At 46.1% G+C, this 71,383-nt stretch overlaps 1 protein-coding gene and 1 long non-coding RNA gene across 2 annotated transcripts in view; both read left to right on the top strand.

Moving 5' to 3' along the window:
- The first annotated feature begins 27,772 nt into the window (after positions 1-27,772).
- Positions 27,773-59,703, top strand: LOC132243806 (uncharacterized). Its single transcript, XM_059714191.1, has 6 exons — positions 27,773-27,916; positions 29,812-29,974; positions 43,425-43,523; positions 51,652-51,761; positions 52,114-52,197; positions 58,899-59,703. The coding sequence occupies exons 1-6, from the start codon at positions 27,773-27,775 to the stop codon at positions 58,947-58,949; spliced, it is 651 nt and encodes a 216-aa protein (XP_059570174.1). The 3' UTR covers positions 58,950-59,703.
- Positions 59,704-68,758: 9,055 nt separating this feature from the next.
- Positions 68,759-71,383, top strand: part of LOC132244229 (uncharacterized) — a 17,422-nt gene continuing 14,797 nt past the window's right edge. The window contains exon 1 of the long non-coding RNA XR_009455810.1: positions 68,759-68,854. This is a non-coding gene — a long non-coding RNA (uncharacterized LOC132244229). The remainder of the gene's footprint in view (positions 68,855-71,383) is intronic.

Raw genomic sequence — 71,383 nt, 5'->3', positions numbered from 1 at the left:
CTCCACATTCCCTTGCCAGGGACTGTTTGCCTTCAGAGCTACCCACTCTCTGCTTTCCCACAGATTTTAGAAGGAGCGTGGCCGCGGACCAAGTACAATCTGTAGGGTAGTTTCTACTGTGCATATTGATATCCACACAGCAGTTGCTGTCTCCCAAATCTCTGCTTTCCCTTCAGGGCTGGGACAGCTGCTCAGCGGCTTGGCTGTAATTAATCACAGACTGCTGGGCTGTTCTGCAAACTCACCTCCAAAAAGCTATGCTGAAAATGTTCATTTGTAAACCTTATGCAAGCAACCTGCCCAAGCGGACATGCAGCATATAGAGGCTTATACCAGCCCTGGAGATGAACGGAGCTGCCCAGCAACAGAGTCTGCCAATTTAACATTGTTTGCAGGAGGGCTGTTTGCCAGTATGGAGCAGAAGACATTGCATCTCCAGCCCTCGTTGTATCGGAGGAAGTTTCTAGTGCCCACTTGCTTTTAGATAGCCATCTCGGTATGTCTCCCATTCCCTGACCGTGGCAAAGCAGGGTCTGTAAAGGCCGGAGCCGTGTTATTCAGGTATCTGATGCAAAATTACACTTGGAATTTCTCAAAGGTTTTCTATAGTGGGGAGAAGCTTTTAAGCTGCTGGGGGTTCTGGGGACCGGGAGCATTGATAGCAACTTTAAGTGATTGACTTGACTACTCAATACTCATGCCTTTTCTTAGCATAGAGCTGGGGTTCTTTAAGCAGACCAGCGTTACTTAAATTGTTCAAGTTCGGTACGAGTGGCCTGGCTGAATGTCAGGCCTGAATTAGGGAAGTTTCGCTGTCCTTATTTTCCAACTGAGGAGCTGAAGCACAGAGAGATTAAGTAACTTGTGCTGCATCACAGGAAGTGATGCTAAGAGCCAGCCCTCTTCTGTCAGAGAGGACATGCATAATCCTAGTATTGTCTTCTCGGTCCAGGTCTTAAAACAGAAGATCAGACTTGATCCTCCTTAGAGTGCAAGTCCTAAGGACAAATGAGAGAAAGCTATTTTTATTTTTTTTTTTGCCCAGGGCCTAGCCCAGTGGTTTCCAATCCTCATCGGACTCTGTGTACAGCCACAGCTTAAATACTTCCCCCTGATAATAGCAGTCAAGATCTTCAGCGTAACAGTCCTCTGTCTCACAAACAGAACGAGCTTTCCTCCTGACCAGAGAAGGAACGTGGGTGTTGAATTCACGATGAATATTTTTTTGGTGCCCGATGGCCTGGAAAAGTCATGAACCTTTAGTGGCACCTCCGGTTACTGTGGGAAGTTTTGTTCTTTTGCCTGATGCTTAATGCGAAAAACTGCATTTAAAATGCGTGCTGACAAATCCCACCATTCCCCTGTGCAATCAAAGACGCTAATGACCGAGCCCATTCTCCAATCAAGTAGTATTTCCTGGCACTTTGTCAGGATGCAAAATGATTCTGATTTCATGCCTGTGGAGGATGCCCATGGCCAGGTGGCTTGAATATTCAGAGTAACAAGGCCGTCAGGGATTAACAGCAACCATTTTAAGTGCCCTTCTTACAAATGGGAAAATATACAGGAGCCGGCTGCTCCAAGAGACCTGCTCGAGATTCTTGTGCATGTTACGGCTGCTTTGCTGGCACGGTATCGGCCCCGGGTAGACTGGAGTTATTGAGAGGTGGTCTGGACTGCCTGGTCCTTAGGCTCAGCGGGCTCCCGTTGCGTTTAAACTGTTGTTTTGATTTGCTGTCCATCAGAGTACTTATGTGTTATCATACCTAGTATTTTTGTGGAGCCCTCCTTGTCCTGAGTGGAGTGTATGAAATGGCTGGATCTGCGGGGAAACATCTTGCAGTGACTTCCTTGGTTCTTACTGTTAAAACAGTAATGGCATCCCCAAAACATTTACAGTAGCTGCAATGGCATTCCCTATACTTGACACGAAGGTTGCTATGAATATTGCAGATGCGCTGTCGTTTTGGCTAAGTATGTCTTTGTATAATGGGAGCACCTTGCTTTAGAAGGCAGGGCAACACGAGAGGCAAGTCCATTTAAAAAACTTGGCAGAGCCACCCGGGTCAGTCGGGAAGACAAGTCTTTTGTAACTCGGCGGTGCACGAGTTGCATTTACCGGCCTAAACAGGGTTCGATCAGAATTGACCGTTTAACACCCAGACAGCAACGCTTCAGTCCCAATACCGTTTTCATGCTGATGTACAGCCACGAGAGGTGGGGATCTGCCTATGATCTAGACATCTAGATGCTCTCAAAAGCAAAGAAAAATACCACCAAATAAATAGAATGGATTTCTATCGCAAGCCCAGCTTTGTCAGGGAGTTCAACAAGCTTTTGTCACCAAAGTCATCTGGAAGGAAAGAGCTCAGTTTCTGGGAGGCAGCTGAAAGAAAAACCTGAGCATTGACCCCATCGTGAGCATCATTGCACAGCATGTGGAACAGTCGGGAGGGGCTGGCTGATGGAGCCCCTCAACCAGACGCTGCTGAAAGCGAAAACTGAGGGGATTTCACCACGCAGAGGATATGGACCGAGTGGCAGAGCAGAGACCAGCATAGCAGAGACTAGGTACAGACATTCACTTTCTCATGGAGGAATGGCTGATCTCCTAGGAGAAAGCCCAGGCATGTAGACATTAATTCTTTTTCACCCACAGCACAAAGGGCTGCTCGTGGAGAAGAGTCACTTGGGAGCAATGGTTCCTGGGAGAATCTGTCTTGGGAGACCACGTGTCAGTCTTGGTCAGGCTTCTGGCATGACTTGACTATGGGCATGTTTGTGCATGCACAGTCACTGGCTGAACGTCACTGCGTGGTAAGTGGAAATAGGCCGATGTCTATAGACACAGGTACAGATACAAGTTCATTAGCACGTTGTTCCAGAGTGAGTCTCTGTGCCATAGTCTACATCAGATCTCAGATCTAGGGAGCCTCACCCTTCCCCAGGCATAGGCTGGTCACATTATACCAACCTGCTGGCTGGTGCAAACCCTGCCGGGCTCCTTCCATCCCCAGAAGCATGTGGGAATCCAGCGTCAGCTGCATGCCACTTTTCCTGACCGGTGCTGACCCGGCTGGGTCCATCCCATCCAGAGCAGCATGCGGCTGAAGCCAGCTTCTCACAAGCTGCTGGGGATGGGAGGAGCCTGGCCCGATTGGCACTGGCCAGCAGAAGCGGCGATGGAGCCATGTTCCACTCGGGACTGACCGTTGCAGGCAAGGGAAAAATGCAGCTGAGCCCCTGCCACTCTGGCCGGGCTTGTCCCATCCCAAGTGGCACACGGCTCTGTCACTGCTTCTGCTGGCCGGGGCTGACCTGGCCGGGCTCCTCCCATCCCCAGCAGCTTGTGGGAAGCCAGCTTTAGCTGCATGCCACTTTTCCAGGTCGGTGCTGACCCAGCTGGGTCTACCCCATCTGGAGCAGCATGTGGCTGAAGCTGGCTTCCCATGTGTTGCTGGGGATGGGAGCAGCCTGTCAAATGTCCAATACAGTCTCAATGCCTTTGCAGGCCTGTCCATGTAGGCTTTGGACCTGTTCCTTGGGAAGCTGAAATAGGTCTGAAAACCCATCATTTTTACTGGGGCAGCCAGCAATAGTCTTGAGCATCATGACCTAGTTAGAACAAACGTCAATAAGAGAAGTATCATCATTTTTCAGAAATCTAATTCTCATCCTAACATGGCAACCTGTTTCTGAGGACCTGCTTAAAAACAGAGGTGAGGAAAATCCACTTTTAGGCTCCCTTATTTAAAGCCCTGTGCCTAGTTGAGATTAGATTAAGGACTTTGTTTCCCTGGACAGACTCAAGGATTTGATCCCATTGTTAGAGATCACCAAACCATAGCTTTCACACACTACCTATACTTGGTTTTGCCTAGCAAGATAATCTCGCTCCTTCACGAGGTTATGTGCCTGTTGAGATCTGATGCCCGACGTATGAACAGTCACTGCTGAAAGGAACAAATGCACAGGCACCTGAAAAAGAAAATTTGAGATGCAATTTCTTATCACAAGGAATGCTGCTGATGTATTGCTAAGTGACATCGCCCCTTTCCTTTCTTTTCTTTTCAGTCAAGGTAAAGAGCTGAGCTCCTAAACTGATGTCCGGGGTTGATCTGAAGCTGCTTTGGAAAAATAAATGGCTTTCACAAGGGTAAGGGAATATATCTTAATGGAGCAAAGTAACAGCTAGAAAGCCCCACGCTGCTCACCTGCCCCTGTGCCCACCCTCACATAGCTACCTCATTGAATGGGCTCCGCTTAAAACCATTGGCTGTACCATCCTGAATGTGCATTGCTTCAAAGAGAGAGATAGCACATGACATTGAAAAAATCAGGCTTGTGCCTTTTTGGGACTTCTTTGTGTGAGAAAGGTTGCGGTGCTGCCTGTACAGGCAACCCCTGCTTAATGCCGTTTCATTTAGCGCTATTTCCCTGAAAAGCTCCACTTGGAAAGGATATGCCATTTCACTTTGTTCTTGGTGTGTTTCATGATAATGCTCACCGTTGCCATCGTGGGTCATGAAAAACAACCGCGGCTGTCATTTTGGGTCATCAGATACTTTCGGTTTCGCTGAGTGCTTGTTTAGCTTTACGTTGGTTTTTCCAGGGACCAATTGATAGCGCTAAGTTGGGGTTGCCTGTACTGCTTTACCCGTGAGCCTGTCTGCCTTGGAACAAATGGGAAAATCTGGGGAGGGAGTATGGAGTCCTGGAACGGAAGTTAAGAAGCTGGGGACAGGTTTTCCAGGGTGCCAAGGGGGTTTTGAGGAACAGCTAGAGATGCATGGATGCTTGGGAAATGCCACTCAGCACCTCGGCCCCTTTGAGCATTCCTGGCTTTTGCCACTGTCTGCCCGGTAACTTGGGGCCAATGGTTTCTCTTCCCACACATTTCACTCCTTGTGCTTTGCCTAAGTTAGCTTGCGTGCTCTTCAGGGCAGGAGCTCTCTCTTTCTCAAAGTATTTTTCATCGCATCTCATGCAACCGAGCCACTCTAGCCCAGGTTTCTAAATGGTAGTTAGGCCCACAGCTCCCCTAAAAATCACAGGAAGTTTGTCACCTGAGTTGCTTTAAAAAGACTAGCCCCAAACCAGCGTGCACCACTCTGTTGGCAGGACTGGACTCCCAGCTAGTTTACATTTTTAAGGGTTGCGGTTTCCTCAGGGTATCAGTTACTCTAGTACCTTAGCCTTGAAATTGCATGATATAGATCCCAAAGGATGCCAGGTGAAGTAATCGTGTCTATCCCTATCCTGTATGAACAGCTCGGACACTTCAAAAGCAGTACATCGGAGACAGTAGAGAGAGAATCCGGTATGCTTTCTCTCTAGCACAACTTGAGTTTATGTTCTGTGCCCCAAATGGCTCTGTTGGGTTTGACAGTGTCTTCCAAGCATGGAGTAAAGTTCCCTTCATTATCTGTTCACTCGTATCCCAGTTCCTTCCCCGCAGAAGCCTCTGGTTGGATTCATGCCATAAAGCAGACATATTTACCGTTCATGAAGTGGTGTGAGCTGCCAAGCATGCTGCACACAACAAATGGACATGGGAAGAGAAGGAAGCAAAACGCCATGAGCAGACCCGAAGCCTAGCCTGTGTTTCTGAACGTGGGCTTCGTTGGCAAGGTCTCCCATACCAGCCACATGTCATCTGAAGAGCTACGTTCCCCATTGCCCCATCGGTTGTTGTGTTACACAGGTGTCCTGGTTTTGAGGAGTAAACCATTATTTTGATGTTTCCACTGTCTCTCGTCCCTGACTCGTCTCCTGCATTGATCGCATTCAAGGAATGGGATTTTGTCCTGTACTCCAAACACAGTCTTCTCTGACAGCTGATAATTATGTCTGTGTGATAAAGGAGCCTGCTGAACGCTCTATGAAGATTAGACTCAATGTTTTTCTGTCATTTGTTTAGCTATTAAGCTATATGTCATTGCTAAGAGCCTAATTAAAGTTTAAGATGTAGTAAGGCCTTGTACGAAGTAAGGCTGAGTCAATTTAGCAAAGCCTGGAAGCAGTAAGGCCCTGTGGCCTAGTTAAAATTAATCTTATCAAAAAAATGCAAGGCTTGTACTGCTATTGGTGAGTCTAAGGACAGCTGAAGCAAAAAGCATGTGTAAGTTATCAGCACAGTTCAGAAGTTATAACTTGGCTGAAACATCCAGAAATCATTCAGAAGGAAGAGACAGTTCCATGAAAGTGATTAATTAGGTGTTGACCTGGATCGGCGGGCCTGTGGATCTTGAGAAGCCCAAGGACCAAATGCCAGGGTCCTTTCTGGTGCCTCTCAGACAGTGCCGATCAGGGACGCCTTTCTTTGCTGAGCTTTGCAGAAAGATAAATGTGTCATACGTCAGGCATTGGAGGGGATTGCCGATAAGTTGCCAATACAAATTATTCTTGTCTGTCATTCTTTGTCTCATTACTACGCATAGTTGTATTTTTCATAGATTCATAGATGTTAGGGTCGGAAGGGACCTCAATAGATCATAGATTGAGTCAGACTCCCTGCATAGGCAGGAAAGAGTGCGGGTCTAGATGACTGCAGCTAGATGCATATCCAACCTCCTCTTGAGGACCCCCAGGGTAGGGAAGAGCACCACCTCCCTTGGGAGCCCGTTCCAGACCTTGGCCACTCGAACTGTGAAGAAGTTCTTCCTAATGTCCAATCTAAATCTGCTCTCTGTTAGCTTGTGGCCATTATTTCTTGTAACCCCCGGGGGCACCTTGGTGAATAAATACTCACCAATTCCCTTCTGTGCCCCCGTGATGAACTTATAGGCAGCGGCAAGGTTGCCTCTCAATCTTCTCTTGCGAAGGCTGAAAAGGTCCAGGTTCTCTAGTCTCTCCTCATAGGGCTTGGCCTGCAAGCCCTTAACCATACGAGTGGCCCTTCTCTGGACCCTCTCCAGGTTATCCACATCCCTCTTGAAGTGCGTCGCCCAAAATTGCACGCAGTACTCCAACTGCGGTCTGACCAGCGCCAGATAGAGGGGAAGTATCACCTCCTTGGATCTGTTCGTCATGAATCTGCTGATGCACGATAAAGTGCCTTTAGCTTTTCTGATGGCTTCATCACTCTGCCGACTCATGTTCATTTTGAAGTCCACTAGGACTCCAAGATCGCTTTCCGTTTGCGTGCTACCCAGCAGGTCATTTCCTAGGCAGTAGGTATGCTGGCCATTTTTCCTCCCTAGGTGCAGCACTTTACATTTCTCTTTGTTGAATTGCATTCTGTTGTTTTCAGCCCATTTGTCCAACCTGTCCAGCTCTGCTTGTAGTTGTTCCCTGCCCTCCGGAGGGTCCATTTCTCCCCATAGTTTTGTGTCATCCACAAACTTGGACAGAGTACACTTCACTCCCTCGTCCAAGTCGCTGATGAAGACATTGAAGAGTATTGGTCCAAGGACCAAGCCCTGTCGGGCCCCACAGCCACACCCTTTCAGGTCGATACCGACCCATCCTCTACAACTCTCTGGGTGCGACCCTCTAGCCAATTCACCACCCACTGTACTGTGTGGTCATCCAAGTCACAGCCTCTTAACTTGTTCACCAGTATGGGGTGGGATACCATATCGAAGGCTTTCCTGAAGTCTAAGTAAACGACGTCAATCACTACTCCTACATCCAGGTGTTTTGTAACCTGGTCATAAAAAGAGACTAGATTTTTCAGGCATGATCTACCTGCTACGAACCCGTGCTGGTTTCCCCTCAGCATAATTTGTCCTGCCGGGCTCTTGCAAATGTGAGCCTTTATAATTTTTTCAAAGACTTTGCCAAGGATGGAGGTGAGACTGACTGGCCTATAGTTGCCCCGGTTCTCCTTCCTCCCCTTCTTGAAAATGAAGACCACATTGGCCCTTTTCCAGTCCTCCAGGACCTGGCCCGTCCACCATGAGTGTTAAAATATTCCCGTCTGTGGCTGTGCAATGATGTCAGCCAGTGCCTTCAGTACCCTCGGATGGAGCTCATCCGGGCCTGCCGACTTAAATGCATCCAGTTCCTCCAAGTGAATCTGCACCATCTCAGGGTCTATGCATGGTAGTCTGGTGCCCTGCTGCTGCCTCTCTACAATCCCAGTGAGAGACTTGTCTTGCCCTTTGCTTAGGAACACTGAAGCAAAGAACTCATTGAGGAGGTCAGCCTTGTCCCCCCTGTCCTTCACCAATTGCTTCTGCCCATTTAGTAAGGGTCCTATTCCACCCTGAGCCTTCCTTTTACTTCCTATATATCTAAAAAACATTTTTTTGTTATCCTTAACTTGGAATGCCATCCTCAGCTCCATGGTGGCTTTGGCCCATCTATCTGCCTCCCTACAAGCACGAGCAGAGGAGGTATACTCCTGTTTGGTAATCTCTCCCTGTTTCCACTTTTTATATGCTCCCCTTTTGTCCTGTAGGCTGCCCTGGATTTCTCTGGTCAGCCAAGGAAGCCTCCTGGCCCCTTTCCCTCTTTTTTCTTGCATTGGTATCGTCTCCCTCTGTGCCTGAAGGATCTTTTCCTTCAGGTACAGCCACCCTTCTTGGGCTCCCATCACTTCAAAACTCCTACTCTGCAGTGCGTCCTTGACTAATCGCCTGGGTTCATTGAAATCAGCTTCCTAAAGTCTAGCACTTTCACCCTACTAGTTACCTTACTCACTCAATGTCTTATGAAGAATTCTATTATTAGGTGATCACTGTACCCCAAATGGTTACCGATCTGTAGGTCCCCTACCATGTCATCACCTATTGCCAATACCAGATCCAGTAAGGCATTCCCCCTAGTGGGACCATGTACCTCCTGTGTCAGGTGGAGGTCCTATACACAGGTTAGAAACCTGCGTGAACGGTGTGACTTCGCCGTCTGTATCTCCCAGCAGATGTCTGGTTAGTTTAGGTCCCCCATGACTACCGCCTCTTTAGCTTTTATGGTGTCCGAGAGCTGCCTCAGGAGCCCCAAATCTAGTTCTTCCCCTTTGTGTGGGGGTCTGTAGCAGACCTCTACCACCAAATCCCTTTCTCCTTGCCCCCCATGTAACCTAACCCACAATCCTTCTACTACCTCATCCTTCAATTCCGTCTTGATGAGGGTCGATATATATTGCTCATTGACATAGAGCGCAACCCCTCCCCCTTTCTTCCCCACCCTGTAATTTCTGTATAGTCTATAACCCTCAATATGTACCTCCCAGTCGTGGGAAAAATCCCACCAGGTTGAATTTTTGTAAATTCAATAAACCTTTCTTACCTTTCCACCCCTGACCATACTCTCAATCCCAAACCCTCCGCAGGTGCCTGGAACAGTCTTCCCATTCTGGTCTCCCCTTACCTTGCATCTGTTATTATAACAGAGCATCATAGCATCCTACAGGAGAACCGCGTTGTGTTTACTCTTTCGCACATGGACACCTCACCTTTACTCACTGCTTAAGGTGGGCCACAGCAGCAGCCTGGAAGTCTGAAGAACCGTGTCTGGGGAGCCCAGCCTGTGCAAGCTTCTCCATCTCATTCCAACATGCGTGTCTCATAGCTGGGTGTGTGGGAAAGCAGATGTGCGGTTACGGTCCTGGAGGCAGACAGTGTATGCTCTTTGCCAGTCTCTGCTAAAGGCTCCTTCATTTTCCTTAGTCTTAAACGTATCAGAGGCGCTACTGTCCGTGCACCATTTTGTCTTTTGTAATCTATTTTCAGAATCGTATTTTACTAGAGGGCCCAGTGGAGGCTGGAGCCCACACCACCGTAGTGGACTCAAAACCCAGTAGGGCCACCTAAAGCAGCTTTTAAAGGTTGGCTAACCCCGAGTGAGGAAGAATTGTTTCTGAGCTGGGGATTCCTTGGGTCATACCAAGACTTTGGGTAAGCTTGCATGCAAACAGCTTCCTAGCTTTTGAGGAGGAACAGGTCTGGCCGAGAGAAAGGGGGTTGCCTCGGGCACCTCTGCACCTGTCACCCAGACTTGTTGGAGTCGTCTCTTGAAGGACCCTGGCGATCAATGGTAGTGAAAATCACCTTTGGGATGTTGGAATGTTGCTTAGCTAGCTTAATAGCCAGACAGCTACACTGGGAAGGGAGAGGGTGCCGCTCGAGGGTGGCTTGGTACCTTTTATTCCCAACCCAATTGAGACTGGCTTGTCTGCAAATCTGGCCCTGAGTTTCTACCAAGGCTTTTGGCACAGTCTGACTTCTGGCTACTTTATATTTATGTATCTGGGTTGGCGTTTTCCTTTTAAGCCTTTGGTGTTGTTCTTCTGAATGAAGCCAAATAAGCGGCTCAGTTTATCCCTGATGCCACAGTCTGGTAGTAGGCTTCCTGGTGTTGTTTGTCTGTGGCCACTTTCTAAGTAGGGGCCATGAGCACCCTGGCATCCTCTGCCTTTGTGGCAAGCAGTTGTGGATGAGAGAGAAAGGGACAGTCAATCAAGATGATTAACTACAGTCTGATAAAAGATATCAGATTCACCCAAAGAACCTTGCTTGTTTATAAATGACACCTTTTTTCTCTCTCTTTCAGTGCAGCCCTGGTCCATCTTACCTCCCGTTCTTCATACCGTCTCCTCCAAATGCATTCACGTGGACCGATGATACGGCAACAGTTAAATGACACCGGCAGCAGGCGTGACAAGTGAAAAGTGAGTGCTGTGCATGGCAGGTAAAATCAGCCCGGTACCAGATGTGGCATGGAGATGCTGTGAGGCTATTTGAAACAATAGAAATGACAAAGTCGAAGGCTCTCTCTCTGAAAGCAGCAGGACAGGAGATGAGCTGTCAGAAGTGTGAATGCGTAACTCGGCCGAGGTCACACAGCAAATATTACAACGCATCCTGCATGTAGCCCAGTTCCGAGAAGCATGGCCTTTGTGCTTACAGTGCTGGATTGTGATTTAGGAGCTCCGAGGTTGGCTGTTGGCTACGCCATATACACCTGCTGTGACTTGGATAAGGTACTGAAAGTCCAAACCTGAGCTAAAGGGGAAACACCACGACCACTAAGGCAGTTTTCCTGGTCGCTGGGGTGGGCCACCTTCTTGGCACGGGGTAGTACATCGACCGAGGTCAGGCACAGTCTCCCACTTTCTCTTCCAGTGTGAAGATCTTGGCTATGTGTCCGCATTATGGAAATGGGAGACTTGTCCCTAGCTTGCCTCTGCAGCCATGCGGCTGAGGGTGGGCCAAACTGAGGGGCATCCGAACCCCGAGCCTCCAGACTTGGGCCTCCATGTAGGATTTGGAAGCATCAGAAGCCCCAGGCAGGGGTGGAGGATGCTTGCTGGTAGTAGGGCCACATGTGGTTCTTGAACGACTCGCAGCTTTGGAATTAATTTGGCTGATTTGCTTGGAACACCAAAAAATTTCCTTATCAGTTATCCACACCCCCAACCCCCCCCCCCCAAAAAAAAGCGCCCAAGCTAAAATATTTTGGCTGTGCTGGCTGCTTCCTTAGCCCCACATCTCTGTGGGCATGTCTACATGAGACGTTTGCTGCCGAGCTAATTAGTTCCACAGTAAAGTCTCAGCATGTATGCACGTGGCACTATTAGGCCACAGTAAAGTAATCAATACCACCAGAAGACAGTATTTGTAAACACAGGCAATAGCATGTGGCAGTGTTATTAAGTGTGCTGGCTAGCCCCACGCTGGCTCCCCCTCGTGCCCCAGCCAGCCCCTCTGTTCCACAGGAAGCTGGGCAGGAGCAGCCTTGGGCTGGCAGACTCAACCCCTTGGAACCCCCTGGTTCAACGGGCTGTGGTCCTAGGTGCGCTCAGGCACGTGAATGGCACGTGTAGACACACCCGGCATTCCTTGCCTGCAAGCCAGAGATGACAAAGTTCCCCCTTTCCACCCGCTTTGTCTTTGGTGTGTCAGGTCTTTAGGGAGGGGACAGCCTTTGCTGTGTGAATGTCCACTCATTTATACTCCGGGATCTTAACTGTGGGACAGCAGTCACTCTTGTGTTTTAAAAAGCACAAAAGATCTTTGCTAAGCTCAGGTGCCCTGGAGAGGTTTGTCTGCTGAGGCATTGCTCAGGAGAGCCGAGCCCAACACCTTTTTCCCCAAGCGAGTCGACTTTTTTTTTTTTAATCATTTTGTTCCTTCCATCAAGATGTTTTGTTTTTTCCTTCCTCCCTCTCCCCCAATTAAATCATAGTGGACGTGTCAGGCTAGACACATTGATAGCCTCTAAAATAGCACATGGCTCATCCCCGGAAGCTCCTAGTAGTGGCTTTTAGTAATGGACCAAATGTGACAGAGACTGGACTCCCCCAGTTTTTCAAATAGACAATCGACATATTCCATACTTTTAAATCTGTAAAATTGATCTGCAACCCATGGGCATTTTCCATGAAAGCTTCACAAAGCACGTTGTACGTGATCCTGTTTATTTGCAATGTCAGTCATCAGAAACCATATTGAACGCTGCACACAATTCACGAGAAGCGTGTCTCACGACTGTTCACCACAGCTCGTACGTGCTGCGTATACGCCAGTATGTATTTTTTCGGGGCAATTATCTATCAGGGTGGCAGTTATTCCTCACCCCCATTGGAGGAGAAGAAATGGCAGGCACGTCGAAGAGAAGAGACTCGGCTCAGGCGATGGCCACGTAGATGTTCTTTCTCCCAACTCCTGGAGCAATACCTGTGGCTTGAAGCTTCAGCCACTGGCCCAGAGTTTGGGTCTGCAAATGGATCTAGAGGGATGGGGCACAAGACAGAGGTCCCGGTGGCCCTCTCTGGGTTTCTGTACTCGCAAAACGGCTGTGTGGGATGCAATGGTCCACTAGTGTTGTTGCTTCTGGCCCTTTCCTTGGATTTTGTTAGCCCACAAATGCTGTTTAGTCTCCTTTTGTGGCCCTTGTCTGTGGCAGGAGGTGGCATTGGGTGGCGGGAGCTTTTGAATCCTCTGGTGAAAAGCTGAGGGATCACCACCCTCATCTTGCTTTTTACAAATAGGGAAGAGTTCCTTTGCATAATGGGTGTTTTCTCACTCTCACGTGTCCTGTCATCTCACAAACTCTTCTGGGCTCCATTGTTGCGGGGCTGCTGAGAGTGTTGTTTGCGTAGCTAACCAAAGCAGACCAGACTCCCACTTTCGTGGACCCAGGTCATTCTCCTCAGAAATGTGTCAGCACTTGTGCTGATGCAGATTCATTGAGAAGCAAGCTGTCGCACAGGGGATCTTTCTGAAGTCCTCTGCGCCTTTTTTGCATGGTCTGAAAGCAAAGGAGACGATTAATGTGTTGTATGTCTAGCTGCTTCATACATGGCTCTGTCGGCCAGATGCAATGCAAACCACATGAGCCCCAATGTCAGGGTTGGCCTCGAGACTGAAACCAGAGCGTCCTAGGCCGGTGCCCTGTGCACACTGGTTTTATCCTTATCGCAATGCCTGTGCCCCGCAGGGGCTGCATCCCTAAACCAAGACACGTGTTTTTGTCTCTTTGGCAGCAGAGCAGCCCTGCTTTGCTGTCACCATCAGAAAACAATTGGGAACGACGGTAACGATGAAGCCTCATGGCCTGATGCAAGGTGACTGTGAAATGGAACAACCCGTCTTTGCTCTGAAAGCCCTTTGCTGCTTGGCTCTGCCCCACCAATTCACTTCATACTCACCGTCCAGCCCCTCACTTCTGCCCCCTCTTTGCCCTCAGTGCCAGCCTTTATCACCTGTCCAATTTCTCCTCCCTTTTACCCTTGTTGCCCCTTTTCTGAATGGTAAAAACTCTGCCCAAAAAACAAAAGTCCTCAAAAGCACTGTGTTCTCTCTTTCCAATCTCCCCGTAAAGCACGAGACTTCAGGTGAATCTGTGTTCTGCATCTTGGGGTTGCAATACAGGAAATGTAGCCTGACAGATTGGCAGAGGTAGGGGTGAAGCGGGTTGACACTACTGCACAGTCCTCATCTCGGGCGGTTCGGGTCAGTCAGAGCTCGGGCAGGCACCTTGCGTAGCCGAAGGACCGATTACAGTGGAGCTGTGGCAGCGACTAGCGCCGGTTGCAAAACCTGCCTGAGCAACCGGGCAGATGCTTAGGTATTTGCCGCTTGGGTGGGTTTGCCTGTGCTCGGCTCTAGCCTGCCATGGTCCCTCTGCACTATATTGAAAAGCAGAAGGGTCTGTTGCGTACTCACGAGTGGTAATTTGTGGTCGGTTTTGTTTTTAATTCTCTCTCTGCAATGATACTGCACTTCCCCAGGAAGGAGCAGCCTGTGCTGTAAGTGTGCTCGGTGACATCCCTCCAGCGGAACTGAATCACCCGCTATGTGATATACAAGTGCACGCACAGCTTCAGCATGTCTCGCTGCGCGCGAGGGTGCTGCGCAGAAAATAACAGTCACTTTTTCTGAATGTCGGGACACTTTTCAAACACTGGAATGTGTGGTGTGGCTGCCTTCCTGCCGGGAGCCATCAGCAACCCTAGTCAGTTAGGAGATTGTTCTCATTTCTGACAGCGGGGATGTTTCCTTGTCATCCAGTGTCATCCCTAGCATGAGGGAGAGAGCAGGGATCCACGGACTGCAGTGAGAGAGAGAGGCAGCGAGAGTGAACTTGCCACTGGGACTTGCCTTCAGAGGTTCCGCCCTTCCACAGATCAGAAGCGTCGATCAGGTTATCGTTGTCCCGGCCACTGTAACGTGTCAGCAGTCCCGGAGAGCTAGATTAGATGAGAAAGCAGAAGCATCTTCTTGTTAATCACGTGTGCTTTGAAACATCTAGCTGTCGTAAAGTGGATAACTTGCTCTCGAGCCTGCTCCCTGGCAAAGATGCACGGGTTCACGCCTATTGCACCCCCAGAAGCCAAAGACCTGGACCTGGACCCCCCCAGCGAAAGGCCGGGAGGTAAAAGCTGGGCCAACAGAGAGGGCAGGGGTGCTTGCAGGGGTTTGAGGGAGTGTGTGTGTGGGTGTACAAGTGTACATGCATATGGGGCTGTGCCGGGTGGGATGCGCTGGTTGAGTGAAGCCCGGGAGGGGAACCCCACCCCACCTCCAGTCTCTACTTAGCTGACCCCCCCCCCAGGGAGCCCTGTGACTGGAGCTGTGCGAACAGAGCATGCAAACAGGCACAGCCTGACAAAGATGCAGCACTTTGCGCAGGAGTTTGTGCAGTGGGGTGTGCACTAGGCACCTGAAGGGCTGGTCCGAGCAAGTGACCTGAGCCCAGAGGCCTAGAGAGAAGCTGCTGAGACCAGGTAAGTACGGAAAGTAGCTCATGGCCACGGCAGTGACCTGATGTGCCTGTCAGCATCAGCTTCTTGTTGCTGAGACCTCCATCCAGACTGGCCCTGCACCATGGGGGCTGCCAACACCAGAGCATGAGCGCACCCCCCTTTTGGAGTCCCTGGAAGGCCGAGTGTGGGAGCTTGAGGAGGAGGTATGACAGCTGTGCATCATCAGGGCCCAATGAAATTGCAGCCACAACTACCGCCAGGCCCTACTCCAAGGGAAAGGGGGAGGAGGTGGCCACAAAACCCCCCACAAGCTCCCTGGAAAACAGTTGTCTCCATGTCTGGGGCATGCAGAGCTAGGGCCGCTCCTCCCCTGGCACTGCACAACAGGTACGCTCCCCTCGCAGCACAAGAGGAGACTCTGACAGAGACACCGGAGGAGGAGGTAAGTATTCAGGAGGTAAGTATCCCTGCCCCTAGGAGGATAAGCCGGACAGTGGCAGCGGAGGACTCTCTCCTGAGAGATACGGAGGAACCCACCTGCTGTCTGGACCCCGTAGCCCAAGAGGTCTGCTGGCTCCCTGGGGCCCTCATGCAAGAGGATCCCCAGGCTCGTCCATCCCTCCGATTATTACCCTGCACTCCTTGTCTGTGTGGGCACGGACGATGTGGCCAGGGGTAACCTTGATCGGAACATGAGTAACTGCAGGGCCCTGGGGGCCGGGCTCGAGGGACTGGGGGCTCAAGTCATTTTCTTTTCTGTACTCCCTGTTGCAGGCCACGGAGCCAGGAGGGAAGGCTGCGTGGAAGACGTCAACAGACGCCTCCGACAGTGGTGTGACCATGAGGGTTTTGTTTTCTTTGACCCCAGTATGCACTTCAGAGCGAGAGGACTGCTAGGAGAGGTAAGGCCCTGCTCTCAGCCAGGGTGGCCCATGGACTGCACAGGGCTTTACACTGACTTTGCCAAGGGACGGGGAAACTCCAAGTGGAGCATGCCAGGGGACCGGCACGCAGGAAAGCTCCCATGTGGAGGACACTGGTTTTGAAAATGCAACCCAAAGAGTTCTCCCATGGCATCTCAGGAAATCGAGGGTGTCAGCTGGGGGCCTCAGCTGCCCGGACACCGGTGCTAGATGCATGGAGAACAAGCCAGTGGCAGTACGACCTGGTGGGGATCATGGAGACCTGGTGGGACTCCTTGCATGATTAGAGCATAGCCCTAGAGTGCTGCACCCTGCACGGCAGGGAGAAAATGCAGAGGGGTAGCTCTCAATGTGAGAGAGCAGCTACGGGGCGGGTGCGAGATGAGAGAAGCCTAACTGTAGGCGTTTGCTACAGGCTCCCAAACCAAGGGGAGGAGGTGGATCTGGAATTCTCCCAAGAACCGACAGAGAAGCCGCGTGTGCCAGGGACTGGGTTGTCACAGGCGACTTCAAGTACCCGGACGCAGCTGAGGAGGAACGCTTGTCTAGGTCGGATCAGTCACACAGTTCCCTGACTGTGATTGAGGTGCTCTTCCTGATCTGGGACGTGCCTGGGCCAACTGGAGGTAATGCTCTCCTAGACCTGCCCTTGGCCCAGGGAGATGAACATCGAGGGTAGCCTGGGCAGCAGGCTGTGTTTAGTCCAGGGATGTACTTGGTAGCTTTGCCTTTGAGAGTTGTGCCGAGCTTCTCGTTGGCATGGCAAGTAGGTAAAATTCCTTCCCCGGAGGTGTCAGACGGCAGGCAGGGAGGTAAAGAATACCTTGCTTGTTGCTCTGACACAAAGTTTAAAATCCAACATCGGCTGCAATTCGGCGTCGTCCGTGTTTCCGGGATGTACTCGGTAGCCGTGCTGGTCTGTAGATGAGAGGCAATGCAAAAAGTAGAACTCTGTTCCAAAATGATCCCATTTACAAAACCAAATGGGAGATCGCATGACAAAGCTGGACCCAGACGGACAGCTGTCCACCTCCAGCTGCCTCTGAGCACAAATAAAGTGTATTTCCTTCCCACGGCAACTTTTTACCACCTATACTTTTCTTGGAGCCTGACCAAGGGCATTGTAGCCTGAAAGCTCACCAAAAAGGACAGGTTTCTGGTGATTTCCCAGTTGGTCTCATAAAGGGATCATTTTGGAACCAAAAGTTCTATAACTTTGCATTGCTTCTGTGTTTTGGCAAGGAGTTCTTGTATCCGGGAGGTTGACGAAGTGACGTTCGTAGGCATGTCTGTGGAAAGCATTTTGCATGTTCCTGTGGAGGATTAACCCTGCAAGACTGGAGTGGGAGTGGTTTTCTCATGAGAAACGTGCCCCTACCAGTCACCGGGTACTCCGGCCTCAGATAGATTTCCAGCGTGCGTTCACTGAGGCTCGCGGTTGTTTGGTCCTTGCTACCTTTTTGCCATTGGGGCATTTGGTGTGCTGGACAAGATAGTGAATGTTTGTGGGGGTGCCGGTGTCAGACCCAGGAAGTGTTAACAAATTTGCCCATTATTTTGAGGTGTGCTCATTTATTAGGGATAGTTTCTAGGGTCTTGGTAATTCTGTCAATGTGCTGCTTGTGTTACTATACGGAGCTGTATTTCTCCCTTCTGCAAGCCCTCACCCCCAGTGGAGCTATCTTGCAGGACTCAGTCTGAATGGGGCTGGGTTCCTCCATTCACCAAATCAGTCATACACACAAACACACACAAATTAACATGACACGCCTGACCTGGCCGGGCTGATCAGCATGGACAGGCTGACACCCTCACATGCCAAGAATCAGTTCATCAGAGCAACAATGAAATGCAGTCAGACACAGGCACACAGGTGAACAGAATCCCTCTGATTCTGGCTGGGTGTCCAGCTGACACCCTCATAGGCCAGCATTCAGTTCATAAGGGCACGTCTGAGTCAAACTGGGCCAATCAGCCTGTACAAGCTGATCCCCTTATGTGTTTCAAACTCAGCATGTCCCAATCTTTGCCTCTTGATGAGCAGACCCCACAATATTTTTGGGCTTCACAGGGATCTTTAGCTTGGGTAAAAGAAGCGTTGCTGAAGAGCACGGGAGGAAAGAGAAGCAGAGAAGGAAAAATATACCCAGTTACTACAAGTTTGACTATAAAAGTTATTTATTGCTAAGCATATGGAATATATAACAGTACTAGTAGTAATAGACATGCAAAAGAAAAACAAACACAAACAATGACAGTACTACCCTGGTTTCACTAAGTATTTGGGGAAACTTAGCTTAAGCTTAACTGATACATTTCAGGTTCAGAAGTTTATGCCTACAGAGAAAAGAGAGAGAGAGCACTGGGATCTCAGCAGTCTGAGGCACTCAGGCTGCAGAGCTGACAGGCACAGTCCTTGAAGGGAGATGATCTGTTTTTCCAGCATCTCAAGAACGACAGGGGATGGTGTCAGCACAGGAGTTTTCTTCTTCTTTTCCTCTCCCTTTCTTCCTTCTTCTTCTTCTTGAAGCACACACACTTTTTACAGATTTTTATACCCTCAGTTCAACTGCTTCGAAGCATCCTTAATTGTGTAAATCATTGTCTTTTCTATTGACAAGGGGTTATCTGGTTTGGAACATCTCAAGAAACTGATTGATAATCAGGAAACACTTAAGATTAGGGAGTAACCAAATACTTGGGAGGCAGCTTGAAATTCCTATGGATGGCAGTTATACTGATGGGATATCTCATGGTTTCTTCAGGAACAATAGATAGCTTGCAGCATCAAGATTTTGGATTTTTACTTGCTGTACACAAACCTCAGCTTAGCATGACTTTTCCAGATCTTACTATAGTCTTTTAACAGACTTAAGACAATTATTGGGGTGCTCTTAACCTTTTGTGGAGAGGACTCCCACAAGTCACCTCGGAAAAGGTATGACAACACCTGTGATTAGGGTTCCAACGGGCTGGACGTTGTGATGAACCCTTAACCATTGTTCAAATTTTGCCCATACCCGCTCTGACTCAGTCTCTTGCCTCAGCATTCCCTAACCCGGCAACCGAGTTTTAGTCAATCAAGTTTAAATAGGCCTCCCATAGTGGGACCTGGGAATGTATGGCCTGAGATGCCTGTCAAACTTAGAGGTGTGTGTGTGTCTGGGGGGGAAAGTCCTTAGTAAATCCAGATTAGAACTGGTCTGATAAATGCTGAGCTGGGTGTGTGTGAACATGGGTTCTTCGCTTAACATTTTTAAAGATGCAGTTAATGGAGTTCCCATTTTTCCCTTATTTTCTGTGGCATATGACAGCTTATTAGCAAGAACTTCTATATTTGCAGCAATAATTAAGGAGACTCCTTCTCCTACCAGTGCAATTTAATAACTTATGGTACAGGTTCCTCTTGAGTTCATGATGGCTTACAGAACTGGTAGCGACGCTGTAGGGCCAGGGGATTGCTCCTATTTCCATAGAATCCATGCATATGGCACAGCCATTTTATTTCCCAGGCTGCAACTGGCAAACACTTCCAGAGTTTCAGAGGCATCACAGGTTCAGAATAGAGTCTGGACATCAGACTCCAGATACCTATGCACAGCAATGCTTTGATGAAGCTACGGAATGCCATCATTCGTGTTTTGGAGACCTGTGAGGGGACAGAGAAGAGAAAAACAAACTCCCACACTCCCCCTGTATATACTGGGAGAAGCTGGGATCAACATTGCAGGGGAAAAGTGGAACATTGATCTACAAGAGGGTGGCCATAACAAGTTGAGCACTTCTCTGGCCTTTTCCTGCCTCAACATCGGGGTAGGCACTGACAAGCCTATCCGTCGCATATTTTCCAACGGCTCAAAGCCGTTCCTTCCTGCTAGCCAAGAAGGGTGGCAGGCAGGATAGAGAAGACTGTTTACCCTATTCCTTGAGGGTCAGGTGGTTTACCCTTCCATTCTTTGAGCTGTGAAGAATTAAACCATTTTCGCCAAGGTTTTCTACCTTTTCCATTCAGGATTTCAACCTGATTTTCAGTGTGGTTACTAATAGCAGCAGACTTGGCTAAGGCATCAGCTTTATTGTTCCAATGTACTTCTTCTGAGTGATTTTTTCTGGTGCTCCTTTGTGTGAGTCACCCAGGTGTCCCCAGTTCTTTCTTTGATCAGGTCCTTTTCCCTATTTACCTTAAATCCAGTTTCCTGTACTATAGTCAGCACCTCCTTAGTGATTTCTCTATTCATTTCTGCAGTAGGGGTGTGTATCAAAATGTCATCCACATATGAAATTACGTGAGAGTGGTGCTTAGGGCTCGAATGGTTCCTCATTTTAGTGACATGGGCATAGCAAATACTAGGGGAAGAATGGAAACCTTGGGGAGTTCTGCTGAAGGCATATTGTTGTCCCCTGCAGGTGAAAGCAAACTTATACCAACATGAAGGATGGAGGGGTATAGCCATGAAAGCATTAGCCAAATCGATTACAGAGAACCATTTGGAGCCAGCTGCTACTGCTGCTAAGATCTCATTATATTTAGCTACCACAGGAGCAGTGGCAGGGGTGGTTGCATTTAAGGCACGGAAGTCTATTTTCATTCTATAAGTGACCCTGTTCGCTTTAAGGACTGGCCGTACTGGTGCATTGCAAATACTTTGCATAGGCACGAGCACTCCTTGTTCTAAGAGACCATCTATAGTCATTTTAATGCCTTCCTCTGCTGCAGCTGGGTATTTATACTGTCTTTGAGGAGGGGGATCTTTTCCTTCAATCAAAACTTCAGCATTTATTTTTCCACACTCCGCCTTATGTTTAGTCCACACACTGGGGAATTCCTGTACCCATGGATCACTAATGCAGGTTAGGGTGGCAGTAGGTGCTTTTATGGAAGCACAACGATGCACAGCAGAGACTTCTGCAGGTCCTCCTTTTAACTTCCATAACACCCCATTAGCTAGATCTACAGTTAGCTGAAATGTCTGGAGGAAAGGAACTCCTAGGATTCCCTTCTCATTTCCCTCATGAGCACAGCACTCTACTTTTCCTTGCAATCTGTCAATTTGCAAGGGAACATCCTGCCAGACAGGAGCTTCCTGAATTTCTCCCCATATCCACTGAGCTGAATCTGTTTCGTGGTGGGTCTCCCTCCAGAGATCCACAGGGGACTTAGAATATTTACCGAAGATCCAGTATCCACTAGCAATTGGGCTAACATCCCTGGGTTCCCCACTGTAGCCCTCACAGTGGGTCTCCCCCACACATCACACTGAAGTCTTGCGACCAGCTGGGGAGGCCTGAGGAGAACCGGGCACCCCTACTGATCAGCAGACTCCCTCGGGAGCCTCCACTCAGGAGAGGAGGCAGGGGCCTGGCGCTGACAGGGAGCAGGCACATGGGAAGCACTCTGTACTGGGGCAGTGGGCTGAGGAGGTGCTCCCTGCATTAACTCTACTCTCCGCGTGGCTTGAGACAAAGCATTAATCAGGACACTAATGGGCTGGCGATCATATTTTCCCATATCTTCCCCTAAATTCACTAGCTCTTTCCAAATCATTCTCCTAAGGGTCTCTTTGGGCTGTCGTTGCCCAGGGTTGTGAGGCAAAGGGGGATTAGAATTGGGAGGGTGACTGGCAGAGTGAGGACCATTATTTGCAAAGGTGATAGCCTGCACAGGCTCTGATGTAATCTTTTTGCTTGCTTGTCTCTTTAAAATACCAGTCTCTCGCAGCAAATCTCCTGCCTGTTTGATTTTTGCCACTAGTTCATTCCAGGTCATGTGTGCTAAATCCACAACCCCTGTGGTCATTTTTGTCTGGGAATTTAACCCTGCATAGGTGCTCTGTATTAATTCAAGTCCCTGATAATGGAAAGTGATAACTCCATTCTGTTCTGTCTGGGGCAATGAATCAGAGAGAGCTGCTAGCATTTTCTTTCAGATCAGGTAAGATTCTGGGGCTTCTCCTGGCTTCTGCTCTTTCATTACATACAATTTCTAAAGGGAAGAGGTAGGCAGTAATATTCTAAGAGCACTTATCATCCATTCCCGGAGTCCAGGAGCAGTTCGCTCCCAAGAACCTATGCCCATGTCTAAAGCATCTACACCACAAGGAGAGGCACATAACTGAGCTACTTGAGTTAAGTCTGTGCCATCAGCAGAGGGGTCCATTTGCCAAACATGAGCCAGCCATGCAATAGCAGTGTCTCGGTTCAGTGGCCCCAGTCTCTCAGCAATCGCCTTGGCTTGACTGGGAGACCATCTGACTATGTCAGTGACTATCTCCGTTTGGGAAGATCATCTCCTGCATCTACGCGTTTAACCACCTTTGTGGAAACAGGGGCAACATTATGCACATACGGCCAATCGGGGTTGAATGGGCTTTTGGGGACTGCATCAGGGATTACCTCTATTTTCCCAGGGGACTCAAAATCACAATCCTCTTTCAACCTTACAGCTGCTAGCACTCCCTTATGGACACTAAGTTGGGCATGCAATTTACTGATCTCTGCCTCACACTTCTGATGGCTTGCTGCTGTCTTTGCTGCCTTATTTTCCTCTACTAGGAAAAGAGTTGCTGCTCTCGTTTCTTTCAACAACATTTTTGCGTGTGTTAATTCTTTCTTATACAGCTTTAAAGTCTTGCTTGCCTTGTCTCGGTCTTCCTGCATATCTCTAGGTAAAGTTACCAGTTTAAGCTTTTCTGCTACAAAATCACACCCGTTTATCTCACAATCTTTCAAACACTGTTGTAACTGTTCTTTTTCAAGCTCCAATTCCTGCTTCTCCTTTAACATCTCAATCATTTCCAAACATGCATAAAACAATACCCAGGCAGCAGCTGCATCTTTTGCACTACTATGTGGCTTAAAAGTGGTGCAATACTGTTCAAAACTCAAACCTGCCTCAGTCAGGGGATTCTCACCCTTGAAGCACCCTTTTTCCCAAGGGGATTTTCCCTTCTTCATTACCCATCTCTCTAACCTGCAGGGTTTCTCCTGCCTCAAACGAGCAGCTAAAGGGTTTTTTCCAGACATCTCCATTTCCCTTATCACACTAATGATCACTATCAAAAAGTCTCTTTTACACAGTCACTTAGATTCCACACTGTCACAGTATTACTCCACAATCCTAGTTCTAAAGTACAACTCTTAACTCTACAGCACGGTCTTCAAGTTATCCCAGCACAGTTCTTAACTTAAAAGTTACAGAAGGTTTTATGAGAGAGGGACCTAGCTGAAGGAGCTGGGTCTGATAAGAAAGAAAAGAGAAAAAAGGAAAAGGAAAGTAAAGATTTCAGGTTGGTGCCTCAGTTTACCACTCTGCAGCAAGTACTCAACAATTACCACGTGATTAGGGTCATGTGCTGCCAGCCTTCTCCACCAATTTTGTTACCAAATGTCCCCATTACTTTGGGGTGTTCTTATTTATTAGAGATAGTTTCTAGGGTCTTGGTGATTCTGTCAATGTGGGCTGGGTTCCTCCAGTCACCAAATCAGTCATACACGTAAACACACACAAATTAACATGACACGCCTGACCTGGCCGGGCTGATCAGCATGGACAGGCTGACACCCTCATATGCCAAGAATCAGTTCATAAGAGCAACAATGAAATGCAGTCAGACACAAGCACACAGGTGAACAGAATCCCTCTGATTCTGGCTGGGTGTCCAGCTGACACCCTCATGGGCCAGCATTCAGTTCATAAGGGCACGTCTGAGTCAAACTGGGTCAATCAGCCTGTACAAGCTAATCCCCTTATGTGTTTCAAACTCAAATTGTAATTTTGAGTCCCCTGGGAAAATAGAGGTACTCCCTGATGCAGTCCCAATCTTTGGCCTCTTGATGAGCAGACCCCACAATATTTTTGGGCTTCACAGGGATCTTTAGCTTAGGTAAAAGAAGCGTTGCTGCAAAGCATGGGAGGAAAGAGAAGCAGAGAAGGAAAAATATACCCAGTTACTACCAGTTTGACTATAAAAGATATTTATTGCTAAGCATATGGAATATATAACAGTACTAGTAGTAATAGAGATGCAAAAGAAAAACAAGCACAAACAATGACAATACTACCCTGGTTTCACTAAGTATTTGGGGAAACTTAGCTCAAGCTTAACTGATACATTTCAGGTTCAGAAGTTTATGCCGACAGAGAAAAGAGAGAGAGAGAGTGCTGGGATCTCACCAGTCTGAGGCACTCAGGCTGCAGAGCTGACAGGCACAGTCCTTGAAGGGAGATGATGATCTGTTCTTCCAGCATCCCAAGAATGACAGGGGATGGTGTCAGCACAGGAGTTTTCTTCTTCTTTCTTCTTTTCCTCTCCCTTTCTTCCTTCTTCTTCTTCTTGAAGTACACACACTTTTTACAGATTTTTATACCCTCAGTTCAGCTGCTTCGAAGCATCCTTAATTGTGTAAATCATTGTCTTTTCTGTTGACAAGGGGTTATCTGGTTTGGAACATCTCAAGAAACTGATTGATAATCAGGAAACACTTAAGTTCAGGGAGTAACCAAATACTTGGGAGCCAGCTTGAGATTCCTATGGATGGCAGATATACTGATTGGATAACTCATGGTTTCTTCAGGAACAATAGATAGCTTGCAGCATCAGGATTTTGGATTTTTACTTGTTGTGCACAAGCCTCAGCTTAGCATGACTTTTCCAGATCTTACTATAGTCTTTTAACAGACTTAAGACAATTATTGGGTTGCTCATAACCTTTTGTGGAGAGGACTCCCACCAGTTTTCTCGGGAAAGGTATGACAACACCTGTGATTAGGGTTCCAACAGGCTGGACGTTGTGATGAACCCTTAACCATTGTTCAAATGTTGCCCATACCCCCTCTGACTTGGTCTCTTGCCTCAGCATTCCCTAACCCGGCAACCGAGTTTTCATCAATCAAGTTTAAATAGGCCTCCCATAGTGGGACCTGGGAATGTACGGCCCGAGATGCCTATTAAACTTAGAGGTGTGTGTGTGTCTGGAGGGGCGGGGGGGGGGGAGTCCTTAGTAAATCCAGATTAGAACTGGTCTGATAAATGCTGAGCTGGGTGTGTTTGGACATGGGTTGATTAACATTTGGGGCACAGATTCCCTATCATTCAGTGCTCCCCTTCTTCTGTGGTCCCTGAATGGTCATCTGGTTCCATCTTGGATGCAAGTGAGACCTAGGGCAGTTGGTTCACTCTTGTCACCCTCATCTTGAGGGTCTTAGGTGTGCCTCTCACTGCATCTTAATCAGTTTTGTTTAGGTAGAGGAGGGGAGAGAGGGGGGGTAAGTCCTTTGTGAGTCAGACAGACTGCATCCTGTGCCAGGGTTGCCCAAGAACACAGCTGAGACGTAACAGAAGGACTATGGTTCTGTCTTTGCATGTAGCAGTCATGTGGAGATACACTGGTAGGCTTTGCACTTTTTTTCATGGCATGGCCTGGACCAATTTGGTGCATTTTGGACTGCAATAAGTTTGTCTCCGGCAATGAGGATTGCAAGGCTTGGTGTTTGTCGAGAGGTCGGGACAGGTGGCTCCGGATAGATCTCAGGAAGAATAGGGTCTCCTTCTAGTGTGGGCTGCAATGTTTTGAGGATTTTCCATGTAGGTTCAAGGGAGCGGTGATACGTCATAACCCGCAGTGCGTAAGTATCGGGGGCTTTCCTTCTGCACTGCAGCCATTGGTCACGTGGTATCTGGGCGGCTCTTTCAAACATGCAGCTATCTTGCTGGAATAGTGTCTTTGCCATGTGAACGCCATTTTAAGAGCTTGAGGTGGCAATCCCGCATGTTGCCTGCAGAGCCAGTTCGGTGCTACCTGAGGGCTTGGCTGGGTATCACGGGTTTTGTGGCATGTTTAGGGCAACTGCTGGCTCCGTGCAGACATGGACTTTGGTCCATGGGTTCTTCATCTGCCGTGGATGTATTTTATCATTCAGGATGCTGATCATCGTGTCTCGAAAGGAGACGTCAGTGCCAGAGTCCACGAGAAACAGTCGGACAGAGGGGCGATGACTGACGCATTTCTGATGGAACTCAGTCGGAGATGTGGCCAGTTTGTGGTCCAAACAACAAAGATGCCATTGATCTGGCTTAAGCACAGCAGGGGTTGGATGGTGTAGTCTTTGTGGAAGTCTTCTTCCAGGTGGCTCATAAACAGGGTGGCCTTCTGTGGGCCCACAGCCTGGAGGAAGCAGTGCTTGTTAAAAGTGGAATTGTTGCATGCAAGGATGAAGCATAGCATTTCTGTCATGTCGTTGGGTCTGTACTCTGAGTCACCAGCTTGCTTTTGGAGATAGGCGGGGCACGCTGTCCTGGCAGGGGATAGTGGCATAAAAAAGGGTAACATCCATGCTGGCTAAGAGGCCATTGCTGGCAAGGCAGCCTGTGCTTTGTAGTGTTTATACAATGTCTGTAGCGTCTCCGACCAAACTCGCTCCTTCAGTAACAAGCGGTTTAAGGACCGGTTCCATGAGCCCTGCTGGCTCTCGGACACCGACTCCTCAATTTACACTGTCACTGACTGGCTTGCATGCAGGCCCACCTCCAGCATCTTTACTTTTTGTTCCATCTGGGAAGAGCGCGCACCGACCGCAGATGCTTCCTCGGCCTGATCGCGGGTGCTTAAATTGGAGAGCTGGCTAGAAAACTGTTTCCAACCGTGTCGTTGGTCTCAAAAAGATATCAGCTTTACCTGGAGAAACTTGTCTGCCCCGTGTATGTGTACAAGTGGCTGTAGCGGGGGTGGGGAGCAGGAAGAAGTGGTGGGCATGTGCCCCACAGCCAGGCAGGGGTCTCCCCAGCCTCCATTACCAGCTCTAGGAGGGGAAGGGGCCCTTATCCCCCTGCCCACCCAAAGCCCAGCTCCCATGGTGGTAGGGGGCCTCCACTCTTGTGTTTACCCAGGGCCCTGGTACACCTTCACCCGCCTCTGTGCTTGCCACCCCCACACCACTGCCGATGCCTTCTTCATGCCAAGGGACCCCAAAAACTTGTGGGCTGGCCCTGGTGCTGAGGGTGCACTCTATGCCATCTTCCAGGTCACCGATAGAGATAATGATCCAAACGGGCCCAGAGCTGACCCCTGAGGCACTCCACCTGATCCTGACCGCCCACCAGACATCACGCCATTGACTGCTACCCTCTGAATGCAATGATCTGGGCAGGTTTTGATCCACCTTCCAGACCCTTTATCCAACCTAGACTTTCTTGGCTCACCTGTGGGAATGTTGTGGGAGACCGTAGCAAAAGCCCAGCTTGAGTCAAGGTCCGACAGTGCGCCCACGTGTGCAGAGCCCATCCTCTTGCCTTAGAAGGCAAATCAGGTGGGTCGGGCCCAGCTTGGTACCCTTGGGCCCTTTGCTGTCCTTTAAACACGTATACCTATTTGCAACGTTGCTTTACCTTAAACATTGAACATTTCAGCTGGGCTAATGAGCAGACTTTCACCACACCCTGTGAAGGTTCACAGCTGTTTGGAGAGGTAACGGACATAGAATGGTGAAGACAAGATACAATTCATTAAGTAACTTTCCATGGGAAGGAAGTTGTACGGTGCCTAACCAACGGGCCTGCTTCGAAATGTGTCTGTAGAGTTGCAGGATGGCTTTTGGTACCTGAGAAATGTAGCTTTTACTTGCTGTGATTTATGGAAAAACATGGGTCCCTTCACCTTTTTTCAGCGCTGGTGTTATTTATCTCCACGGAACTCTGGAATGTGTGAAGCTGTCTCTGGAAACTTGCCTGGCATCCGGGATAAATACCACGCCCTGCTCTCTAAACAGACTGTCAACAGGGAATCCATCGTCTGGAAAGACCAACAGGTCAGGATGCGCCTGTTCTGCACGATGCAGCATCAGGTAAGAGATGCACATGGTAGCTTTAAAGGACTGGGGGAAAAAGAAGTCAGATCAGAGTACCCTCCTGATGCCTCTAGGCTGCTTCCGTTGCCTCGGCTCGCTTGGGTAAGTCCAATCCCACAGCGCAGACATACAGTATCTAGCAGGTGCGGACACATGAGGTGCTTTCATACACAGAAGGCCAATCTACCGCACGGTAAAGGGTCGCTCTGTAACTGTGTGCAGCGGGGACTGTGTGGTAACACAGGCTACTGTATGCTTTCCTACTACCTGTAAATGTAGGTAGCAGAGTGACCACGCAGTAGTTAACGAGGAGCGGGCATGTCTGCACATGTATTTACTCTGACTCCAAGTTACGCTTGCATAAGCCTAGCCGGAGTAAGGCTTTCTGGGCAGGCATTGACACATGCAAGGAGCAGGGAGCAGAGTTACACCCAGGTACCTGTAGCCCAGCAATGGGCCCCTGCAGACACCAGGGCCAGCTTCAGGCTAGTGCAGAGGGGTGGCAGGGAGCACCGAGATGCTTTTCTCTGGGCCCTGGGGTGCTGTCTGCTGCTGGGGTGGGGCCGACATCCCCCTGACCTGGCAGCAGGGAGCTCCTACCCTTGCTCCCTGAACAGGGGTGAAGGGTGTGGAAAGAGTTGCAGGGGATGGGCAGGGCCCAGCCCCTCACCCTGATTCCCTGAGTGACAGCTCACTTGCTGCTGGCTGCCCCACCAGAGGATAAGAGTAGGGGGCTGGGACTGACCCCCACCCCCCTGAAGATCTTTCCACGCCCCGCGCCTCAGTCACCCAATTGAGGCAGGAGACTGGGACCTGCCTGTGACCGGGACAGCTCCCAGCCACCCCAGAGCTGCACAGGGAAGCCTGCACGTGCTGTCCTGAGCTGGTGGGAGATGGCCTGAAACCGGAAAGTCCCCAGCCACCTCCAGCCTGCTTGTGCTCCCTTGAGCAGCCCAGGGCTGGCTGGGAGCTGTCCTGGTCATGGGCAGGTCCCCAGGTTTCCAGTCCCAGGTGGCTCCTGTAAAAAGTGAGGCTGCTTGGCCCATCACTGTAGCCTGCAGTTATGAGGGCTGGGGGCCTGCAGGCGTTGCGGGGTGGATTCTCCATGTGCCTGGGATCCCATGTCCCCCGTAGCCCGTGTGCCTGTGGCTCTCCGTTTTCACCAGCACCCTGCTGTGCTTTTAGCTTCTCTCTTTGTGTGCGGCCTCAGACCAGCAGGGACTCCCCAGGCCTGAAGAAGGGGGGCTGTGTCCGAAAGCCTGCTAAGACCTTTTTTCAAACTGCTCGTCCGGTCAAAAACAAGATCTCCCACCTGCTCAAAGAACCTTGCCTACTGAGCATGCCAGTTCCTGCGTATCGTGGCACTGACATCGCCCGGGGCTCCAAGAGGGCGTTGCAAAGCCAAAGCAAGGTTCTGCCTTCAACAGCAGGGTGGAGCAGGGCATCCCTCACTGCGCCCTCCCCCAGGACTTGCCTGAGCCCGAGCCTGAGCCTGAGCTTGAGACATGGGGCTGCCCCCATGGCCCTTGAAAGGCAAAAGGCCATGAGCTCAGCTACCGCTCTGCCACCTCTGGCCCAGCCCCCAAGGGCTGGCTGTCCTCGCAGAGGAGTCACAATGCGATGTCCAGGAAGTCACCTGCAGCCCCAATGAGCTTCTGCTGTCCAAAGGCACGCATGAGCTGCGTGTGGGGCAGGCCGGCAAGGAGAGCGGGCCCTGGCTGTGGGAGCCTAAGCTGCTGGCCCTTCCTGGAAAAAGCAAAGCCATGTGGCACATTGCTGTCAATGAGAGGCACCAACAGGAGGATCGCCTGCTGGTGGCTGGGCCCAGGGACAGCCTCATAGCCTTGCATTTCTCTGGCATTGGGAGTGCTTGTCCCTGTGTGCTGCCACAGCTTACGGGGCCTAACGTTGGCTGCCCAGTGCGCTGTGTGCCCATGAGCGAGCTTGTGCCAGGGCACCGAGTGAGCAGCCTTGTAGCTTTGCGCAGGTCATTGCTTCTGGATGAGGACGAGGCCCGGGGCTTTGTTTTGGCTGTCACACAAGTGAATGCATCCAGTAAGAGCAAAGCCCTTTCTATTTTCTAGGAGTAGAGCTAGTGTGCAAATTCTTTCTCTCATTGAAAGTTTAGAGCAAGCTCTTTCTTGCATGAGCTAATAGGCAGACTGGCTCCAGCTGGATCCAAATGACTAACACTGAGGCTGGCTATCGTAGGTCCTTGCCTGTTCAGGAAAGTGGTGGTCTCACCACTGGCTGCCCCAAATGAAATGCTGGAAACCCAGCCCATAGACACCATACCCCCAATGTGACGCAGTCTAGTAAGAAACGTATGAAAATACAGTGGCAGCCACTTCCGCAGAGCTTTCCCACATGCATGATTTTCCTTCCTGTGCACGAGACCCCTACAGAACAAGATGAATCAATTGCCGTGTCGATACCGACTTAGCAAGGAATGGTGCCCTTCAAGTTTTTTGCACGCTGGCAAGCAGAGGTGCCAGCTGTCATGGTCCAGATGTCACCTCCGCCTTTGTTTCGGGGGCAGCGCAAGTATGCTTTCTGCTCTCCTTCTTCTTCAGGTGCCTGTGTTCACGTTACCTAGACTGAAGTCTACTGAGCTCCCTGGGTTGGATTTCTGAGACACAAGTCATTGTGCGGGGCAAAAAGATGCGCGTGCCTTATCCTTCAACCTGGAAAATGTGGTGGAGACCAAAATGGAGAGGATTCTGGGCCTTCCCAATGACTGCTGAGCCTGTCGGAGAAGGGGGGCCATAATCATCCAAGCCGTGAAAGCTCAGGGACGGTGGGTGCTCCTGACCCAGTCCCCAGAAGTACTTACTGATGCCAGGGTCTACTGACATTTCCTATGGGTCACCCCCTGATCGCTGAAGTGAAAAGAATTGGGACTCCAATTGGGACCCCAAATGTCCGACAGACCAATGCAAGCATGAACAGATTCACGCTTATGATTTCTGGCTCTTGCTTACCTGTCCGTGGGTGCCTGCCTCCCAGTGAGCCTTCCCACGTGCAGCCCGTGGCACCTGGTGGTCACCTGCTGTTGCCTGTAAAATGATAGAGGTATGCATCAGATAGAACCCCATCTCGGTTAGCACACCCTACCCCTGCGACACCCAAAAGAAAATGTGGCGGTGCCCATGACGGCTGACTCCTCCCTTTTGTTTCCAACTCGGTCATCGGAGACAAGTACCCATGGAGAGAGATTCTCCCGACCTTTGGCTGACTAACACCATCTAACGCTTATGTATGAAAAAGGCACCCATGCTGAGTCACTGAGGGTCCAAGACCGGGGTCGCTCTAAAGACATCTTTGCCACACGTGTGTGCGCGAGAGAGTTTAAAGAAATGGGCATGGCCATGTCCACAGTCATGAAACTGCATGCTAAGATCATGGGTGTGGCAGCTCCCAGCAGGCACGGTGCGCACAGCACGATTTTCACCTTAGCCACATGATATGTTTGAATCGGCCATGTGTAGGCCTTGTAGCCGCCAAGGTGCCGCTCCCTCTATGTGGAACATTCTGCTAGCCAGTCAGTCAACGCTGTCACATGAATGGGAGGCACGTGTGAACATGTGATCAAATGGGAGGGAAGGACGTGCCCTCGGGGAAGCTTTCCGTTTGCCCTGTGTGCAGTAGGGTTGGAAGGGATCTTGTCAATCATTGAGTCTGACCCCCTGCCCTGGGCAGGAGAGGAAACCGGACTCAAATGACCCCAGCCAGGTAGACGTCAAGCCTCCTCTGAAAGACCCCCCAGGATAGCAGCCATCACTACTTCCCTTGGCAGTTGGTTCCAGATCCTAGTCACCCTGATTGCAAAGTAGTGCCTTTGGATGTCTAGTCTAAACCCTACTCGCTAACAATTTGTGGCTGTTATTCCTTGTTATGGGGGGGGGGGGTGCTACGGAGAACTGGGTCTCTGTCAAAGCCTGCGAGTGCCCCCTGCGGAGCTTATAGATGGTCAACAGGCCCCCCTAAACCTTCTCTGGTGAAGGCTGAACAGGTTCAGGTCCCATAGCCTCTCTTTGTAGGGTCTGCCACGCTGCCCCCAGATCGTGCAGGTGGCCCTCCTCTGGACCCTCTCGATGCTGTCGACATCTCGCCTGCAGCTCAGTGCCCAGAAGTGGACACAGTACTCCAGCTGCGGCCTGACCAGTGTCACATAGAGGGGGAGGATCGCATCCTTGGACCTGCTCGTGATGCATCTGTAGATGCACGACAAGTGACGGTTAGCCCTACCCATTGTGACCTTGCATTGTGGGCCCGTGTTCATCTCAGAGTCAATAATGACTGCAAGATCTCTTTCTGCCACCATGCTCAGAAGGGAGTTTCCCAGCCTCTGAGCATGCTGCTGGTTCCTACTAGCAAAGTGCAGCCCTCTGCACTTGTCAGCATTGAAACGCATCCATTTTTGTGAGCCCACCCCTGTAACCTGTCCGCATCTTGCTGTCATCTGTCCTTCTCTACTCGTGTGCCCACCTCACCCCAAATCTTGGTCTCGTCAGCAAATTTGAACAGGCTGCTTTTTAGGCTGTCGTCCCAGTGACTAATAAAGAAATGGAGCGGTGTGGCCCCAAAGACCGAGGCCTGGGGGACTCCAGTGCCTACTTCCCTCTAGGTTGAAAAAGACCTGTCCGCTGCTACCCTCTCAGTATGACCCTTCAGCTAATTTGCAATCCATCTGACTGTGAAGGCATTAATGTTACAGTCACCTAGTTATTTGATGAGAAAGGGGTGGGAGACCAGAACTGTAGGACGCAAGCGTTGGTTGTTCCTGCCAGCGACTCTGGGCAGCGCTGGAATCGGGCACCAGACCCTCCCTCAAGGCCCCCCCATTCCTCCACGCGAGTTTCCCGACGGTCGCCCGATGCTATCGCCGCCTAGTCTGGGGGAGGCTTTGTAGGTTTGGGCCCAGTCGCCTTGCTTTGTAGGGCCTGCCCTGCCATGCTGTGACTGAGGGGGCGGTGCTCTCTGTGCCGGCCACCTCCCTCTTGGGACCAGACATGGGACTGTGACTGCGGTGGGCCCGGCACCACAGAGAGGGATAGGATTGACTCCCAGGACCCGCTTGCGATGTGTCTGTAGATGTGGGACAGGGTGCAGCGGGCCCTGCGGACCACGTCCTCATGTTTCTGGCTCGCGTTTGTCCTGGAGGCGATGCCAAGTTTGAAAGCCTTGTTGGCCACTGTATGGAGAAGAGTGTTCCCCAGCCTACCCTTGCCACCCCTGCGTCTGGATTGCTGAGCGAAATGTCAAACGGTACAGGCCCTCAGCCCGAGCCCTCGGTGACTGTGTCAGCTGTGTTCCTCTGGGTTGAAAGTGACCCGTCTGTCACTGCTGTGTGGGTGCGACTGCGTGGCTAGTTTGCCACCCGTAGGACCGGGTGGGCATGGGCACTACAGTCGCTGTGTTGTGTGAACCTCATGTGGGGGGAAACTTTGCCCAAGGCCTTTGTCCAGTCCAGGAAGACATGTGCCATGACCCCCATATTCAGGGACCATGTGGCTTGATGGGAAAAAGAAACAGGGTTAGTTGGGCAGGACCTGCCCTTGATGAACCCAAGTCAGTTGCCTCTGAGCATGACCTCCTATGCCGGGCCCCTGGATCATTTTCTCAAAGCGTGTCTCTGAGGACCGAAAGTCCAGAGGCAGAGGCCGTACCCCTTGCTGCCACGTGCGGTCCCTCCTAAGGCCCCTTTCCTGGCAGCGTGTGGGCAATGTCCCCAGGAAGGAGGCTGAGAAGTTGGCGTGTGCAGAGTTGCCCATTGTCTAGGTGGAAAGGAGTCTTGTGGGGTGCGGTGCAAACCGCTGGTGTGCCACCTGCGGGTTGCGCCTGGAGTGGCACAGTTTTGGGAGAGAGGCTAAGGTAGACAAGTTTGGTTTCTGTTTTGGTGGCTTGGCTCAAGCCTGTGGCCAGTGTCCTGAGTACCCGGGGGGCCTGCTGCCCGTCCTGCCGCGTGTTGGCAGCGGTGGGTGCCTGGGAGGGGGTAGGGTGCTTGCTGGTGCATGCGGTGTGTGAAGGTGCATCTCGTTCTGGTGACAGATGCCAAAGTGCTAGTGTCCTCCTTTGCGTGTTTGGTGGCATGCGAGATGGGCTGCAACCTTGGCCCACTGCACAATGTGCTAGGCTGTGTGTGCAGCCATGTGTACTGCTGAGTGAGCTCTGCCATTGAGCGTGTGCCTGGGCTGCTGTGCATGTGATGTGTGTTGGGGGGGTGAGTGTCTGCATGTGGTGCTGGCAGAAGTTGCGGGTAGAGGGAAGAGTGACTCTAGGGCAGTGCCCATGGTCCGGCGAGACCTGGGCCAGGGTCAGTGTAGGTGGCAGAGAGTTTTTGGAACGCCCAGGGTGTCCCAACTGGGTGGGAAGATGTTATGTGTCGAAGGAGACAGAGGTCTGTTGTTCTGCACCCTCAGCCTCAAGAACTGTGTGGACCTGGTGTTGGCCTGCGATGGGGGCCTGCCTGGCAAACGGACCCCCGGAGGACCTGCTGTAGAAAGGGACGGACGGCGGGATAGAGCTGGTGGGTGAGGGGAAGCAGGGTGACCGTGGGCCTCTGGACCCCTGTGGCGAGCCTGACTGCCTTGTGGCCACAGGTATCAGATAAGGGGGCTCGTGGTGGGGTGCAGCCTGGCATAAAGTCACTGGGGGAGGGGAGATAGCTTGGGTGGGGAGGTTGTGAGGTGGGGTGGCTTTGTGAGTGGGGCAGGTGTGCTGAGGTGGGGGGGGACTGTCAGGGAGGAGGCTGTGGTGTATGGCCCTGGTGTTGCAGAAGCTGGAGGTGTGCAGGCAGTCAGCAGGGTTGCTGAGGGCCTGGCAGGAGTGTAAGAGGGGAGGGCAGTGAATGTTCCCCGCCCCACCCTGTTGAGGCAGTGGTGCCTGTGTGCCCCTGAAGGAGGAAGGGGTCTGGTGGCCTAGGGCACCCCGAGTTTGTGTGGTGAGTCACGGCAGGCAGAGGCGGTGGTGAGCAGTGTGATAAGGTGGAACCCAGCGAAAGGCCCATGTGTGCTGTGGCTGGAGAATGGGTGCCTGTGGGATGGGGTACTGCATGGCAGCCCCTGCTCCTGTGGTTGCTGTTTGGAGGAGGATATGCTGTGTGTGTGCCCCTTTGGGTGGGGCTCATTTTGGAGGTGCGCAGGGTGGATGGTGGCTGTTGGACATCAGGGTGGGTAGTCAGGGTGGGGGGGAAAGAGGTATTTTGGTGTCAGGGGTTAGTGAGAGAGGGAGGGGATGACTTGTAGCCTTTGCTGGGTGGCAACAGTGTGGAGAGGCTGGTGGGTTGTGGGATGGAGTCTACGGTTGAGGCACAGGGCAAGGGTGCCACCAGCCAGGGAGGTTCTGGGGAGCTGCCTGGAGCTGTGCTACTCTGTGCTGTGTGGTAGAGGGATGAGAGTGGTGCTGCTTTAGTGCGGTGACTGCTTTGGCAAGCATGGCAGGCTGTCTGGTGTTCCTGGCCCTGTGTTGCCAAGTAAGCGAGTGGGACCGGAGGAAGTGTCTCTGTGGGATGTGGGACAGTAGCACTTCATGGCCCTTGATGCCCTGCTGTGGGGCCCTGGCACTGTTGGTGAGGGGGAGCTGGGTTTGAGAAAGGAGGTGAGAGGCTGGTTTGGTCTTGTCGATGAGGGCTTGTGGCTGGGAGTTAGAGTCAGTTAGGATTGAGGCAGGGTTCGAGACCTCAGTTCTGTGCTGTGCAGGAGTGTCGGGTGTGGTGGGCTGTGGCACGTGCCCAACCTGGCAGGGCTGCAAAATGCTGTTGCTGGCCTGTCGTGCTGAAGCAGCGGAGAATGGCTGGCTGTGCAGGGTCAAGAAGGTAAGGGCTGTGGGCAGGGAGTGTTGTTGCAGGGTGGCCGGGGCCTCGGTGGGCAGGAGGAGGCAAGTAGCGAGTCAAGGGGCTGCAGCTGGCCCTGGGGCAGGAGAGGCGTGAGGGCCCAATGAGGGGGCAGGAAGGGGCTGGGCTGAGGCGTATAAGGCAGGGTGGGGGCAGAGGACATGGGGGCGGTCTGGCCTGGGCAGCAGTGGGGAGAGGAGCTGCTGCTTGTGGTGCTGCTCATGGTGTGCTGGAAGGGAGAGGGGAGCTGAAGCTGTAGCTTGGCTGGAAGAGCTGGGGTTCAGGGGGGAGTGTGGTGTTTCCCAGCTTGTGTAGGCAAATGAAGTGTGGTGGGGGGTTGTGCTTGTGCCTTGCTCTGGGCCCCCGGGGTGGTGGCTGTAAGGGGGAGGGTGTCGGGGTTGGTGGGAGGGGTGGGGGGAGGTGAGGTCTTGTAGGGGTGTATGTGCTGTGGAGGGGGGTGGTTGGTGGGGGAGAGCCTGGTTAATGGGGTGTTTTTGTTGTGGCAGGTGTGACTGAAGGGCCTGTTGGTGGAGTATTGGAGGCGTGAGGTAAGTGCTTGTACCAAGTGCACTTGGAGGGTTTGGGGTGGAGAGTGTGGTTGGGGGTCGAAAGGTTTATTGTCGTAATGTTGGCTACAAATGCCCAATTCAGGATCCTTAAAACTCTGGTTTATTAGGCGGATTGAAACACTGTAATGAAGTTAAATCATAAACCTTGGGGCTGGTTCCCCCCCCCCCCCCCCACACACACACGCACACATACACACACACAGTAGCAAGCTACAAGAGTCAGGTATACCTATCCTACAAGAGCTGGAATCTGCCGTTGGTGACCAGTCGAGGCTTCTTTCAGCGTGGTGTTATCTTCCAGAAGGGGGTCGCCGGCTGGTCCTTCTGGCTGGACAGGTTGGGTGCTGGTCGAGTTGGAGATCAAGAGAGCACTGCTGAGGCTCACTTTTCACTGTTTTTTATCTGTCCTTGGCAGACTTTGGTGACTCCCCAGTTGTCAGGCTTGCCCAATCCAGGGGTCGTTGACCCTCGTGGGACTTCCCCCCTCGATGGTACTGGATGGCATCTGTCAGTCCCAGGGGTCATCCACATGTACGTGCAGGTTTGGGAGTCCGTTGATGAATTTTGAATAGAGCTCTAGGAGTGGTCGATCTGGAGATACTCACCCCAAAAGTTGGTCCCCAGAGTTGATTAACTCAGGCCAGGACTTCTAGCCCTTGATCAGTGACGTTTAGAGAGTTCCCGGTTGTTACGTTGGTTTCTATTGAGTTCTTCTGTTGGTTGATCTGCCAGGTATTAATTGCTGCCTGCTACCGTGTTACACATTCAATCACTGATTCACTCGCTTCTTTCAGGGGCCAGCCTGATACAGGGAAGGGCAGTTTGATTCCTGCCTTTGTTAACATTGTTACAATGTATAACTTACTTATGAAACTAAACACATTTAGTTGAAAGTTGAAAGGTGAGGAGTATAAAATATAAGCTCCAAATGCCATGGCACACAAATAGATAAAAATACCAAACTACACAGGGAGATACAAAATGCACACATACAAATTCTAAAACACAATTCTTTATCTTAAAGTGAAAGAAAGAGGAAGGATGAAAAGGTAGAAGAAGAGAAACATATCCAAAGAGGGGAGAGCAAATTCAGGCAAGAAGAAAAGGGGGCTTTCTGCTACATTATTCCCCCACTTAACATTGGCCTTACACAAGGGTGATGTCACTAAAGTATTTGGGCTAGTATTTTAGCCTCATCTATTTTAGCATGTACTGTGTGTAGGGTGGAAACACGTCTGCAATACAGGAATATAATTAGGAACATTAAAATTATCATTAGGATAAACAGCACTATGATGGGGTGCATCATGAGATTCAGAATACCAATGGCAGCTGGGGCCCAGCCCAGGAGGGTCTCCCAAGGGCTGTAGTGGGTGATTTGTTTGATTTTGGTGACTACCTGGGTAACTTAGTGGTTGTTAGTTTGGATAATAGTGTAGGTTTTATTGGCTTGGTACTGTAATGCTTGTAAGGCCTGTTGGATTTCTGGGTGTGTGATGGCATGTCTGAGGGCTTGGGGGGACATGCCTAAGTAGACTGGAGTGAGTTTAGGTTTGAAGAGGCTGTACTGTGGGGTGAGGGACTGATGCAACATGTCTTTTCTTTTATACTGTATGTCACACCCCGTAATGGATCTGACATTACACAGACAGAGGTTGTGCTGTAGGTCAGTAATATTATAAAACTCATTCACGGTGATAGAGGGACATAGGGTGCGGAGGCAGACATATCCAAAACCAATATTGATGAACAAAGACTGAACACTGGGGTCTCTGAACATCACATAGGGACAGATTGAAAAGTCAGGGTCAAAGCACATCTATACTCAATATACTTATTCCCAGTCTTTCTCCTTAACAAAAGTCTTCCCAGTAACTTAAACAATGTCATTAAATCCTTCATACAAAACTTTTTACCAACAATTAAAAAAAAAATAATTAGTACTTTTATTAACACTCTAAATAAAAAAAAAATATTGCATATAATACACCAAAAAAGTAAACTCCTAAAACTAACAGCAAAATTAAAATCAGTATCTAAACACCACTAGTACAACATTTTCTGAAAATATAACCCCACGTAGACAAAATTAATAAATTTTATGTTACATCCTATAATCGTAGTTTTATTATACATCATTATCTTATATTTTTTAATGTGTACACTTACTTGCTATGCCCAAAGGCTATATTGACAAATAAAAAATCTAACAAATGACGTCAACAACTATATCACCCTATAAAATTTTAATCAGTATAAATCTATGCAAATGCAACCAGTCAAGAAATAATTGTAAAACCCATCCCAAAAAGACCTCTAAAAAAATGCCAAACTAACACTCCCCCAAAAAACAACTTCACAAAACCCAAAGACCACCTAAATATATCCTAATACATCTGCTAATCTGCTAAAAATAAAAATTAAAACTGCTTTATATAACTAACTATTCTAAAAAAATACCCAAAATAACAACTATAAAAAAACTTCAACAAAGCCCAAAGTAACCCTGCTTTGCAACATACAATTAAGCTTGCTGTAACCTGTAAAAAGTAATAAAACTAAAAACTTCATATAATTAAAAAATCCCCTTAAAATAAAAAGCAAAAAAAAATAATAAATAAATAAATAAAAACTAAACCTTAAACAAAACTAATTAAAAAAACCCCAAACTAAAAACCCAATAAAAAAAAAGTATCTTGCCACCCTGAACACCAGGTAGAATTCCCAAAACCCATCAAATAATAATATAAAACAAAGTAAAGCCTGCCTTTCCTCCTACCCAATGCGCTAACAACTCATAAATATAATAATAATGACAGTGTTTGTGTGTATGTGCGTGTATATATAATATTCATGACAATAAAACCTTATACCTAAGTTTTACCTTAACGTGTAACTTATAAGTTACTCACCTTCTCCCTTTAAAAAAAAAACAAAAACCCACAGAGAGATCAAGAAGCCTCTACTCAAGCCCCAGCCTAACCCCACAGGAAAAACCCCAGATTTTGCGGCGCGCCCAGCAGGGTCCCATGCCCACCTCTAGCACACTGTGGGGCCCAGCAGCCACCTCGGCGTAAGCCTCGGGTAAGGAGGTTGACACACGGAGGGGTTTCCATTTCAAGGCCCTTTATGGATAATCTCTCTGTCCGGGCATCACAAAGATCTGCGGGACTGCTCAGGGGACGAATCCCCAAGCCATGACCAGCAGACAGGAGAAAGGCTGCAACAGCGATTCGTAACATGGCTTATCCCTTAACTTGCCACGACATTTTGGGTCGACACAGGGGTCAGGCAGAAGAGACTCTCAAGCCCTTGGCCGCCCACTGTGTTAGCCTTGCTCTCCGAGTAGTGATGCTGTCCCTAACGTGCGGCATAATTCTTTTTCCTAGCAAGACACAGTCACTGTGCCCCTGAATTGATTTAGTGAGTCATCTTTGGAAACAAACTAGATGTCGACATCCTAATGGGTCAGCATCGCTTCCGGCTGGTTTTTAAACTCCAGGAAGACTACACTTGCAGAACACAACATTACACACCTGGGTGGCCCCGCCCCGGTAGAAAACAGGAAGAAAAGTTACTTCCCAACTTCAAGTGACAGTGGGGGGTTTACCCCCATTTTTCCCTTGGGGTCAGCATCCTCGAAGCCCTCCTGCAGGACATAAACAGAGAGATCAGGCAGAGAGACTGAAAACAGCAGCCCTCAGGGGAGAAGGCTGAGAAACCAGAGAGAAGACAGACTTTTTTTCCTTTCCCTTTCAACTACATTTATAACTCTGTGCAGGGACTAACATGCACAGCAACAACGAGCTCGATAAGCATTTGATAGCAGCCAGCATCTGTGGCACAGCCACAACATTTTCACATTCATAGCACAGTAGTTATAGATTTCTTCTGTACCCGCCCCATTGCATTAATGAATGGGAAGAGGAGTGTGACATTTATAAAGAGCCTGAGGACTGAGCGTCTCTTAGAATGATTGCTTTGAATCCTGGGAGGGGTGGGTGTGTGTGTGTGTCTTGGGGCACTTCAAGCTACATGATGACTTAATACACAGCCCTCAGCTACTAGTGGTGTGTCAAGTGCCCCAACCCAAGAGCAGTCCCAGCAGGCACTATCATTTAGATAGCTCTCTGACCAGCTATTCTTTTTCTACTTAATTCTGCCTCTGGGAAGATGCTGATTTGCCTCTGGCTTATCTAGGTGGTCTAGGAGTAGCTGTGCCTATGATCTGTTATGGGTATTTCCCATGCTTGTGGGCTTTGCTGGTTGCTGCATGTAGCTGCGAGTGGTACCCCCCCCCCCCCACTGCATATGTCAGAAGCTTTTTAAGCCTTCCTCAGAGACACTGATCAGTAGTGATGTGTAGGGGGTGCACGTGTGCCCCCTGAGAGCGCTGATGCAGGGTGTCAGGCCACGCTCCCTGTTTAGGCAATGGGCAAAAGCGGACAAAAGCGGCGGCAACTGCTTCTGGGGCAGTTTCAGCTGCATCTTCAATGCCAAAATGTCTTTCAAATACGAGTTTCAAGTGATCCATGTAGTCTGCTGGGGATTCTCCTTTGTTTTGCTTACAGTTATTTATTTTGGCCCAGTCAGTTTTCCTGGGGCAGATTTTAAGCATGGATTCAAGAAGGCATTCTTGGACACCTGCTAAGTGACCTCCCATTCCGGGGTCTTGAGGAGGCCAATTAGTCTGTGCGATGAGGCGGTTACGGACTTCGGAGGGCAGAACACTTCTCATTAATTGGTTTAAATCTGCCCATGTTGGCTCATAACAATTGATTACAGTTTCCAATTCCTCTCTAAAATTCTGGGGTTCTTCCCTGATATTGGGGAGTTGGTTAACAGGGTTTAGGAGATATCCTGGGCCTGGTATGGGAGTGGCACTCTGAATCTGTAGAAGACATAATTGATTTTTTTTATTCTCAGTCACTTGTGGATAAAGTTGTATTAGCGCTGATAATGTTGTTGATGGGGGATCCCCTTTTGGTGCACTTTTCTATTTTAATTCTTTTATCTGAGTTGTTAGATTTTCTTGGGAGTCCTTAAAGCTCTGAAATTGAGATTCTTGATGTTTCATAGATTCATAGATGTTAGGGTCGGAAGGGACCTCAATAGATCATCGAGTCCGTGCCCCCCGATGTCTTTTGGAAGCTTCTGCATACCAATCAAAACATGTCCCACTGAGTCTGTGGTGTTTTTACTGCCTCTTGACTCAAGGGCTCCGCGGAGATGAAGGATTTTACTTAAATCAAATGTTCCCTCCAGGGGAAACTGCAAGCTAGCATCATCTCTGGTATACCCATTCCATTTACCTAGAAACTTACAACTCTTATGGCCATAGTGTGTGCACACGTACAATGCTGGAGTCCCTTCTGGCAGAGCCGGTACGTCTTTAGAGCCTCCGCTCCCCATATCTTTAACCTCAATTCACACAGGCCTTTCACACAGGGGAGGCTTATTGAGGGTGTCCGGTCAGGTTGTGAGATTTGCTAGCGGACAGAAATGCTGTGGCTAATGTCCATAGCACCGGCACACAATGTAGTTGCTCACTGTTAGACATGGCTCATTCATGAGAGTGGGGGTAGGGAAAATTTGTCACACAACCCTGATCTCCTTCAGTCTAAGAGTTTCCACCTTGCACCCTTGCTTTCGAAGAGCACACAGTCTGGTGTCCTTGGGGCGGCTGCACAAGGTTTCCACTCCTAGCTTCAGAAAGACCTCATAGTTTTTTGCAGAATTTAACTCAATTCACACCGGGATTCATTCACTGACAACAGCAACACAGTTTCTTTACTCTTTTCTTTAATCTTAATTCACAGTTCCTACTTCCATAGTGGGTCTGACAATTCTGGCAGCAAAAGAGTCAGATAAGGTAAGCTTCAAGCAGTGAACAGGAAGACACACAGGCAGTCTCTCACTGAAAAGCCCCAGTAGATTTCAAAAAGTCTCTTACCTTAGTTTGGCACCGGGGCGTCAGTGAGGAGACGGTCTGTATCTCAACTGATCACTCCGGGAATCTCTCTACGAGTCATGGTACCAAATTGTGGAAGAAATCGAACTTCTTGTTGTGGTTGTATTAGAATTGGCAGAGCCATTTAGGTTTATTTAAAGCTATACAAGTGATCACAGGGAGAGTTCTCAAAGGAACTCTGACCTCTGCACATTTAAAAGCGTATTTATACTTTAGACAGTGAGAAAAGACAAAGCAACCTTGAGAGAAACAGAAACATGTTGATAATTTGTTTGTCACACGTAAGCAGTTTACTTATTTAGAAAAACAAAACAAAACACTATGTTTTGGGAACAGTTATCAGCTTCTGGTTCAGCGGAAAGGAGGAGGTTAACATCTGCACACAGACAAAACAAGGCATGAAGGTTTTTCCTTGTCTTAGAACATTTTAAAACACATAGCATCAGCATTAGCATCTTTTTCTCTACTCTTTCTCTCTCTTCTTAGTCAACTAAGAGGCCTGGCTAAACTTATTTCCACAAAAGTAAGACATATTAAATACTTGCTATATTCAATGTGGACTAAAAAACATCACCTTGAAAATCCACAGAGTTGACCCACCATTTGCTTTACTAAATAATATCTTTGATATTTGCAATTTATTTCTCCAGCCCCTTTTCCATTCCAATATTCTCTCTGTAAAGCAATGCAATTATGTATTATACAACTTGTTTAGGAGATTCACTCTCACCAAGTCTCAGGTGCTGTGATTATGAAAAAGGAAATTGAAATGTAATGGTTCCATTATTCCCAATCTATTCATGAGATGTAATCTTGTCTTCTGATAAATGGCTGTCAACAGCTATTTCCATGCCATTAGCACTCCTAACCTGGGATTCCCTTTTTTATTTTCAGCATCCATGATGGGCCTTATATTGAAACATGCAGTTTATTTTAAATCCTTGAAATCCACTAATGTTTTTCTTCCCTAGACTTCATCCCAATGAGTAATAAAGAAACCATTCTCCATCCTCAGAAATAGGCAGGGAAGGAGTTAAACTTCTTCCTTGCATGAGAATAATGGCCACAGGTGTTCCCTCTGGGGGCTGAAGAGGTGATTTGAACCAGGTGTGGGGAATTTAATTAATTAAGTAGTTTGCTGTGTTTGGAGCTGGGGCTTGAGTGCAGCAGTCTGCAGGAGAGAAGTCCTCAAGTGTTTGCTGTTGACTGTTCTGCAAATACTTTGTCAAGGTGAGGCACAATTTATAATAATGCTGTTGGGATTCAGACTCAAAGAAGCTTGGTTGTATTTATGTTTGGACATTAAAGGACAGGACCTCTTTCTGTTTTGTGAAAATAAATCACAGTGATTTTCCTTTGAATCTTAGGACTGGAGATCCTGGTTAGCTTTGAGTAGCTTGGCATGTACATAATTAGTTTGGGCCTTAACCTTAGCCTGTATCTGCTGCCCTCCTATTCTTCTCTCACTGTTCTTATTTCTTCATTCATTTTCTTTTTCCAACACACTAACTGGTACCTGAAAAAAGACACATTCATCCTTCAGCATTTATGATGGGTGCTCATGGTCCTTGTGGTGTTTAAACAAAACATTACTTGAGGTGGAGAGAGAGCATAAGAAGCAGATTGAGGATTTCTTTGCCACGGTCTATTCATGCACAGGTAAGCTGTGTACAAATCTGCAATAATTTTGTATATGAACACTTTGAGCATACTTTTAAGTTCAGCTCAATGTAATGCAGCTAACTCCAGAGATCCTCTAGAATTGTTATGGTTCTGCTTAACCTCAACATTTATTTCCAAGCACTACTTTTACAGTAGGGACTTGGGGTTTTTTGCTAGTTGAGTTTTGGGGGGTGGGATTAAATAAATTTTGCTTTGTTTTTAATTGAGCTGAGCTGCATAGAACCCATGCTGGAGCTCTTTCAAATTGTCCATAATGGAGATCAGTGAAGAGTAGTTGGTATGCTGTTAATTCATGCCCTATCTTCCTAGGCAGGCACACAAGTCCTAAACATTGAAAATGTTAAAGGGCACATTGGTACTGATGTGGTAAGACTCTTGGCTCTCATGTTCTCCAGCATGTCTACACTTCATCTTGATGTCAAGTATAAAAATGCCACCTTTTACAGTAGTTACTTCCCCTTTTGGGGTTGGTAGTGCATTTTTTTTTAAACATTTTTTCCTCCCTATCCATATGCTCTTAATTGGATTACTTAAATGAAGGCTGTAAAATTCTCTTCATCTTGATGTTGAGTATAAATTGGATTACCTAAATGAAGTTTGCAGGGCAGCCATTGCTGGGCTGGGAGAGCAGGCAGGAGATGGGCCTGGCCTGGATGATGTGGAGATTCGTCCGAATCAAATTGGGACAGTGATTCAAATAACTAAATCGAATCACTGTCCCCCAAATCAGCTGAATCCAAAGCAAATCCTACCCACTTCGCATGGGCCTGTTGGCTAACTATACCTACCTGCAAGTGTTGGTTTGCTTCAGTATCAGTGCTTGGCTTCTCCAACTGGGAACACTTTTGGTTCCTCTCCTTAGCTGCAGTTTGTTCAGGTTAATTTGTAGAGTGAATCATTACAATTCAGAAGTGTATTTCTTTAGTGGCTTTAATGTGGCACTTGCATTATGCCTTTGAACAAACAAAAGTGTAAGTTATTACACTTCTTGCACAGCTACACTTTAAAAGACAGCTTTATGAGGAATATTTCAAAGGATCACAGCCAAGTGCATGCAAAGTCCCATCGAAGCAAATGGCAGTCAGAGCAAACAGGCAAGGCAACAGGTGCCAGCCAAGGTCTTCTACAGTTGATTTTTCAAGTCTGAATTGGCAGCCTCAGACACACTTCCAGCCCCTCTGGGGGCTCATTGGAGTCCTGCTGCTGATTCCTCCATCAGAGAAAGTGTCCCTAGGACTTACTTAAGTTGGCAGCTGTTAGCACTGCTTCATTACAGCAGGAAGTCTGCTTTACTGCCTGTTGTATTAATGACACTATGCATAATGCTACCAAGTGGGGTTAGAAATATGATGTACAGGGACTGACTTTCTGGAATGGTTTCCATTTTGTCTGGCATGTTTTTGCACTTGCAGATATGTGGTTCTGTGCCCAGGTTTCTATGCGTCCCAGCTTCTGTAGTGCCTGTTATGTGCATACTGTAGATCCAGACTTTCAAATAACCCCAGGACTCCCTTCCAAATGCTGTACCACTGACTCTCCTTATCGTGTACACCTGGATCATACTCCACATTCTACAGTGGTGTAGTCCTAGAAAAGAGGTGTATTCAAAGCCTACTTAAGTCACTGGACGGAGTCTTTTCACTGACTTTAATGAGCTTTAGAACTGGTTCTTACAGTGCTTTCATTTTCAAAGTCATTGAGCTGTTGTTGAGGTCCAAGAAAAGCAAAATGCTCTTGCTAATTCCTTGTTTTAGACTCATGTTCTATGTGCTGCATAAGTTCTTAAGCTGAAGGAAAGAACCAGTCAAGTCCTATTCTTCTTGTCTCTGAATATCCACTACCACTGGGAAATATTCTATGCTGTGTGGCTAAGAAAAATTCATTCAGAAGACCATTTCTTTCCAGGGGCTTGTTATGATGTTCACTGTTATTTTCAGTATTGCCATTCCAAATCTTCATATTGGACCTCAAAATAAGCAGACAAGCATATTAGGGGTCTAAATGTATCTGTTCATGGCTGGTTTAAATGACTGTGGAAACGTTTCTTATGCAGATCATAATAGTGAGTACAGCCAGAGAGGTTCCCTTTCAACTCAGGAAAAGACAATGCAAAATATGCACTTGTTTTAGATATTTGTTGCATTAAGATTTTGCAGGTAGGAATCCCAAATTGAAGCCTAGATCTTTCTGAGTTTGTGGGTTTATTGTTGACATGGTTATAAATGCACTGTAGAAACTATTTACAATTCTAGTCAAAGCGCTAGTTATTCACTCTCATTTTGCAGAAATACCTGCTCTTATTTTTTCCTAGCTTGATCATTGAAGTTGCTGTTTGCAATAATAATATGACCCATTAAAAACTTTGGCATCCAGTTTCCATGAGTTCAGACCTTTACTTTCATCTTCTTTTTCAGCACAAGGGAAATACAAAACTTCCCATCTACTTTAAGCCTTTTTTTGTAGCTGGAACTGGTATTTGACATTATATTAAGATGATAGCATGCTGCAAATAGGCTTGGTTTCTAAATGCCTTTGGGATCTTCATATCCTTCAGGAGTATTTGATATCTGGTGCTTTCTCTCAAAGTTGCAATTTATTCATCTCAGTTCAAAATGTTAATTCAAATTCTGCTTCCTCAAGAGCTATGCAGAAATGACCTCTGTCTTAATTCAGGTGATCAGCTACCTTGGGTGACTCCTCATATTATGTGACTTAGTACACTAGCATCTGGAGGACCCGGGTGAGGTCAAGACACATTGTCCAAACCTATAGTAAGAGATGCTTCCTGCTCTCCAAATATTATCCTAAGAAGATAAGAGTGCATGGACACAGTATACAATTAAGTCAAGCCCATTACTAGAATGAAATGTCCAGTTCTGGTGTCTATATTGAAATACTGGAAAAGATGGAAGAAAAATTAAGAGTGATTTGAGATCTGGGATATCTTTCAAACTAATGACTGACAGAAGAAGTTGTCTGTTTAGTTTGCTGGAGAAAACCTTAAGAGGTGATTTGACTGTGTTCCATAAGTGTCTTTGTGGGTTTCCTGAAAACAGATTGCTTTTTACTGAGCAAAAAATATAGGTTCAAGATGAGAAATAATGTGCTTTTATTGAAGGGGCTAGGTTGCCATTCACCTGGAGGTGCAGTGTGTTCTTCACCAGTTGCTGTTTTCAAATCAAGACTGCACGCCTTGGGGAAATAAATTCTATAGTACAACTAATAGGGCTGGGGTCTTAATGTAGCTATTACGATCCAGGAAATGTCTGAATTGTGGTATCTTTTATTAAGCCATCTGTGTAGCTGGCAGAGAGATGTGACAACCTTTTGGCCACAAATCGCCCTTCTTCAGGTCTCGGAAAGAAGCAGACCTTTGGCCCTGTATTTCAACTGTAAGTCATGGGGCTGAGGCCAAAAAGATTGTGTAAAAAATCTTTGGTCTCTATTATCTTGGAGGTGTAGCGTTAACATCTAAGCGTCTTAGACATAGATCTTTTCTTGCACAGATCCTCCAATGAATTATGCATATGCTTGGTTGTGAGTAGTATCGGGATCAATGGGATAAGTAGCACCAGTGAAATCATGTGTGCATTTGAGCTTTCCTGACTGAGGCCACAACAGGCACAGGATATGTCTGATTTATTTCCATGCTTTTAGTTTTTGAGGAGCATGCATGGAAAGCATGAAGCCCCCTACCCACACATGCCAAGTGCTGGAAATGAGGCAGCTAAACCTCTTCTGAGTGGCCCTGAGCATGGGGTAATGAGCATGTCCATGAGAGAGAGCAGCTCAGGGTGCTCACTTAGCACCGCAGGGAAGCAGTTAGTTCATACAGAGCGTGCACACAGCAGGGTGGCTTATTGCATCAACCATGGGAAACTGAGGCATGGAGCACTTAAGGACTTCACTTTAGAAAGTTGTTTAAGCATGTGTTTAACATTAGGCATATTTGTAGTCTTATTTGAGGCTAACAGGGCACCAAAGGTGAGATATGTTGGTAAGATAATTTGGATCTGGGGCTAAATAAATTGGTTTAGTAAAACAGGAGGTCACTGGCTGGATTAGGAAATGAGCCCAGCTATTGTGGGCCCAAATGCACAGCTTCAGCTACCAAATCATCCTCTCATTCTTATAATGTACACAATCAACCAAGTTCAATTCCTTATTATTCTTTGTTTCTTGTGATGGCTTTTGTCCCAGCAAATAGTCCAGGAATCGCAGTGTGGGCAGTGGCTGATTTTAAGTAAAAATGTTTTTCAGCATTGTTTATAGTGTTGGGGAAAAATCTAAGTCCCCGGGTGCGTTGGGCGGTGGCTCAGACAAACCACAACATAAGTTTAAAGACTTGATTTATTAAAGAATGCATTCTGAATGGAGAACTGCCCCGCAGGGGTATTTCCTGTTGCACATCTCGAATTACACAAAGCATTATATGGGAAACATGAGGATATCATCACAGCAACAGCTTCACCAGTCAACAATCGCCACTAGCTGCTAATTTAAATTTCCCTTCCTGAGTAACTTAGAGCTGATAAAAGCCAGTTTATTCTAGTTTGTGCTAGCCTTACTGTTTCAAGTTATGTCCTTTACTTTCTGATAGCTTATGCAGCATACGTGGTCTGTTTGCTTACACATAATTGTGATGAAAGTTTCTATTGTTCTCCTCCAATAGCACAGTAAAATCTTTCTTTATTGACTACTGGTGGAACTAGCCAAAATTGCTTTCCTGTTAGAGATCGTTTTAAAAGACCAAATAAAATTACAGTATGATCATGGTTGTCCAAACTGCATGGCTCTCATGTGTTCAACTTTCAGATTCAACCCTAATTGGGAATACCCTCTAGAATATAATCTTTTCCTTACTCCCACCTTTTTAAATGGGTTTTGGAGCCACCCCGTAGATTGTAATAGCATATGGTGTATTCTGTTCTTGAAGCCTACAAAGCCATTCACCAACTTTGTTCTCTCTGAGCCCAGGGGTTTGATTCAGTGCTGCACCACTTAAAAAGACAGCATAAAGCACATAACCAAGGGCAAACCAGGGTCTGTGGTGATGTAGAGCAATCGCTGTGCTTTTCTGATTTTGGGCTTCCTTATGGGCCGAGAGAGACACCAGCGCAGATGACAGAGCCCATCTAAGAGTTGTCTCCTTGAGCTGCCCTTCAGTCCTCATGGCTGCCTGAAATCTCTGCTGTCCGGCCCGCTGAACACTCCTCCCCTGATGTTTCTTTACGCTGGAGCATTTGAGAGAGATGCTTGGAGGACATCCATGCACCTCTCTTAGGCTGAGCCCATGCAATCCTTTTTAAGGGGTGAAGAAAAGTCAGGGAATGAAGATCTCACTTCACAGGGCATTTAGATTATAAGCTTATGCAATTCAGTGGAGCTTTTCTATAAAGGAGATGCTTATTCAACATACAGCTTGAGTAAGTATTTAAATGGGTACAGAATGATTTGGTTGCTAAATGCAATGTTTCCTTAATGATTTCTGTCTGGTGAGGTCTGAAGGCCAGTTATATAAAGAGTATCAGCACATCACTCCAAAATCCATGAGCTGACAACAAAGTAACGGGAAAAAACAGACCATCAGATCTGCGTCCCTTCCAGCAGACCCTTTTGTTCTTTAAGGAAGCTTATATGCTGAGCGTATGTTTTTTGTTGGGTTTTTTTGCAAAGCAAATGCATCTTATTTAGTTGCCCAAAGTAGAGCTGCTTTATTCTTAAGTGAGAATGCTGTGAGCTTTTGAAGATTTGTACCAAAGTATGGAGTGCAAGAGGTGCCTAATTTTGAAACACTGATGTGAATGGCAGGGCATACATGGAGTAGATGTAGTGTGCACATTGTCTGCCTGTTTGCGTTGAATGCATGGCCCAGTTAGCTTCTTTCCCAGCCTTTTGATAGAATGATAGAAACTTAGGGTTGGGAGGGACCTCAAGAGGTCATTTAGTTCAACCCCTTACTCAAAACTTATTTATTTAGCCCCAACTAAATCATACTACCTGTCTTTTTTCTAGCCAGGTCTTAAAAACCTCCCAGGATGCAGAGTCCACAACATCTCTGGGTAGCCTGTTCCAGTGCTTTACTACCCTCCTTGGGAAAGAGTTTTTCCTAATATCTAACCTCAAATTCCCTTGTTGCAACTTGGAACCATTGCTTCTTGTTCTGTCATCTTCCACTGCTGAGAACAGTCCGGCTCCATCCTCTTTGCAACCACCCTTCTGGGAGTTGAAGGCTGGTATCAAATCTCCTCTCGCTCTGCCCTTCTCCAGATGAAATAAGACCAGTTCCCTGAGCCTCTCCCTATAAGTGATGTGCCCCAGCCCCCTAACTCTTTTCATTCCCCTCTGCTGGGCTCTCTCCAGTTGTTCCACATCCTTTCTGTAGCTGGGGGATGGAAGCAAAACTGGACACACTACTCCAGATGTGACCTCACCAGTGCTGAATAGAGGGAAGAATCACTTCCCTCAATCTGCTGGCAGAACTTCTACCAATGCAGCGCAGTGTGCCATTAGCCTTCTTGACAACAAAGGCAGACTTTCTGGCTCATATTCAGCTTCTTGTCCATTGTAACCCCCAGGTCCTTTTCTGCAGAGCTGCTGCCCAGCCAGTCAGTCCCCATCCTGTACCGGAGCATGGGACTGTTCTGTCCTAAGTGCAGGACTTTGCACTTGTCCTTGTTGAACCTCATGAGATTTCTTTTGGTCCAATCTCCAGTTTGTTGAGGTCTCTCTTAATCCTAGCCCTACCCTCCAGCGTACCTACTGCTCCCCACACCTTGGTGTGATCTGTTGGTTGCTCCTAACATACCATTTGTACATGAGGTTATAATTTAAATAGACTGCAATCATATGTGCATATATTTGGTAGTAAGCCCTGTTCCTGAAAGTTCAAAAACATATGAATAGCTTCACTGGAGGCCGATACCAGGTATCACTGTTTTGGGAGCCAATTTTAGCTATGTTGCTACACTTAAAATAATCAGAAACAGTTTTTCATTGCTTTTAGGTCACTGTACATGAGAAGCAACACTGGGTAAGTAGGTCCTTGTACTGTATACTTAGCAGTGACAAAATAGTTCACATATTCCAAAGCTGTGTTTGGAGGAAAAAAGGAAAGCTGTATTTGGACAGTGTTAATAAAAATGAACAGCTAAAATATAGAGAGGAGAATATAGACTCTAGGACTGCTAAGGAGTGTGACACTTTCCTCTCATGCATTATTTTCACTGGACTGTTATTCTTTGGGAAATATGAAGAATGAAGAACAAACCTGAGGGAATGCAGGTGGTGAACTCATCAGGGCTTGGTTCACTTATGTGCAGAAGGCCATGATGATATGTCTTAGAATAAGTAGCACTTTATCATGATCCTTACCTTTTTATATAGCACTTTTCCATTTTACAAAGGGAGTCACAATCTTTTTCTTTGTTATAGCTGGGGAAACTGAAGCAGAGGGAAGTGAAATAACTTGGGTCAGTTGACCCGGTGGGTCAGTAGCAGAGCTGAGAATATGCATGAGGTCTCTGGAGTCCTGTGATTTTTCCCTTAGATTCTGTTATTTCTCTTAAACTCTTGCCTGCCCATAGGGTAAATTTCTTGTGCTAGTGAATGTTTTGAACAATACTAGAGAAACAAGGCATTGAAGATACTGTGCATTTTGTTATACTTTTTGCAGTCCACTTCAGGGTCTGCCACCGAGCACAATGGAGAGCCCCCCGTGCTCCTGTGAGATGCCCCTTCCACCCCACCAGCTCAGCATTCACGAGTTGTGCCTGGGACCTCAAGGTATGTAGAAAAAGCATATAAAGCTGTGTCTATGTCCAAATTGCTGATTTTCCGAATCAGAATTGAATCTTCAGATTTAGTTTCAGCCAAATCAAATTGGGACAGTGATCTGAAACACGAAATCACTGTCTCCTAAATCCAGCTGAATCCGAATCAAATATTGCCTGCTGCACACACCCCTACTCTTTGGTATAGTTTTATTTGTTGTATTTTTTTCTTATGGTTAATGGGAATAAAATTATACCACAAAACCATACCGATGGCCGCCAAAAAGTTGTCAAGTGGTATATTTTGAAGAAAAACCTCCGCTGAAAGCTTTGAGGATATTTTAAGGCTGTCATTTTACTTCTAGGAAACTTATCCAAAGGATGAAATCCTGGTTGCAGTCAAATCCATGCAAGTTTTGACTTTGTCTTCTATGAGGCCAAGATTTCAGGTAGAAATAATTGAAATCGGTGGAAAAATTCCCAAGCTTGTTTCATCAGGCTGCCAATTGGTCCGAATCTCAATTTTATACACACAGAGACCCCTGCCCCATACACAGATAGCACCAGTCAGTCACCTGATATAAAACATGTCTGGGCACTATTCCACTGATTTCAATCAATGGTTATCACATTGGTTAGACTAGTTGTGCAAGCAGTGGTCTCCATTTTTAAATGTTTATTTGCAAGAGTAAAAAGTCTTGGAATATTTCAATCTAACTTCTTCTAGGTAGCATGGCCTCTTTGGAAAAAATGTTTAGCCAACCACTTGCTTTATTTTCACTTCAAATTGTATTTATATATATTATAGTGTGTGTATCCTCTTAAAATTTCAAACTCAGTATTATTTTATAGGTTAACAGCATGTCTTGCTCTGTGTAGATATTTTAAAAGTTGGACGATAAAACAAGTTCCAACATCTCAAAGGCACAGTCAACCTTCTTAGAGACAAATTGATTGCTGCTCCATTTTTGTGCTTGTCAGCTAACCTTGGCAAACAGAATCCTACTTGTGTTAGGATGAAACTTGTAAATCTCCCTTCACACTCATGTGCTATGGGTTGAAATTTCTTCCAGGACCAGGGTCCAATATTTCCCCCTTGCTTTTCCTTGCCTTTTTCTCTTCTTTAGGTTGCAAGAAGTTAAAGCTTTTATACATAGGAAAGCTAGTTAAGACAGCCCTGAGATGCACATTCCTTTGGTGAAAGAAAGTCCAAGTCAAGAGCCCTAACTTGAAAAAAGAATTCTTTCACTGCGGGACATGTCCAAACATTATTCCAGACAAGACTTTGATAATATTGAATGACAATGGAAAAACCCTACAGTGTTAAAAGGCCTTAAAACTCTACATGTTTTAAGCATTAAAACACCGTGTAAGGAGCACGTTAGAAGTAAGGGTAGTTTAAAATGATCGGATGCAATGCTTTTTCCTTTGAAAAACATTTTGTAGAAATAAAAAATTTCCCTCTCAGTGAAACTTCATCTAAATGAAGCCAAAACAAGGCATTTAATATTGAAACTTTTGGATCCAACCTTTTCAACTCTTCACGTAGAATTTGATTTTTTTATAATATAAGCTGTAATGGAAAACAAACTTGAATTGTGAAGGAACATTTCAGTGGACTCCAAATGAAAACTTTCATTTCAAAAGATGCTTTGTTTTAATTCCAGTTCAGAATAGAAACCTCTTTTAAAAAAATACCCCCTAAGCAGAAATATCCCAGTTACTGCACATCTCCAGTAACGGGCATAAAGCTCGTTGTTCAGATGGAAGTGCTTTAGGGCACCAATAAATTAAATTATGTTAAAAAGGCTGAACAATGTCTTCTAGGCAGAGTGGGGAGCCCATATGCTTGATTCCTTGTTTTATTAGGCCTTGGTTTGTTTTGTTGCATATTCATCCTTCATCTCATGGTCAGTTTGCTCTCTGTTTATGAAAGCAATTAATATTTAAACCCAGTCGTGCTCCTTCCTAGCTCGTTGAATCAGCACAGCAGTCTGAATCCTGAATTTGTAAGAGATGCTCATCACTGCACAGAATTCTGGGATAAGTTGATTTCACCACTAATGGGGCAGAGACATCCAAGGCGTTTTGTCTTTGCATTGTCCTGCTGAATGTGCACTCAGTTATGGCTCTTGTGTCCCTGGGCAGTTTATATGGAGGCGCTTGAGCTGCCCATTCAATGACCCCCTCTCAGGCTGGCTGGCTAATCCCAAAGGAAAGGTAGAGACTAGTACATTTGGAGCCAGCTTGACCGCAGGAGCTGCTGGTGCGAAGGAGATCTTAACTCCGTCTGCCTTTCGGGGCTCCACTCTTGGACTGGTTGCCAATGAAGGCTGGAGAGCCCAGTCCATTCTGCCATGGCATCTGCCATTCGGTAGCGTTTCCTCCACCAGGGATAAAGACTCGTACCTCCCCCCAAAGTTACTTCATCTCCAAAGCTGTTGGCACCATAGAGGTTGCTAAGTTATTTCCCACCACCCAGCGTTGTGTTGACAGCTGCAGGTAGTACTGTCTGCCATCATCATGCAATCAGGCTATTGCATGAGTAATACTGGGTTCAGTGTAGTCCTCCGTTGCACGTTTCCTTGCTGGTATCGTGCTGGCAGGATCTTGCTTTTTGCCTGGTGCAGTGAGGGTGTGAAGCTTCTGTTGAAACAGTTTTGGGCAGCTAGAAATGACCTTTGCTGCTGCTGGGACTGGAGAGGAGAGCAGCCACCTGTGACTTGGGAGCTCAGTTAGGTAACTACTCATGATTGACAACTCGAACCTAGTCTCCAGGAGCAGGGAGAGCAAGGAATAACAAAGGGGGAGTAGCAATCCTCTCCATCATCTGCGCTCTTGCTAAGCAAACTCTTTTTTTTTTCACTGTGAACCTTGGTTGAAGTTTGAACAAAGAAACACCATTGTGTTGTATTATTCCTACTTTATGTAGGTGCTTAGGAAGAGCTCTTTTGCAACAGGAAACAGACTTCATCTTTACTTAGTTTGTTCTGTTAAAAAAGACAACCATAGATTTTATTTGGTTTAAAAAATGCTGTGACTAGAACTTTTTTCCATGCTTGGAACACTTGGAGAGTGATTAGACAGAAGATTTTTTTTACTCATTTTACTTTTTTCTATCTTGAGTTGAGATGCAACAGTTTCAAGGCACAGTATCAAGTCTCAGCAAGTGAAGTAGAAAAAGGAACAAAAAATATGCAAAGGCTAAACACTTGCACCTTCTGTGTATGTGTTATATATTACACACCTGCCTCTCTATATAGACTCATGTATAAGGTTTCATATAAATCTTTGGGCTTGGACTTGATTCTCCTGTTGTTTATACTGGGGGGGGGGGGGGGACAGGGGGAAAGAAATGAGAGTAACTCAACAGAAATAAAGGATTTACATCAGTGTAAACCCTGAATAGGGCCCCCCTTGTGTTTAAAGGGAGGGAGTAGGTTACTTGAAAATGGCTCAAGTTTACCTTCTAATGCTTCAAACTAGTGATGGAAAAAGGGGTCGATGTAGTGAAGGAAATCATACAAAGGGGAAGGTGTATGTGATGTGGAAGGTTTCAAAGTCCTAATGGCTTCTTTGTCTCTATATAGCATATAACATTATGTTGCAATATAATAAATGATAGGACACTCTCTGTATTCTCTCTGTGCAATGGGCAAGGATTTTTTATGTCATGCTTCATTCACAGCCTGCTCCACTGATGTCACACAGCCAGCATCTATTCTTACACAAAGGGAAGAAGAACTATCTATTTATTGCTCTTAAGCAGATTTGCCACAAATTCCGTTTCCACTACAACATCAAAACACCAAGAACAAGGCCACATTCCCTTCAAGGAAATGGGTGGGGAGAGAGAAGAAGAAGTGCCCTGTGTATGTTGTCATTTGTTTTAAACAATTTTGTCTAGGCATTCATGTTATATTCAAGGCTGTAAGGCTAGGGACAGACATTACACATAAACCAGTTTAAGGGATCACAAACTGGTTTAAATCTGTAACCAAACAGATGTTCAGTGCACTTAAACCAGTTTGAAAATGGCTGAAATGGGTTTCAAATAAACCTGGTTGAATGTAGTATCAGACTTAACAGATTTGGATCAAACTGGTTCATGGAATGTCTGTCCCAGACCCCTTGCTGGTTTAAGTTAAATCAGACACCCCCAGCATCCTGGCATGCTCTCTGGGCTAGGTGGGGCTCTCTGCTACAGAGTTGGGGGCCCCTCCCCTCTGCTTCCTCATTGGAGCTTGGCACAGACTACAGGCATGTGTCTGACTTCCCCTTTGCCACTCCCTGTTAAGCAGGGATTCTGCCATCCCTTACGCAGACACACAGCATTAGCTAGTAGGCCACATGCTGGCTGTGGTGCATGCTGTGGCAGACCGGACAAAGGGAGAATCAACAGGTAGCTGGTAATGTCCCTGTGTCGTTTTCTTAATGAGGTGGTGAACACCGAGTTAGAGGAGGTGAACACTGTTATCAATTCCTGGCTGGGCACTTCTCTAAAGCGGTCCTTCATTATCAAAGACCACAGACACTGCCAAACAAGATTTAAATGCTGCCTATTAACAATGCTTATTGAAATGCTGAAAGGAATGTTAACTTTCTGTCCACATTTTAATGAAGATTAAAAATACAAGCGCAGATCTGATTTTCTATTATTATCAATCAAGTTGGTAAACTCAACAACTGAGATGTTCAGAAAACAGATCTTTTATCCTAAGTCAGGGTAAATAAAAAGCTTTTATGAACGGTTTCTCATGACAAAATTCCAAAAATAAGGGTTCAATTAAAATGCATCATTTTATCACAGTATATGCATTTCATTTTAGTTTCAACATTTTTAATAGAAACATTTCAAAGAGTTCTCATGTGAACAAATATTTTGTCTAAAAATATTTAAAGGAGATGTTATAAAATACATCTCCAACTTATTTTTCAAAGAGGAGTTTTGTCAAATTTGATAAGACTTCATGAAACCAATCTGTTTTCTCATAATCATAGGGCATTTTCTATCGAAAATGGTTTTGAGGAAATGTTTCTGCCTGGCTCAACTTAGAACTCTGCTGACTGACACTTCCAGAGCAGCTAGCCTCTGTCATTTTACCCATTCCAGCAAGGGGTCTGGGACAGACATTGCATGAACTGGTTTGAGCCAAATCAGTTTAGTCTGACACTACATTCACCAAGGTTTATCTCAAACTGGTTTTGGCCATTTTGAAATTGGTTTATGTGCATTAAACTTCTGTTCTGTTAGAGGTTTAAATCAGTTTGTGATCACTTAAATTTGTTTGTGTAATGTCTGTCTCTAGCCAAAATGATTTAAATTAAACCAATTCAATTTCTGTGTGGAGTCAAGACATTAGGGGCTGTAAAAAAATATTAATTGGTCAATCTGGTGGATTTAATAATATTGAAGGAAACTTTCCTATTGATAGTATTCATAACATGTTAATTCCAGTGTGTGACAGTTCAGAATGTATAGCCCATTTGTTAAGAGATCTTGAAAATACCATTGACAATATTGAAACCATTGCAACTGGTGAGCAAATGGAGTTGCATTTGTTATGGATTTATATTAAATATCAGACAGAATCCCATTGCCCCAAGTCCCAACATGGCAGGGCATTTTTTCTTTCCTACTTGTCTCCTTAGACTGTTCTCTCAGAAGAGTTTGCAAATCAGCCTTGCCAAAACAGAGTAAGTTCATCTTAACTCTAGTTTAAAAAAAAAATAATAGGATACAGTGAGGGGGGAGGGGGGGGAGTATACAGGAGATTTCTAGGCTTGAGGTTTAATTTCTCTCTTGTCACTTACACTTCTTTCTGAAGATGTTTCATCAGTTTTAAACATTCATTTTAATCCTACTATATAAATGTTTCTGGCTGCATAAAAGAATATGATTGTAAACTGTTACTTACTAGCCTCTCAGTGACTCCAAGCCACATACAGAAAGGTTAGCTTTTTATAAATGAAGAGTCCCTGGTCGGGCATGAGGTTTGGCTCATAACTTTTCTTCAACTCAATTTGGTTGGACTTATGGCCTCTACTTCCTTTGAAGTCAATGGAGCTGCAGATGCTCAACAGAGGTGCCTAAATAATAGAGCTTTGTTTTGAGTTGACTCAAGGTTTCTTTTTTACTTTGAGACAATAAAAAAAAAATACATTTCGAAAGGGAAGTTGAAACATTGTGTTGCAACAACAGTGAAACAAATGATTTTTACCTTTTCAAAATCCCCCCCACCCACACACTCCTTTTTTGTGTCCAAAACTAGTAACCTGATAGGACTCCAATTCACAAAAAGTTTTGCCCTATCCCAAAACTGCCTGTTTTTGGCAAAGTATTCACCAAGAATATCTTCCCGTGTTTTGATGTTTATTAGTAAAGAGTAATGTCTTACTTTTTCCCGGTATTCTCACCCCCTTGATTGGAAGCAGAAATACCACTGACGATGCTAACTGTGCAGACTTTTCAGTTACCTTTCTAATTATAGGCAATTTTGAAAGCCTGTTCTCACAAGATTGCATGTTTTGAGATTAAGCAACCACACCTATATGGGTATTTAATCATACATAGTGCGTAACTACCTGCTCTGTAAATGGATAAAGTCAAGTACTCCAGGTTTAGACTAATATAGCTAAATTTTTAATCTAATGAAAGTCAAATTTGTCATTCTTGTTCCTTTTGCTATCTTTTTTCTACATTTCAGTTTGACAGTGGCACACTGGATAAAGTGTACTTTTCTTTGCACTTAATAATAAATGCCACGCTATTTTATTGTTTTCTATTGATTTTTGGACCTTCTTCACTTTTTGCCAATTCTCTCCCCAAAGCGCATTTTCCCATGCGTCTGTTTTAAAGAAAATAACTTACTGACAAATAAAAATGTTTTACCTGCCTATGTGGTGCTAGGATTGGTATATTTTAAACTGAGACTGTTGTTTTCTGACATGAGCTGCAGTTTGTTTCTTCCTCTTGAGTGTGCACACACAGTAGGAGAAGAATGTATTGCCACTTAATTCTTCACGTAGACTGGCTCTCTCTGTGTGTGTGTGTGTGTGTGTGTGAGAGAGAGAAAGAGAGAGGAGGGGAGGGGGGGATGGATGGATGGAATATTGATGCTGTTTTTTTCTTTTCCTTCTCTAATGACAGGATGCTGATTCTACACAAGAGGCCTCCATTTGGACAATTCTTGATTTATGAATTAACAGATCCCCAAATACATGGAATTCAGTTCTCTTCCGCTTCTTCCAGAAGACCATCATCCTTTGAGTGTTGCTGCAGGAAAGTTCATGTGTACACACATACCAACACTGAATATTTGCAAGGTTATGGCAAGGTGCTCCCTGCCCACCTGGGAGCAGTCGGGGACACAACTCCGTGGTGCCACCCCTGCTGCTGCCAAGCAGTCAGGGGGTGCCTCACCATGGTGGCATGGGGCTCACTGGGCTTCTTCACCCTGCTCTGCCAGGTCCTGCCCTTAAAATGAGAAAATCTGCATTTTTCTGCGCTAAACAGAAAACTAGGCTCCCTGGTGAACTGTAATGTTCCTTTAAAGCCAGGATGCTTGGAATCATGTTTGTATGGGAGAACACCCTTCCTGGTTGTTGTGGGTCATATTGTCAGCTTTTCTTAACATGTACCCTATCAGCTGAAAAAAACTGGAGGCCAATGAAAAAAAAAAAACACAAAAACAAGTAATTTGTAAACCTTATGAGTTTGAACCATCCATGCTGGCAATGCTGCAAACATCTCTATGCATGGAAGTCAGCTCAGGGTCAGGCCCAATGTCGCAGAGAATAGTGAGACACTCTTAGCACAAACCATTTCAAGAAAGTAATTCCCAATTTTAGTAGCAAACTCTTACTCCACTATTAGAATGGTGATGTAATGCCTGCTTGCAAACGCATTTGATCCCCTGATTCATGCCTGAGGAAATGTCTGGAAAAAAGAAAAATCTAGTAACTGATCCTAGGTAAAAGAAAAATCAGGTGACTGGTCAAGAGAAGGAAAAGCATTTCCACAGAACAGAGGGATCCTGAGTGCTGGATATCTTAATGCAAATTAATAGGGAAGTTGTGATGTGTGTGTTTCCAGACTTACTGCAACTGGAAGCACAAAGGCTGTAAACGCCAGACTGACTTTGAACTTGGATATTCAGCTCGGTGTTGCAAGCCAGAGTGGGACAGAACTTGTGGTCCAGAGAGGGAGTGGAAATGGTGCTCTGATATCGGGTAAGCAGAAACCAATTGGTTATTTCCTGGGACAGATATCCTATTGCACACCTCCCCGAAGTGAAATAGTTAGAGCTGAATGAAATTTCAAATGTAAAAGAAATGTGCTTTGCAACACAAAAGACAAACTTTTGGGCCTGACAACCAAAGCTCTTTGTTTTGTATAGAATTAAGGGGTTGGGTTTTGTGAATATGTTGTTTATGTGCATGTGTATGCATGGTAATCCTGCATGTTAATGCAACACTGATTCTGAAAAGATCTCCTGTTCTGACTGCTGTCTGCTGGGCCACATCTGTCCTCATCTGTACTCCTGTTAAATTAGGTGTAACTCCAACTTGAGACCAGTACCCTGGAATTATTGTGGATTTACACAGATGTAAGAAGGAATTGGCCTTCCACCTTTATAGTTAGTGTTGATAAGAACAGCAAATTTACACTGCTACCTTTTACTGCTTTGATCTCTTGTTTCGCTGTAACAAAGATTTATCTTGTCATCTTGGACTAGAAATTGTGACTAAACTTGAGGTGGTGTGGTGCTTACCCTAGTGTCAGTCAGCTGACTGTGCTGGGTCCCTTGTGCCGACAAACAGCAAAAACAATGCAACTTGATAAGCAGAGCAGCAAAGCAGCTGCTTCTGTGTTGTGTGCTGCTGCACATTTTATGCATGGTTAAAGTTTAAGAGGAGGGAAAACTTTCAACTTGGAGGATGTGCAAAGTACTTGCCCCAAAAGGTAATTCTTGAAGTGGAAATTAAAATTAAGCTAGAGGAGTTTAGGAAGCATTTGCACAAGTGCCTTAAAAGGGGGAGACAAGGTTCCTTGGGTGAATTTGATATCTTTTTATTAGACCAACCCAAATAGTTGGAGAATAGTTATTAAGCAAGCTTTCGGGTTCAAAAACCATTCATCGGGCTAAGGAAGGTTCAGCAGTCGGTTTGTGCTCTTCCTGGATGGAAAGAAAAGTAAAGAAGCCAGGGGCTGGGGCTGGGCTGGGGAGTCAGTTGCCAGGCAGATTATAAAGTATGAAAAATCCAATGTCTATGTTTAGTCCCTGATCTCTAGTATCCAGCAGGTTGATGAAATGGAGCTCATAGGCTCGTCTCTGGGCAGTGTTGTGTAAGTTTCCCTTGAGGATCAGGACTGAGAGATTGGAGAGAGAGCGGCCCTCCTGTGAGAAATGTGCCCCCACCGGTAATTGAGTGTTTCTGTCTTTGATGGATTTCTGGTGTGCATTCATTCTGGTGCGCAGTTGTTGTCTGGTCTCTCCTACATACCTTCCATCAGGGCATTTGGTGCATTGGATGAGGTATATTACATTTCTGGAGGTGCAGCTGTAAGGTCCTGCGATGCTGATGGCTCTGTTGTGGGGTGTAGTAATAGTGGGGGTGGTGGAGTTACGTTGGCAGGTTTTGCATTTCTTGTCCTGGCACGGTCTAGATCCTTTTCGTGTGTTCTGGGCTTGAGGCAGTTTGCTTCTGGTGATGAGGTTGGCAAGGGAGGGGAGAACAGTGGTGTAAGGATTTTTTTTTTTTATATACTGGAAAACAAGAAGTTGAAGAAGAGTACTTCGATATTAGCTACAAATACAAGCTAACTGTGGCATGGGAGCCAGCTGGGCTTTGTACTGCTTGAATATGAACAATTAGAGATTTCAGTTTGTGATTTGCATCTTGGTTCTTGGACAGTTTGGTTGTATAGCGATTTTGTATTTAGATAAAGCCCTATTACCTGCCTGGACAGCAAGTACAGCAAAAGTATGCAGTGTACACATTGGAAGGCAAAATAATGCAAGAGGCAAGGATTTTTGTGAGTGATCTTTATCCCAGCCATGCAGTTGGTCCAGTAAAGTTAGACACGTTTTTCAATGCAAAACATTTTTCATCAGGTCACTGAAGAATCACTCCCAGCACTACCAAGGCAAAATAACACATCTATCTTGCCATTCGAGTTATCTGGTACAAGGCCGTCCCTGTTTATCCATCCGAGGGCTCTACTGTTGATGAAGAATGTTTCTGTATTTATAGGCAGGTTTTGCTTGAGAATTTCAAATAGGATCATGGAAAAGTGTCGCTGGAAGAGGCTTCCACAGGTTCCTTCATCGCACCCCTCTTCCACACTCATCATTAGTTTTGGTAATGAAGCCTGTTAGTCATACTCCAAGTCAGGCGTTAGGACCGGGTATGGACTGCACTGACAGTTTTGGTTATTTCCCATTTACTCCAGTAGGAGCTGGACTGGGGCTAGGTGGGATTGGAAATGTGAGGTGGAGAATGTGCAAGGGCATGCAATGACCCTGTGGCAGAGTAAATGCCTGGTCTGAAAATGGGCGCCCCAATCCAGAAATGATTTAAGTCTTGCTTAATGTTGATAGACCGTTACAAGCTACAACTTGCTTTAAAAATATGCTATAGCAGAGCTCATTGGTTGTCCCAATCCCATTTCTGTAACTTAATGTTTTCTTCTTCAACAAAAAGTAGGACAGGAAATGTAACACTGCGTTTCGGCCATTGTTCCAAGTGCGCCTTGAACCATACCTTGTATCCAAGCTTCCTAAAGGTTTAAAGGACTTTGGAACTAGATCCAAATGTCATGCCTTACCCGTTACCTCTTGCCTTTTGTGGCCCAGATTTTTAAGGGATCCTACTGTCATCTTCTCAGTTTCCCAGAGCCCACATTTGGGAATCTACTTTCCCAAGCAGTCAGCACCCAACCGCTCTCATTGTGACAATGATAGACAGATTTGCTAATGAGCGAATCTCTTTTAAAAAGCTAGTCACATACGGTACGGGAAGATATTAGCCATACCTGATCCATGATAATGTGACTTAATTGAAGCTGCGTGATTGTAGTTCAGGTGCAGCTTGTGCACATGTTCACCAGTGCTGGGAGATATGTTGGGAACCCCAATCTAAGTAATTTGGGGTTGGTGGGATCATTGGAGGTGCTGGTGGATCTGTACGGAGCAGGGTTTGGTGGGTTTGCTGTTGCCCATCCAGGAGTGGGGGAGTCTGGGGGCTGAAAATAGTCCAGTCAGGGTTATGAGAGTCAAAGGAGTGTGGCCCCAGAGCTGGGGCTAGTGGCTGGGCTTTCCCAGCCTCAGGACTGCACTCTACTTGTGCAGATGTTCAGCAGATTGGGCTTAAACCATTCCTGATCTGACATAATTTGCTGCCTTGGGTAAACTAATTAAGATCGGTCTGTCCATTTTTTGCCAGAACTAACCTCCCTGAATGTCTGTAAAGATCAACAGTTAGATTGACCTAATGAGGGCTAGGTTGATTTAAGTGTGACATCTGCACTTACCCATAAAGGTAGTGAAAATCCCACTAACTTCTATGGAGCATGATCATCAAGGCCTCATTTAAGAGGCCTCTACTGGCAGTAGACAAATCTGGTCCATTATGTTTCTGTACATTAAAATGAAGTGCCAGTACAAGCACAAATATTTCTTGCATAAAATATTCAACATTAGGTATTAAATATTTCAGAACAAGCACAAATTTCTAACTGGCATAGGCTTCTTCAGTTCTGTTTTGTTTTGTTTTTTGAATTAAAACTTTTCATCTTCATAAAGGGGAGAAATAAAACAAACAAAAAACCCCATGAATATTTTTCCTGCATTCCATTTCTTAGCAGTTACTTCGTCTTGGACTTTCTCTTTGTCTCGTGGCCTGGAGTGAAAACTCCACTAACTGTCTGCCCATAGTTTATTGGTCTTACAGCCTCTTATTCCTTCAATGGCTTTTTCCCCACTGATAATTTACACTTCAATAATACGAGAGCTCTCTCTTCCTTCAGATCTTCCCAAGGTACCCACTACTCTGTGATAAGAATAGTTAGCAGTAGCATTTCAAGTCACGTGGATTCTGTAGGGGGTTAGTTAAGAAACAGATCCATCTGCTTTGTTACAATGCTTTGGGTCCCATAAAGCCTACATAGGTCTCAATCCTGCAATTGTAGATCCATAAATGTGGATCCTTGTGCCTCTGAAGATTGCCATTGATTTCACTAGAGATGGATTTAATTGCAGCTTGAGCTCTGTGTGCTCTGTTTATTCTTAGAGACAAGATTGAGTTCATTTTTGATCCGAACAGATCAGTTACCTGTTATCTTTGAAGCTCTCCACTGAAAAATCAATCTTTGTTTTGTTTGGCATTTGTGCCTACAACAGAAGGGCTTGAGTCTCTAGGTCTTTCCATAATGCAAGTAACAACAGTTGATAAATGGTCATGTGAGCCATGTGTGTGAAGATTTGAAGCCCACCATGTCCAGTTGAACAAGGGATTAACCCAGGTAAGCTGTCCTCCTTTGCAAAATTGCTTGGGGCAAAATTGTCTGGGGACCTGTGGAAGGTTCGTACCACGTTGGAAGACTGTTCTGGGTTGCACCTCAAACTGAAGAGTCTTTCCATTGACTTGTATTGATCTGTTTGGTTTCATGATGTATTAACTATCCATCCTTGAGGATAAGGAGCATGCTTCCTTCCTTTGTGTCTTGCCATAAGTTTCTTTGCCTTGACCTGAAGCCCTGTCTTGGGGGAGCCCTCCTAATTTTTGGCTGTAGATAGTAAATACACCGCACTGTGGTCACTGATTTGTAATGATGACGATGTCTTTTCAGAGAAGCATACAGCTCATAAGTAATGTATTACTACTATTATGATAGCAACCATAGGGCCCAATCAGGACCCTATCATACCAGTCATTGTGCAAACAAGACAACGGCCCATGCCCCATAGAGATCACAATGTAGACTTAAGACAACATCTAACAGGTGGATAAGCCATAAAAGTGAAACCTAGATGGAGAGGAAAGGGAGAAGAGGGATAAGCAGTCGGATAAATTACTACTCAGTAAGCAGTAAGTTAAATTAGTACTCGGATATTGGACATTGCAAGTTCTTGGCCCTGATCAACACCAGGTAGCAGTGATTTGCAAGCTGCTATCTTATAATGTAGGTTAAAAGGGGGCATTTAAGACAAAGTAATGACTCAGCTAATTTTTAAGTAAAAGAATTAATACAGTACTTGAATTAAAGGCTCAGTTTGAACACATCCTAAGTCAGCTCGAGCTAGACAAGTTACATTAGAATGCCAGGCTACGTATTGTCACCAAAGCAAACCAGAATATTAGCTTGGATACAGTTTATATTATAAAGTGTATTCATAGTCTTCCAAAATCTAGAGACTTTTACAGACAGTTGGTTTTAAAATTATAGAACTATAACCTCAATCCAAAAAGAAAATCATAACCAAAAGTCAAGCACTTACTAAAATCATTTCAACAAAGGGAGACTCAAATAGAAAATGTTAACCGAAATATTGTAGTTGCTTAGGAAGACAGAACACTCTACTTGTATAATGTGAAATAAGGTTAAAGCATATGCTATACCACGTAATACTTCTGTTTCATTTACTATTAACAGCTTTATACCATGTCCATCACGTTATCCTCTATTTTGGAAGGTGGAGCTGTTCAGGGGAGAGAGCAAACAATGCCAGAATACAGCTCCTAGTAAGGCCTATCCCCCCTCTCTCTCTCTCTCTGTCTTTGTTGTATTAATAATATAAAGATAATCAAGATGCTGAGCTTTCCCTTAATAGCAGACATCTAAGCAGAAGGGAGGTGAATACTGAGATCCCACTGTGAGCAGGGGAAGCTGACAAAGGAAGTTCTTTTTAACACCGTGTGTAATTCATGTGTGGAACTCACTGTCAGCTTGCATAGCATCTTATGGCAGTTTAGCCACCTTTAAACAGGGATGAGACAGATTCTTGGAGGTGCATCCATAGCTACTGAGCACAGGAGTTTGGGGTGCAGTCTCCGAATCAGAACTTGCTAGACCTTAAATCCTGAAGGCTGCAAGTGAGAGAAGAACAATGGGGAAAAAAACCCTGGTCATACCCTGTTCACTCTCCCTTTCAGCATGCACTCTGCCACTGTCTGGGAGAGTATACTGGGTCAGATGGACCCATGACCCAGTAAATGGCAACTCTTGCATTCTTAACTGAGGCACAGAGAAGGGAGGCAACACAACTAAGGCCACTCAATTGGTGGCGCAGCCTGGAACAGAAGTGCAAGTCTCCAAAGTCCCAACTCCAGGACTACCTCCTTTAGTCCAGTGGTTTCCAAACTCTGACAGATTGCACACCACCAATTTAAAATGATATGACCTTAAGTATGACCAGCAAATTTCTCAGTTCACCCTTAAGTACCACCAGCAAATTTTTGTCATATAATTATAATAAGTCTCTCAATACGTACCACTGTCAGGTTGTCTGCGTACCACTGGCGGTATACATGCCACAGACTGGGAACTGCTGTTCTAGTTTGCGGCACTTTGATACAATATAAGCTTTTGTTGCATTCATGTAAAGAAAAACACATGATGGGTCCTGGAAATAAGTAACAATGCGCACAGTACATAGTTCAGACTCAGTCTGTCTGTACAAGCATCTCCTGTCTCACACCTGCACCTGTGGCTATGAGATGTTTGGGCTGCAGTAATGTCTACCGAAGGTCACAGCACTAAACTAGCATTTCCCAAGTGATTGGGGATCAACACAGTTTAATGAGCATGGGATGACTGGTTCCCTTTATCCCAGCTTGTTTATACCATGGTGCATTACTAAATACTTTGCCATGCATTATGTAAGCATCAATATTCCTTGAATGCAACATTAAACATTCCCTGTATTTAATATTTCACACTAACCTTAAATTCCATCAGATACTTCAATTGCAGGGAGATTCCTGGGTGTTTTTTGTTTGGTTTTGTTTTTTGTTACTTTTTTTGCTCAGAATAATAAAAAAAAAAATATTTTTAATCTTGTAGGTTCAGCTGAGCGTTCTTCATTGGTGGTGATAAATTGGGTTGGTGACATTGCTGCTGCTTCTAATAGTCCCTGCACATAAATGACTGTCACCTATTCCCTAAGTCTAAAATGTTCTAGTAACAGTTACTCTGTTTTCCCTCCAGCCCAATGAAACAAGCAATCAGCTTCAGTTCTTCCACATTCAACTTCAGTCAGGTTTGGCAAAAGTGAAGTGTGTATGTGCACATTTGTGCACACCTTAAGTGGGAATTTATTCTCAACAATGGTCATATAATTTCTCCAAATTCTTTAGCATAGCCATTTCTTTTTCGGCTATCTGGGGCTGGAGCTCATTTTCAGTGTGTGGAGATTCTTGCCCTCTGGGGCAAGAATAATTAGGCTACTCTCCTTACTCCTAAAAAATTGCTTCTTGACTTAAGGCATTTGTTTCCAAACTCTGGTTGAAGTTGATTTACATTGATCAACTTCCGTCTGTACTTTATGCAGGTCCAAGTATTGAACTCCTCATTTGGGCAAAAAGCTCAGCAGAGTCCACGAGTGTCTTTCCTGAGAAAAGATTTCACAATTTCCCCACTCTCCTTTTCCGGGATCGATTCCATGCCGTTTCTCTTATTTTGGCATCTGAATGTCTGGCCTAGTTAAATCAATGGGAGCTTTGAGTTCAGAGTGGCCAGGAGGATTTCATCCATGATGCCTGCTAGGGTGTTAAACAGGTTTCTTGAGAGCAATGCACTTATTATCCCTGTTGTTTCCAGTATCACCAACCATCCTTCTCCTCCTCAAAAACCCATACATGCATAATTCAGCTTGGAGACACTGGGAAATAAACACATCCTCTAGTGTAACCCAAAGTGTTTCTTTTTCCTTATCAGCACCACAATGATAGCGCAGTGATGGCAGCTTAGTATGAGCAGCCCCAGTGATGCCATTCACTGCTACGGAGGTGAAGGTTGCACGTTTATTTTGGAAAATAATGATGCAGTTAATGATAGCACTTGAGTTTTGCCCTTCCCTTCCCTGGATTTTTAGGGAGACTGCTTTGCTTGGCTTGTAAAATAATGTGTCATTTGTTTTAAAGGTCAAAAGACTTGCATTATGATTTTGTAATCACTAGTAGTGGTGAATGAAATAATTGCAGCATCATTTTAGCTCATTTAACTCATTGCTTCACGTTCCCATTAGCACCATTAATTCTATCCTAGTGTGTGTCTACAAAGCCATCCCTCCTATTCTACTAGTAGAGAGGGATATGAACAAAAACTTGCGATCCAGACTGTTCTTAAAGCCTTCTAAGACTGCTCTTGACTAAATCTGAAGTTTGCTGTTCGGGCCTATCTCTGTGACGTGGGCTCAGCTTGTGTTGTGTGGATTGAGGAGATCACTTTTAGTCCGCACTAAAAACAAGCAAATTTTAGTGTGTGAGGGAAATACAATGCTTTTCTAAAACATCTTTATTTTGGTTCCTCAGTGGACTCTGAACCTGCAAGTTGAATGCTAAAATTCAAATCAAGCCTTTCAGTCTCTTGCAAGTTTTCTTACTTTTGCCTTTAATTAAAGAACCACAAAGTTTGGAGTTGGATTTTCAAGTTCCCCAAAGCCCAGATACGTTTGCATCTGGTATTTCAGTTCATCCCTACCTCTGCATCTATAATAGATTTTTTGTTCCCCCTCATTCTCTGTATCTTGGGGGTTTTCTATTATGGAATATCACCTTAATAACTGAGCACCTTTTGCGGAAAGGCTCTTTTGTATTTTGGAGATCAGCAACCTATTAAGGTTTATGCCCGGGAATGCTGCACTTCAGCCACCTCGACCTGTCCTGTCTGCCATAACTTAAAAACTCATGGCTTTTCTTAAACAGGATGCATTTATTAACATGTTGCAAACAGTGATGAAAACAGGCTTCCCTCAAAGCCCAAATTTGTATTTTATTTCTCTTTTTTTAAAAGGCATCATACTTTGTCTAGAACTATGTGCAGCAGGCAGAGACATCTAGCTGTTGAATAATATACTACTATCAAACGTCCTATACAAGCAGGTGAGTTTGAGGGTCCTTCACTTGGCTGCTAACTCTGTGATCTCCTCTCCTCTCATCCTAGTAAATATAACACGTGTAAAAAGAGGATCTTATCCTCTAACTGCTTGCAGATCAGGTCATTTACTTCCATAAATGAATGTTTATATGAAATGATTAAAAAAGATTATTTTAAATTCCAACATTCCCCAGTTCTTGTTTTGCCATCTCCTCCAGTCATCCAGCTTACTGAAAATTTAACCTCAAATGAATGGATAGAATAGGCTTTGTTAAAGTGCGATAAGAAATTACTTTTAATGCAAATGGGGCCCTTTTATACAAAAATGAGTTGATCCCAAAGCCAAATTATTATTCAAGTCTGCCAAGGCACACAAGTGCAGCTTTGCCAGAACAAATATAGTATGCCTCACTATCTCAGGGATACTCGCAAGTATTTCCATGTGTGTACACCAGCTCAAAGGTTTCCAAAGTCATGCCTCTTTGCTGCACACATGCATGTACATCCATGTTATATAAAAATAGGACTTGTTTATAGAGAGGTTTTAGTAGTGCAGATATCACAAAGCAACAAAGTCATCTGCATCTGCTTCCTCATCCTGACAAAGAATATTTAAACCCAGAAGTTTGCTAGGAAGAAGTTTTCCAAGTATTTGAGTTGATCTAATAAAAGAGATCAGAGTTACCTAAAGAACCTTGTTGCCTGTGTCCTTAGACCAACATGACTATGACCAACACCTCTGAGAGAACTTGTGATCTGCTTCGCAGATGGAGGAAAAAGCACTAGTAATTCATTTTAAAGGTGAACACAAGAAGCTCTATTCACAGTTGTTTTACATTGTGCTTCTAATCTTCGTGTGCGCTGAGAGGGGCAGGAGCCTGAGTGCTCAATGAGGCTTCCCTCTGATGCCTTCTCCCTGCAAACTTCTGGATGACGAACAGACACGACTTGAAAATACAGCAGCAGATTTATGAATAATGTCACCTGGGGCATGTTTTAGCCACTGCTGTGTTTCAGAGAAAGAGGCAGGGAAGCTTATGATGGAAAATGTATTTGGCAGATTTGCCCTAGAGAGGGTTTATTCCCATTTGCTATCACCTGAAGGCTGGCTTGTGTCCACATGTATTTGGACTTACCGTATTTACTCAAATATGGAATGACCTCCCAATACTTAGTCTATATGTGGAAAATGTCCAAATTTGTTACAATTTTCCAGGTAGAGACTCTAATTATTGAAGGTTTGCTTTGAATTTGTCCCCCTCCCACTGTTACAGCAGGAAAAATAAATCTGTGGGGTCAGGTAGCTCCCTTGTCCTCTGCCCCCCTCCCCCCAACTTCTTCCTCCTGCATCCTCTTACCCGCTCCTTACTGTCAGACCCTGCTCTCCCTGACCATGTGAACATCAAATTTGAAAAACTGATCTTGATATAAGCATAGACTTAGTTCATTCAGAATTGGTGCATTTTATTTATTTATTTTTTTTAAACTGCTGCAAGTTTTAGCACAGATACTCCATAAACACACTTTAAGCAGCACTTTTGTACCTACTTATATAGAGCCCAAGCTATGCCTGATAGTAGTCTAAAGCCAAAATGCTCATGATTTGCCATATAGCTCATTAGGCTGGGCCACACAAAGCCAACAGCATTTGAAGCCATGGTGACCCCACTGCTCATTGTGTGTGTACTCCAGATGCACCCCTACACAAAGGAGCCATCTGCTAATTAGCCCCTAATCCTGATTGGAATTAAGTATTCATGAGTCCTGGGATCCTCCAAAAATGTATAGGCAGATGAGGCGCAGGGGGCAACCAGGTCCAGTTCCACCTTTTGGAGGATGGGGCCACACTAATCATATGTGCCAGGCTGAGAGGGAGTGACAGAGAGATTCTGGGTGAAGTGTTTGGGCCTAGAATAGCTTTGGAATATGTTGAGAAAAAACGCTTTCAGAGTCCTGTTCTGTGTGAGATCCAAAGGCAGAATTACCTAGGCAGTGTTTTGTGGATGATATGAGATTTGTACCTGACCTTGGGATTTCCCTTTGAGTATAGATGCATTTCATGCTATATCCACGTATATCAGGTTAGTGGTAGGTCTTGGCTTGTTTTGGCCGTTAGTAATTGTGACCCATTATTCTGGTATTTAGTTCAGCCCTGTAAATCCTAATGGTATGGCTTTTCCTTTCTAATTGTACGGCTTTTCACAATAGCGGCATAAAGGTCTTGGCTAACACCAACGCTTGTATTTGTATGCAGTTGTGGATATTTCACATAGGAAGTTGCTTGTCTCTGCCGAGGGTCAGTTTATGGATAAATTTGAGGGCTTAAATGGTGCCTTGTTCTTTTCTGGCCTCTTGCATAGGGAATAATTTCAAAAGGAAAGGGAAATTACAAAATTGCTTTAAATTACAAAAAAACCCCCAACCTCTTCCAAACCTTAAAATAAGGCACTTAGGACTCTCCTATCTAACACAGATTAACCCCATCCTCTGAAATAGTCTACTTTTCTTTGGTCTTCAGAATACATCAAGCTATT

This window comes from Alligator mississippiensis, chromosome 11 (genome assembly GCF_030867095.1).
Source record: "Alligator mississippiensis isolate rAllMis1 chromosome 11, rAllMis1, whole genome shotgun sequence".
NCBI classification, from domain to species: domain Eukaryota; kingdom Metazoa; phylum Chordata; order Crocodylia; family Alligatoridae; genus Alligator; species Alligator mississippiensis.
The sequence above is the reverse complement of the archived record's forward strand: the minus strand, read 5'-3'. Positions and strand labels throughout refer to the sequence as shown.

Bases quoted from the DNA above. Each gene is read 5' to 3' on its own strand.
- LOC132243806 (XM_059714191.1), top strand. From the start codon at position 27,773: ATGTGTGAAGCTGTCTCTGGAAACTTGCCTGGCATCCGGGATAAATAC. The intron at 29,975-43,424 runs GTAAGAGCAAAG...TAATTAATTAAG, and splicing joins CACACAAGTGAATGCATCCA to TAGTTTGCTGTGTTTGGAGC. The intron at 43,524-51,651 runs GTGAGGCACAAT...TACTTTTTGCAG, and splicing joins TCTGCAAATACTTTGTCAAG to TCCACTTCAGGGTCTGCCAC.